At 53.7% G+C, this 66626-nt stretch overlaps 7 protein-coding genes across 9 annotated transcripts in view; 2 read left to right on the forward strand and 5 right to left on the reverse strand.

Annotated features, from left to right (window-relative positions):
- Window positions 1-335: 335 nt before the first annotated feature.
- On the reverse strand, window positions 336-5017 carry GCAT (glycine C-acetyltransferase). The gene is made up of 9 exons (XM_039571027.1): window positions 4809-5017; window positions 4593-4723; window positions 3873-3974; window positions 3199-3345; window positions 2763-2917; window positions 2170-2252; window positions 1620-1791; window positions 1109-1230; window positions 336-706 (listed from the first exon to the last, which is right to left on the reverse strand). Exons 1-9 carry the CDS (start codon window positions 5008-5010, stop codon window positions 555-557), a joined length of 1266 nt encoding a protein of 421 aa, XP_039426961.1. The 5' UTR covers window positions 5011-5017; the 3' UTR covers window positions 336-554.
- A 2096-nt stretch (window positions 5018-7113) lies between these two features.
- LOC104696517 (histone H5) lies at window positions 7114-8047 on the reverse strand. Its single transcript, XM_010410896.2, has one exon. The coding sequence runs from the start codon at window positions 7862-7864 to the stop codon at window positions 7280-7282; it is 585 nt and encodes a 194-aa protein (XP_010409198.2). The 5' UTR covers window positions 7865-8047; the 3' UTR covers window positions 7114-7279.
- Window positions 8048-13537: 5490 nt separating this feature from the next.
- Window positions 13538-35320, reverse strand: LOC104696306 (TRIO and F-actin binding protein). 3 transcript variants are annotated; one of them, XM_010410563.3, is made up of 19 exons: window positions 35139-35320; window positions 33668-33801; window positions 31669-32109; window positions 30764-30896; window positions 29415-30398; window positions 29050-29145; window positions 23725-23781; window positions 23302-23370; window positions 22780-22869; window positions 21819-21928; window positions 20912-21467; window positions 20217-20327; window positions 18083-18230; window positions 17497-17608; window positions 16865-17024; window positions 16409-16522; window positions 16017-16103; window positions 15032-15189; window positions 13538-14339 (listed from the first exon to the last, which is right to left on the reverse strand). In XM_010410563.3, the coding sequence occupies exons 1-18, from the start codon at window positions 35250-35252 to the stop codon at window positions 15034-15036; spliced, it is 3672 nt and encodes a 1223-aa protein (XP_010408865.3). In that variant the 5' UTR covers window positions 35253-35320; the 3' UTR covers window positions 13538-14339; window positions 15032-15033. The 3 variants fall into 3 exon arrangements, with proteins under 3 accessions (XP_010408865.3, XP_039426963.1, XP_010408866.1); XM_039571029.1 differs by lacking the exons at window positions 29050-29145; window positions 29415-30398; window positions 30764-30896; ... (1 more) ...; window positions 33668-33801; window positions 35139-35320 and adding an exon at window positions 27464-27494; XM_010410564.3 differs by lacking the exons at window positions 29050-29145; window positions 29415-30398; window positions 30764-30896; ... (1 more) ...; window positions 33668-33801; window positions 35139-35320 and adding an exon at window positions 24561-24692.
- Window positions 35321-46075: 10755 nt separating this feature from the next.
- Window positions 46076-49452, reverse strand: NOL12 (nucleolar protein 12). The gene is made up of 6 exons (XM_039571126.1): window positions 49334-49452; window positions 49130-49235; window positions 48983-49031; window positions 48414-48556; window positions 47445-47545; window positions 46076-46844 (listed from the first exon to the last, which is right to left on the reverse strand). Exons 1-6 carry the CDS (start codon window positions 49411-49413, stop codon window positions 46673-46675), a joined length of 651 nt encoding a protein of 216 aa, XP_039427060.1. The 5' UTR covers window positions 49414-49452; the 3' UTR covers window positions 46076-46672.
- A 79-nt stretch (window positions 49453-49531) lies between these two features.
- Window positions 49532-58269, forward strand: LOC104696305 (arf-GAP with dual PH domain-containing protein 1-like). The gene is made up of 11 exons (XM_039571124.1): window positions 49532-50733; window positions 51717-51847; window positions 52741-52832; window positions 52931-53013; window positions 53712-53824; window positions 54456-54602; window positions 55007-55090; window positions 55444-55506; window positions 56015-56086; window positions 56581-56812; window positions 56900-58269. The coding sequence occupies exons 1-11, from the start codon at window positions 50643-50645 to the stop codon at window positions 56926-56928; spliced, it is 1137 nt and encodes a 378-aa protein (XP_039427058.1). The 5' UTR covers window positions 49532-50642; the 3' UTR covers window positions 56929-58269.
- A 102-nt stretch (window positions 58270-58371) lies between these two features.
- Window positions 58372-61219, forward strand: LOC109951025 (urotensin-2 receptor-like). Its single transcript, XM_039571125.1, has one exon. It carries the CDS (start codon window positions 60123-60125, stop codon window positions 61215-61217), a length of 1095 nt encoding a protein of 364 aa, XP_039427059.1. The 5' UTR covers window positions 58372-60122; the 3' UTR covers window positions 61218-61219.
- A 2900-nt stretch (window positions 61220-64119) lies between these two features.
- LGALS1 (galectin 1) overlaps window positions 64120-66626 on the reverse strand; it is a 3732-nt gene continuing 1225 nt past the window's right edge. The window contains exons 2-4 of the mRNA XM_010410561.2: window positions 66083-66162; window positions 64728-64899; window positions 64120-64331 (exon numbers count right to left, since the gene is read on the reverse strand). Coding sequence (XP_010408863.1) covers window positions 64188-64331; window positions 64728-64899; window positions 66083-66162 — 396 coding nt within the window. The 3' untranslated portion in view covers window positions 64120-64187. The remainder of the gene's footprint in view (window positions 64332-64727; window positions 64900-66082; window positions 66163-66626) is intronic.

The raw sequence follows: 66626 nt of genomic DNA on the forward strand, positions 1-66626 counted from the left end.
CTGGAGCTTTGGCTGGCCCACGTCCTCTTTCCCTAACCAGCTGCCAGTGGCACAGGTTGCAAAGCGCCTGGAAAACACCCCTGCCTCAGTGGGGAATTGCAGCAGTCAGATCTGCCAGGGTGATGCTGCTGCACCCACAGGACAGCAGAGGAGAAGCAGAAAACCTCAGGCACATCAGCAACGCTGTATTTCCATCAGGAGACAGCAGGAATTGCAGCGCTTCAGCATCTGGCCTGAGGCTTCAGGGAAGGCATAGCAGAGTGTCTGGTCACAGCATGAGAGGACGGGGATGGGGTGCAGCTCTTGGATGAGGAAATAGGAGGCAGACAAATATCTGCTGTGCTGCAGGACACCTTTAATGACACTTTTAAGTGCTGGTTGCCAGTGCTACTGTCAGCACACTGCAGCAGCCAACTGGCTGATTCATGGGATGCAGGCTGTGATGCCTTGAGGAATGGTCCTACTTCTGGCAGTGTGCTGCTCAAGCCTTTTTTCCCCATCAGAGGCACTTGGTTGTGGGCAGGGATGGTGCTGAGGAGGTGTTTTCTGGCCCCTCAAGGCAGTGCTCCGTGCTTCCGTCCCACCTCAGTGAAGGCTTCCACGCAGCGGTCGATGTCCTCGTCACTGTGCACGGCAGAGATCTGGACCCGAATGCGGGCCTTCCCCTTGGGGACCACGGGGTAGCTGAAGCCAATGACATAAATGCCTGGGGAGGGAACACAGGCAGAGTCAGAGCTGGCTGGGACGGAGGCAGGCTGAGGTGTACTGGGTGATAGAAAGGTTCCCCTCCCAATAACCACTTCCAGGCTTCAGGGTTTTCAAGTGCCATCTGCTCCCAAGCATGGAAATGAGATTTAGGGCTAGCAATGGGGATGGAGTCCAGCATGGCAGGACAAGAGCATTAATGTAAATCCCCTCCCTAAAAGAGAAAGAAGGTGAAGCCAGCAACATCTGGGGGAGACCATGAGGATATTTGCAGCTGGAGGGTGGAGAAGTACTGGATTTCATTCAGGAACATCCTCTGAAGGAGGGCTTACGGTGGCACCACCGCCAACTGTCCCTTCCCTCAGGGAATGTGTCTGCATGCTGAGCCCCCTCCCCAGATCACCTCTGTTGAGCATGTCCTCTGCCATCACTGATGCCAGCCGAGCATCCCCCAGCATGACCGGACAGATGGGGTGGTCTTTCCCTGAGATGGTGAAGCCAGCTGCTGTCATCTTAGTTCTGAACCTGGTGAAGGGAACAACAGGATGAGTAAAAACCTCATCAACCCTGTCCTTGGAGACCACTGCCTTTCTTTCCCCTGGGAGCCCTGACCACTGAGAACTGGGTAAGGTTTGCTCCACTGTTTATCTTCTGTGCAGGGAAGAGATCTCTCCTCTTGGAGTGACCTCCACCGTGTCCTGCTCAGCAAAATGGGGCTGCAGATCCTTGAGGGGCAGATGTGCCCCAGCTCACAGAGCATCCAGATGTGAAACATCTGTCTGACACAGACAGGCACATCCTGCAGTTTCCCCTGAGCTCTGACTTGCAAATCCGGGGGGTGACGGTGAATAAATCACAGACAACTCATTCCTAACAAAGCTGCCCCTCCTCCCACCCCAACATGGCCCCCTCACCGTTGGGTTTTGGCAGCCATAGACTGTGCAATGGCATTGCTCTCCATGAGCAGGTCCAGGGCCTTGGATGCACAGCCCACCACGGCAGGGGGCAAGCTGTTGGAGAAGAGGTACGGGCGGGAACGCTGGCGGAGCAAATCGATGAGGGGTTTGGGACCCGTTGTGTACCCACCTGCAGATGGAGGAGAGAGAATTGGACTGGGCACCCCAGGGTGACCTGTTTAGAGTGGGGCTCCTTGATAAAGCCAACCTGACACCTATAGCAGGAATTTAGGTACAAACCAGGTCTAAAAATCACAGCTGATGCTTTTGACCAAGAGTTTCCACCTTGATCCCAAAGGCAAATGCATGAGAAAGATGAAGGTGTAAGGAGCACATGGCAGGATCTCCCTTAATCCTGCAGCAACATCACAAACCAAGCCTCATGCCACCAGTGGAAGAGGATAACATGCATCTGTTACTCTATCCTTAGGCAGAGGAAGGAAACATAAGAGTGATGCTGTAGAGCTCTTTAGGGCATGCAGGACCCTGGACAGGAAAATGCCTTCACCTGCAGCTCCTCCAAGAGCTTTTCCAAGGGTGGAATTGATGATGGTGACTTTGTCCATCACTCCCAGGAGCTCATCAGTACCCCTGTAGAAAAAGGAATGTCACATTATCAGCTGTGCCAGCACACACGAGGAAAGCTGCCGGATACCTCAAGGGAAACAAAGCAACGTCAGCTAGCTCTCTGGCATCCCTCCTTCTAGACAAGGAGGTACAGCCCCTTGAGATAGTTCAACCCAAGTGTTGACCTTCCCCTCCTGCAGAAAGCCTAAGCTGGGACCTCACAAAGTAAGAGCATGGGTCCTTCATCCCTTACAGATGGGAGAGTGCTCAAACTTCCCACACAGAAGTTTGATAGTCCAAACAACGCACCTGCCAGGAGAGGCAGATGAGATGGTCACACCATCCATTACACACTGAGGAACAGCTGTCACTTTGGGATGAATCACTGCTAAAGTATCTCCTTTCAGTCCAAAGGTGAGGTGCAAAGCCTTCAAGGAGTCCCCACACAAAAACACATCGGCCATCAGCACCTTTGGCCTTGCTTCAGAAGTAGTCAGGGTAGGAGGAAGAAACAGGGTTGAAGCAGTCACTTACCGCCCATTGGGTCCCAGGAATCCTGTGGCATGGCATTCATCAATGAAGACCAGGGCATCATACTTCTGGGCAAGCTGGCAGATTTCCCTCAGGGGTGCGATGTCACCGTCCATGGAGAAGGCACCATCAGTGGCCACTAGTCGCAGTCGATGCTTCTGTTGGAGGGAAAAAGGCATCCCAGGGGTGAAGTTGTCACCCTGAGGGGCTGGCAAAGGGACATACTCTTAATGGAGAGGATGTATCTAACTGAGATGGGGGTATTTCCATCACAACTAGCTGCTTTGCCTCCTTGCCTATCCATGCCTACCTGTGCCTGTTGGCAAAAACAATGCCTATTGCATGGGAGAAGGCAGAGCTCACCCTCCAGCACTGGCTACTGCACAGGCAGCACAGCTAAGTGATGCCCTGGTGTTGGGGTGGGAGCAGACCTCCATACCTGCGCTTCTTTCAGCTTGGCCTCCAGGTCCTGCATGTCCATGTGCTTGTAGCGGTACTTGTTGGCCTTGCACAGGCGGATCCCATCGATGATGGAAGCGTGGTTCAGCTCATCCGACAGCACTGCATCCTCTGGGGTCAGCAGGGCCTGGCCATGCCAAACAGAAAGGATCATCCTTTGCTCTGGATGCCACCTCACCAAGATTTCCCAGCCTCTCTCAGTACAGAGAACAAGATTGTGATTGATTCCAGCTGCCACATCTCTCCTGGCATTGCTGAACTTTACATTTCCTTCCTAGTCACCTTATCCCCCGATTTCTTTATGCCAAGCTCTTGCTTGTGGCTTCTGAGCTCAAAACCTCCCTCCCCCTTCCCTAACATGCCTGTGAGATCACCCCTTCCCCTCACCTACACCTTAAGGGGGAGTACAGACCTCTGAGGAAATGAGATCCCTCCCCAAGAGCTGCAGCTGGCTGGAGACAGGGGAGGTGAGGGCTGGTTAAATGCTCTTGTATGGCTTCCCTGGTCCAAGGGCCCCAAGTCAGGGCTCTTCACCACCAGTCACTGCCACCTTTTCTGGTGCACAGAGCTCACAGCGGGGCGTCTGGAAGGGATGGCAGCCACATTACTGTCACCTCCCTCCTCCATGCACAGCACAAGGGAAGCCTTATGAACCTCAAAGATACCAGCGTTGGCATCAAAGCAGCTGGCATAGAGAATGGCATCTTCCCGCTGGTGGAAACGTGCGATCTTCTCCTCCAGGTCCTTGTGGATGCTCTAAAGAGAAGAGAGAAGCAGGAGTCAACAGTGGGGCAGCACAAGTTCTTGCTTGCCCACTGCTGTTAAATGCTGACTTGCAAGGGGAGGAAACAGGCCAGGTTTTGTCCAGAAAAGGTGTGTGTGCGTGGGAAAAGTTACTTGTGTTCAGCAAATGCAGCCCTAAAATATAATTATGGGTTTGGATGCCAAAAGCTCAGCAGGGAGGCTGACTCCAAGCTCCCCATGTACATCGGAGAAGCTCTCCTTGTTCTTTACACTTAACCAGGCAGGGCTCAAAAAAAGGCTCCAGCAGGGATAAACCGGGGTGGGTCTGATGGAGCCACTTCAAATCAGGTTCACTGTAATTTTGACCCACGAGAGAGAAAAAGACATTCATTTTCTGAATTCGAGGGGGGGGGGGGGGGAAATGTTTAGTTTCTCTGCTCTCAGGTGTTGCAATGGTTTAAATTGGTATATTTCCAGATCTTTGGCTAGTGGGGACTTGGCAAGCTCTTTTTCTCACCGGGCCACGTGTAACTTAACACTGTTGCACGCATGCCGAGTGGGAATGCCGAGAGGGGAGTCTGCGTGGACACCCTGCGAAAGGCCCGCGGTGAAGGGGATGCTGCCCGGTACCTGGGTACCGCAGATAAAGCGGACGGAGCTGAGCCCAGCGCCGAACTTCTCCAGGGCCTCCACAGCGGCTCGGATCACCTCGGGGTGGCTGGAGAGCCCCAGGTAGTTATTGGCGCAGAAGTTGATGATCCCTGCGGGAACAGAGAGAGAGAAGCAGGGGCATGGCACCGGCGGAAGGCACCGAGCGCCCTCCTCGCCGCCGCCCCCCGCACGCACCGGCGCCGCCGCCCGCCAAGCGGAGGTGGGGACCCTGTCGGGAGGAGATGACGCGCTCGCTCTTCCAGGTGCCGGCGCCGCGGATGTCCTCCAGCTCGCTCTCCAGCCGCCGCCGCAGCTGCGCCGCCGCCGCTCCCGACGCGGCCCGGGGAGCGCCGGCCCCGCCGCCCCGCACCGCCCGCACCGCCGCCGCCCGCCACATCCCGGCGATCCGCACGCCCCGGGGCGGGCCCCGGCGCCCGATCGGCCTAATTAATCACGGGTTAATTACCGACCAATGCCCATTGGCCGCCGGGGCACCGCCCCACGTTGGGCGGGGCGGGGCGGGGCGGGGCGGGCGCTGCTGTAGCGGCGGCTGGAAGCGCTTGGGTACTTTCTCCAGGAGGCGTTCGGCATCTTCCTTGGAGGAGAGGATCTGTCCCAAGGGGTTTAGGCGCCCCAGAGGCAGGCCATACGGAGTCTGAGGGATTTTGGGGGCACGTCATCTATGGGATATAGGACCTGCAGTGGGGTTATGTACTAGGGTCTGAGGGATTTCCTAGCAACAGGGCATCACGGACCTTAAGGATAACAAGCCCGGGAGCATTAGGTGCCTCTACCTAGGGATTTGGGGTCCTCAGTACAGGTGACTTGGATCTTTGCAGCTAGGTGGTTTATGGGTGCCCACCACTGGGGTAACAAACCACGGGGCTGTACTGTGTGGGTACATCCAGCTGAGGTGACCAATAATCCATTGGACAGAAAGGTTTAGTATTTGCCAGGTTACAATTAGAATATCCAAACCCAAGGGATTTGAGCACCTCTGGCCAAACTACAGGCTTAGTGGCTTTAGACACAAAGGGTCACAGAATGATAGAATGGTTTGGGTTAGAAGGGACCTTAAAATCTTCTGTTTCCAAGCTCCCTGTCATGGGCTGGGACACCTTCCACTAGACCAGGTTGCTCAGAGCCCCATCAAACCTCGGCTGGAGTATTTCCAGGGACAGGGCATCCACAACTTCTCTGGGCAACCTGTTCCATCTGGATTAGACATCTCCTTCCTCTACTACAGCTGACTGGGGAACTCTGCGGCCAGAGTGGCACTCATTCCAGGGGAATTAGGTACCAGGGTCTTGAAAGGTGTTCAGGGTCTCCAGCCTAGGTATTCTGGAAGCCTTTGATCCAAGGGTCTTAGGAACAAGGGCCCACAGGGATTAGATGCATCCAGACCAAGGAATTCAGTACCCTGAAGTACACAGTTTGGAATCCTTAATGGCTAAAAGACTCAGGCACCATTTGCCCAAGTGATTCAGGAAGAACATGCTGAAGGATTTGGGAGCCATCAGAGAGGGTGAGGACCATGGGCTTATGACATTTAGGCACAGCAAGCCCAAGGGTACTGGGCACCCAGAGCACCTGAGATTCTGGAACTCCTGGCCCAGCTAGCTGGGGATCCTGATGATCAAGAAGTTTCTCTGTCTCTAGCCAAGAGGGATTAGGCAGCCCCTGCCTGAGGTTCAGACCCTGGTGAGCAGCGAGGCCAGCCCACAGGCTGCCTGCCAGCCCTGGCTGTCAGGATCACCCAGCCCAGCCCAGCCCAGGGAGGGGCTCTGGCAGGGGCCAGGCAGGCTCTGGAGTCGTGCCAGCCTCCACTGGGCACAAAGCCAGAGCCCCCGGGTCACAGCAGGGCCAAGCCTGCAGTCCCGCCTCACCCTGCCCTAGCTGCCCACCCCAGCCCACCTGCAGAGCTGTCCACTGCCTCAGGATGTTCCTCCCTAGGGAGCAAAGCTGCTTATGGCTGTGTTTGTCCTCTCTCCCTACAGTGATCCCACTTCCCACTTCATGGACACCTTCCACTCCTTGAAAGCCAAGGTGGACAGACTCTGGCCCCGCTCCACCTTCTCCATCCCATCCCTGCCCCAAAAGTCCCTGCCACCACCCAGCCATGCTCAGGCAGCTCCACAGGCAGGCGGGCAGCCCTGGTTATCTCCAGCACCAGCTGGACCTCACACCCAGCAGCCCAACATTCCTCACCTCATCCCCGCAGCAGCGGATGAGGGAGCAGGGATCCCTTTTCTCCCTCCAGGGAAGGCCAGGGCTTTTGCAGCCATGTGTTCTGGCTTCCCACCAATGTCTTTGCCCAGCACCAGCAAACACACAACCCCCAGGAGTTGGGGCAGGACCAGGAATTGAAATCCTGCACGACCCCAACAGACACACAGAGTCACCATCACTCCCAACACACAACAAGCAGCCCAGCATTAATAAAACCAACAGACACACACACAAGAAATTTCTGAGACATCAGAATAAAAACCCAGACCGGTAACACTTTAAAATTGGTTTTTTTTCATTCATCATCTGCCTTGTTTAAGCTATTTCTGTTCAGGAGTAGATCAATTCTTTATAAAATGCAATGGAAAGGAGTAAAAATAAAGGCAACAGCTATTTACAGAACCAATGGGGAGAGTACCAAAACGCCTCTAGACTTCTCACTTCTTCTTGGGCGACTTCCGGGCACTGGACTTGGTTCTGGACTTCGACCGCTTCGCCTTCTTGGGTTTGGATACCTTCAGGGACTTGGCCTTAACAGTCTTTGGCTTCTTGGCTTTCTTAGGGCTGCTCCTTGACTTCTTCCTGGCCTTCCTGGCAGCAGATTTGGGCTTCTTGGCCGGGGACTTGGCTTTCCTGGACCTAGCCGGCTTCCGGGGCGAAGTGGATCTTCTCCTGGTTGCCTTCTTCCTCTTCTTGGCTGGAGACCTCTTCGCCTTGCTGGCCTTGGCTAGGCGGAAAGAGCCGGAGGCACCAACTCCTTTGGTCTGCTTGAGGACTCCGGTGGCGAGCAGGCGCCGAATGGCCAGCCTGATCTGGACGTCGGCGTTCTGGCCCACCTTGTAGTGGCTCTTCACGTACTTCTGGATGGACTGCCGGGATGAGCCGCCGCGGCTCTTGTCGGCCCGGATGGCTGCCGTGATCATGTCCGAGTAGGCAGGGTGGGCTGCCGGCCGCCGCGCTGACCGGGCCCGCTTGGGCTTGGTGGCCGAAGCCGGCGGCAGTGGGATCGGGCTGTCGCTCATGGCGAGTGCTTCGTCCCGCGATGCCCCGCTATGCCCTCGCGGCTGGAAGCGTGGCCCGCCCGGCCTGGGACCCTCGCCCCTGGGCGGGGAGAGGCTGGGAAGGGAGCGGTGGGTGGGTGAAGCCGCAGCAGAGCCGGTGCCGCTCTGCCGCCGGTGCCCCCGCTGGTGCCTCTGCGGCCGCGCCCGCCGCGGGCTCCCTTTAAAGCCGCGGTGCGGACCGCGGGGAGGACTGCCCCGCGCGCGCCACCCGCCGCCCGTGTCCCCGCGTGTCCCCTGCCACGCCCTGACCCGACCCGCCGGGAGGGACAGGGAGGGACAGTGCGGGGGACACTGCGGAATAAATAAGAGTATTTGGGGGAACACATGGTGGGGACAAGGAGGGACACTGGCGGGACCGGCGGGGGACAACGAAGAGCGAGGACTTGCAGGGGCCATTTAGTGGGGCAGCTTAGGTGCCAGGCGCATTTGGAAGGATATTGTGTAGGGACAAGGAAGGACACTGGAGGGGACATTGGGGACACCGGTAAGAGAGGGACAGGCATGTCAGGGGTACTCAGAGCAGCATCAAGAGGAGAGGGACACTTAGGGAGGACACAGGGGGTTAAGGAGGGACATTTAGGGACGACACAAAGAGACACGCTGGGAAAATATCAGGGGACGAGGAAAGATGCTGTGGAAGACATTAAGGGGGCAAGAAGGGACACTAGAGAAGACACTGGTGATGGCAGCAAGGAGAAAAGGGGGAGCACTGGGCACAAGTCAGCTCAGCAGCAATAGCCCATGGCCAAGTGCTGCTACTCCCTCTTCTGTCCCTTTGCTCTCCACCAGGTGCTTTAGGAACACCAGCTCAGCCCTTGCATGTGAATGGCGAGGGGTCACAAATAACAGGCTGTCCCCTTGTTTTGGGAGACACACACAGCTCTTAGTGAGGGGACAGAGCAGGGACACAGTGGCAATCAGCCATCCTTTCCCTGCTGGGTGAGCAGTCGGCTGTTCCTGGGAGATTAAATATAGCTGCTATCATCATCTTGCCTGTAGGATTTAGATGATGTTTTCCCCTTGTTTTTTAAAAACATGCGGGGGCAGCCACCTGGTGCCCACCAACATGCCATGCTGGGCTCAGAGAAGAACCAAACGTCCCAGTGCTCCAGCGTGGCATTAAAATACACAGTGAGCACCTCTCAATAACCTCTGTGTGCCCTGGGTGTCTGGGGCCATGAAAACCACCAGTCAGGGACACACAGAAGTACACATTAAACTCCAGTATAGATACATAAATACAAATATAAATACAGAAATTGAAATAACAGAAAAAGCAGAAATCAAGATAATAAAAATTAGAAATAGAACCATAGAATCATAGGATTGTTCGGGTTGGAAGGGACTTTAAAGATCATCCAGTTCCAACTTCCCTGCCATGGGCAGGGACACTTTCCACCAGACCAACTGGCTCAGGGCCCCATCAAGCCTGGCCTTAGACACTTCTAGGGACAAGGCATGCACAACTTCTCTGGGAAACCTGTTCCAGTGCCTCATCACACTCACAGTAAAGAATTTCTTCCTAATATCTAATCTAAACTTGCCCTCTTTCAGTTTAGAGCCATGCCCCCTTGTCCCATCACTACATTTAAATAGAAGTCTTTGATAGCTGCTCCTGTATTATGTGAGGACCTGGCCTGGGAGAAGACACTCAGGCCCCTGATGCTTTCCCACAGATGGAAAGACCAAAGGCATCTCCTTGTGCCTTCCTCCCTCATGGAGTTTCTTCACATGCTCTATTCCATTTGGGGAGTGGGAAAGGTTCTTAGCACCTGAAAACATTTTGATTTTATTAGGAGCAAATTGCTCCTAATTGTGGAGAGGAATAACCACCCTCCCACCTCCCCTGGGGTTTGCTTTTGTTTAAGACCTAATAAATACATAGCTTTCCATCCCATCTGGAGAGCACAGGCAGGGAGCTCTGGTGGCCTCTGTACAACATTTTGACTGGCTGAAGGACTTCTCATTTTCCCTATCTGGGAATAAACCACTGGCTGCTTGCACGTAGGCAGCCCAGGCACAGAGATAAGGCCCCATCTGCTTTTCTTTGCATCCAAGTTTGTAACCGTCACGAGTGGCTTGCCTGTACGCCAGCCTCCGAGGGGAGACCAGGAGGTTTAGCGGGGGTTTAGGAATTGGCCCCCGGGGTTGGCACAGCGCCACAGGCTGCCTGCAGAGCCTCCAGCCCTAAAACCCAGGCAGCAGTTATCAATCCAGTGCAGTGATGGGGAGGCGAAGGCAGTGGGGGGAAAGGTGGCAGGGAGGGACAGATGCTTTACCTAACTCTGGCCACCTCAGGGGTCTAATCTCAGACATTCACCTGGGCAGCTCCTGCAGCTGATCCGGGCTGCTCAGCCTCCTCCGGCGGGTGCCGCTGCTGGCAAACAAACACGCTCTCCCCTGTGCATGGAGGTTCTGGCCCTTTCATATCGACTAGATCCCTAAATTTTAGCCAGTCAGTCTAAGGGGAAGATCCCATGCCCCCAGGCAACTCACTGGAGGGAAGGCACACAGGTGGTCACAGCAGCGGCTGCTGCTGGGTTTGGACCTGGGGGTAACCTGGTCGAGGTAAACCCCCAAGCACCCCCCTTGATATTGGAATGCACCCCTTGAACCGTGCACTGTTTTGACAATGCATCTTTAACATCAACTGGTCAGAACTGAGAGGATGAGAGGATTTTCCAGCCCCTGGCAGGATGTCAGGGCTGGAGGTGGAATGGAGATGCTGCCAAGCAATGCAAGCCCTGCTGCTTCTGGGAAGTGGGTCCAGCGCTTTTGGCACCCCACTGCAGGCAGCATGGGGGACTCACCCAGAAGGAAGAGTTATTCCCATGGGCCACACATGCCACCATGGCCATCTTAGGTTCATGCCTGTATTTCTGGCCACATGAACCTGCCACCATGCCCAGGATGGGGTGGGTTACCCCCTACACCCACTTTTCTCCTCAAGAATTGCTACCCAATCACTCCAAGCCTCCTGAGCCTTCCCTGTCTGGCATTAGTCTGCAGAGATTGGGAAATCCCACTTCTCCAACAAACCCCAGAGGACAGAGCCTGGCAGAAGAATCCTCTCTGTAATCCTGTTTACCTTCTCCTCCCTCCCTGCACTGAGTTCAACCAGACCCCATGGGGATTTACACATTTCCAGCTGCAGATTTTGTCTTAAATGGTCAAACCGTGTCCACTGTGATCCTTCGGGCAACAGCCCCTGCCTTGTAGGGGCAGGACAGCAGTTCATAGGCCTCTGAGAGCACCAGGGCACTTCTGGCAATTAATGTCAGTGATAACACTTCGTTTTACCCAGTTTCCTTTTCAGAGACTCAAAATCCTCAGCAGTGGGACTTGGTCTTGGTGGTACTCAGATCCAAGTGCTTCTGTGCTTTTTTAATAGCAAAACAGGGAAACTAGCTGAAGTTCCAGCTGTGCTCATCAGAGCTTCAGCTCTGAGTCCCCGGTGCGCAATGCAGTGTGGTCAGCCCAACATGAAGCCACTCAGCTTGGCCATAGCCAGGGGCAGAGCAGGCTTGAAGGACAAAAATAAATGGCAAAGGTGCATTGCCTCTGACTGCTGGACTGATTACCACAGTTCTAAAAGATTTATGGGCTGTTTTTAAGGGCAAGCTCCTTATGTGAGCTGGAGTGCTGGCTCCCATACAGCCATGGTGCCGTACAGCTGTGGGTTTTCCCTGTTCTTGAGTCTGGGATGTTTGTCACAGCCACAATCTGGCTGCAAGCAAGTGGACAGGGTGCAACCATCGCTTTGGGATGTTTTTTGGGCTCTGCCAGCCATCACGCCTGTCACCCGTGGGCATTTTGGTCATTTCCTCTCTGGCCACTCTTCCCCACCCGGCTCCCCTGCTCCCAGGAGATAAGGATGTGGAGATGACGGGGTGACCATATCGCCCCGCCGCAGGCGAGACAGGCTCTGCCTGATTAGTGCCGTGCCAATTTTGGAGGCAGCGTCCCACAGCACCCCGGGATGAGGGGATGAGCCTACCCTGCCAGGGGCTGATCTGCAGCCACAGAGCCTGAAGGAGGGGCAGCTCCACCACATGTCAGGGGCACACACATTTTGCCTGTGCTTATGCCACACATTTATCGGGCTGAGCAGCCCTCATGAGAAAGGCAGAAGAAAACAAACACCGCCCCAACAAACCAACCCAAACACAAGATACCCAACTCTTCGGGGAAGGGGCAGGTGAGTGGGTGCTGAGCATTGTGCAAAGAGCAGTGTGCAGTTCACCCCTTGCTTGCCCTTTGCTCGCCCCCAGTGCCCCACTCTCAGGAGTTTCCTCCCCCAGGAGTAGGTACAACTATGCAGACTGTTGATTGAGTGGTTATTTTTTCTAAAAAACACACATGGCCCGCAACACTGTGCCCTGAACCCTTTTTTCCCCTTCTTTTTTGGCTCCTATAAATTCCCATGGCAAGACCAAGCCCTGCAGCCTGAAAACAGCTGCTCTGAGCTGTTCTTTCACCTCTTGCCATCCCAGCCCTCCAAATGCCAAATGCTCGCCCCATTCCAAACTTGATGGCAACAGCCATGTCCTGCTGGGAGGCAGAAGGAAAAGCCTGGACCTTGGGCAGCACAGGGACAGAAGGGTTTCTAGTCCAGAGGCAGGAGGCCAAAAACCATCAAGAGCAAGCCCTGGTGCCTGACAAGCGTAGTGGGGAGCTGAGCTCATTGCTTGGACTCTTGCACCATACACTGGGTTGCCCAAGGGCTTTGTGCACGACTAAAATCTGCAGCCCAGTTTTACGAGAATTTGTGACTAACAAAGTGGTCTGCCTTACCTAGGGAAAGTAGTCCCCTCAGCCCTTCCCAAGGGAAGGGCTGGCCTGCACCCTCTTTCCCGAGGGGATGCCAATACCATGGCAAGGCGACCATATCCTGAGCAGAAGAGTACCACCCTAACACCCCTCATTTTGGCTGCCACCACATTCTTACACCCTGCTTCCATCCCCAGATCTCACAGTACTCCAGTCTCCCAGCCAACATCTGTCACCTCCATCCAAGGGTCCTCCTTGACCCCATTTTTCCCTCTTCAGATGTTGTCTCCAGCCCCAGCATGTGCCCACAATTAGATCTTTTCCATAATTACCAGCACCCTCTCTGTAGAACAACAGCTCCTGTTTACATTGGGATGGGGCTGAATGAGAAGTAGTCAGCCCCAGGTCCTCCATCCTGACAAAAAGGCAACATGCTTCACACAACAAACAGGAGGAGGAAAGCGTTTGAGATCTCTCTCATCTCCCCAGAATCCCTCTATACCGTTTACTCTGCCAGTAATTTGCAGTGCCATGTGCCCTTCCAATACTGGATTTACTAATGCAGCCCAGGCTCAGCTCTTTCTCCATGAGGCTCAGGGTCCATGTAAAATTTTGGGAGCAGTGTGGTGAAGCAGATTATTTCCCCCCTCAAACCCAAAGGCAGGGCAAACTGCTGGATAACAGCACTGCAAGGCTCCTCTCGCTCTCTGGCCAGAGTCCAGGGGTGCTCCTGCTGCTTTCCCTCGCCAAATCCTGAAGAAAGGAAGCAGCTGGTCAGTATACCCCAAAACCTTGAAAAACCACACCCCCACCCCCCCCCCACTGGATTAGGGCCACATGCAAGCCTTCCTCTCAAGGAACACATTTTTCTCAGCGAAAGGGGAAGATTTTATTAAGTTAAAAGTTGAAGGGCACAGCGGAGCAGCTGCCACCTTGGGGAGGTTGGCTCGGGCAGGTGCAGTAGCAGCCTCACAGCTCCACTTCCCCAGAAAGGAGAAGCCCCGTGGCTCTGGGCTCCTGCCAGTTCAGGTTCTTGCAGGAGCCAAAAGGGCAGTCACGGAGAGAGAGCTCGATCATGCGGACTCTTGCCAAGGTGTCCTCTTTCAACCGTCTCAGGCAAGCACATCCATGGCAGATTGCCCCGGCAGCTCCCTCCTATGGCTTGCGTGTCTTCTCTGCAGGTCCCTGGGGGTGGCACAGGGAGGGGGAGCATGGTCCTTGCTGTACATCCCAGGGGGACCGTGGAGACATATGGAAGAGAGGGAGTATGTGCCAAAGGTGGCTGTGTGTGGCCAAGAGAAACGGGGCTAGGAAAGGGGGAAAAACCAGATTCTCTTTTTCAGGTTAGAAAAATGCTGGTGACGTAGTAAAAGTTGTCCTCCTCCTCTTCCCCTCCTTTCCATGGGAGAAAAATTCCTCTATAAAATATAATTTTCACATATAAAATCCTGAAGAAGGTGCATGTAAGGAGCCAGTCCAAACAATGTGCTCAGGTATGCAGGCAAAAAGGGTTCATCAAAAAAGCTTTGGGAGGGGAGTGAGGAGGTTGGGGGTGTGTGGGATTCCTTGCCAAGGTGATAACGGATGGGGATTCAACCTCTCTCTTCCCACAAGTGAGGAATGGAGCAAATACAAAACAAGAAGAGATAACAAACGTAGAGCAGACCTGGAGAGAGACAAAACCACAAATGGTTTAGAAAGACTCCAGTGAGCACAGAAATGCCATCCCTTCAGCTCCCTGGGGAGATGGCAGGCGGGTGCCCTGCTACAGACCCACTCATCTCAGCACCCATCAGCAAGCGCTGGTGGAGCAAAGCAAGAAGCAGAAGCACTCTGGACAACAGGACGCCCTCGTTCCTGTCACCCTGCTTCTCCCCTGTGTGTGGCAGAGATGCCTGCAGGTGAGTGTGGGAGAAGGGCTGGGTCTAGTCGGGCCTGCTTTGATGCAGACCTAAAATTATCCTGCTGCGATATAACCACTTCAAAGGTGAAGGGAGCAGAAACACTGCCTACACGGGGAACGTGTAACTACCCACGCTGTCACCCAAGCCACGGGGTGAAGGCCAGCATTTGCCTGGCTCCCACAAGCAGCCTGGTTGAGCAGCGATTGGTGCTGGCTGCATCAAGAGCAGCACCGTGGAAAGGGGGCTGGGAGAACGTCAGGGACAACAGGAGGGCCAGGATTGCAGGCCAAGAGGATGCGAGAAGCAGAGAAGGATGAGTTTAAGCCTAAAGTTCCAGAACTGAGGGGAGCAGGAGAAAGCGGCAGCAGGAGAAAGTGGCAGCTCCCACGCCCCTGCAGCAGCCAGTCTCAGCCACCTGCCCCCGCAGGGAACGTCACAGCACCCCAGTGCTCACCGTTACTTGCTGTTGCACAGCGACTCCTTCTCCTGCAGAGCCGCCATGGCCAGGCGCAGGTGCTCCTTCAGCTGCTCGATCTCTCGCTCCGAGCGCACCTTGATGTGATTCAGCTCTGCATAGACATCTTGGTATTTCCCTGAGGCAAATCTCTTGTCCTGCCAGGGGACAGAGAGGGGTCAGGCAGGTTGCAGGGCTGATTTTAGGGAGGGTGGCAGCAAGATGAACCCAGCAGAAGAGCCAGCAGGTGAGGAGGGGAGAGCTAGCCCTGGGTTTGAAGCCCATCCCAATCTGGGTCATGCAGAAACCATTCAGAAGAGGAGCATGGAGGTATCACTTTGCAAATACTAGGCCAGGGAGGAAGGCAGATGCTGGTCCCATAGCAGCAGAGATCTGCAGCATCAAGTTGAGGAGGTGATGTGGGCTTTACCACGGCTACTGTGCATGTAGGGCAACCATATGGGAAACATAACCCCACCAGGAATGCAGGCTACTGAGAGAGCCAGGCACAGCTGCTGATACGGCCAAAAACTTATGTGAGTAAGTTATAAACTCCTGGAGCATCACTGAATTCCAAAGCCTCTTTCAGGTTCCCCTTTGGCAGGGGCCTTTGAAAATTCCTCTGAAGGAGCTGCTGCCAGTGGAGGGAGCAGCACACTCAGAAACGGTGCCCAAGGAAACACATCCACTCAGAGAGGGGACAACCAGGGGAAGCAGAGCGCCAGCCAGCCTTCATCCAGGTTTCCCACTTGCAAAAGTGTCTTGTCCATGCTTATGTGTGCATACATCTGGGGAAACCAGCAGCTAAGTCTGCGTGACTCTTCCCTTGTACTCTGCAGTCAGCAAGGACAAGCAGCACAGGTGACAAGAGGGTTTGTCTCAAGCATCCCATGAAAGCCAGCCAAACCCTGCTGATATGGAGCCCTGGTGCTTCCCTCCCTTCCCTCTCCTGCTGCTTTCCCAATTGCTCCCAGAAAACACTGACCTTTTGCATCATCTGCAGCTCCTCCCGGAGGCACTGCACTTCCTTCTTTACGTACTGGAGCTCATTCTCCTTCACCCGCAGCAGCACCTGGGCCAGAGAAGGGGGACAGGAACCAGAGGTGACTCAAGAGCCACCGCCTCGGAAAGGCCGGCAGGCCCTGGCGCAAGCACGGCAGTGGAAAAGGAAGGAAGGGCCAGGAGGGCTGGGGCAGGAAACAGCGCAAGCAGCCTGCGAGAGCAGCAGAGGGGAGGCTTGCCTTCTGCTTCCTGCACCGTCCCCGCTGCTCCATTCAGCACCTCCTCCCACCTGCTCCGAGCCAAAGCCATCAAGAAGAGAAGACCCCCGGGACGGGTGGGGATGGAGGCAGCAGGGCAGCCGGGGGACTCCCGTACCTCCAGCTCGCAGGAACTCCGCTCGTTGTTGTGAGAGGTGCGGTCCCCAGAGCCCCGTGACGAAATAAAGCTGCGCAGCTTCCCAATCTCATCCGACAGACGGGTCTGCAGCTCCTGCAGGCAAAGCCAAAAGATGTCAGAGTAGCCATGGCATGGACCTCTTACATGTCCTGACCATTCCATCTTCATGCCAGCCCTTTTCCAGCTTAGAGACCGTCTTGTAACCCCCGGTCCATAGGCAATGGCAGCATTTACATCCAGCAGAATACACTCGCCATATTCAATGCCACAGTTAAGACAGCCTCTAACTCTTAATCTTTTTCTTTCTGATGATAAAATCTCAGAAGGGAAGAAATATGAACAAACAGGGGAGTTTTAACAGAGGGGCTGTGCTGTGAGGGAGGAACATGCTCCAGTGCTCCACAGTCTCTGCTGGCAGGAAAGCCCTTCTCTTGCCTGATTTTTCCGGAGGAGGTCCTTCCCCTCCTGCTGACAGCGCTCCAATATCTGCTCCCGCTCTTCTGCCTTCTGGGTGAGCTCCCCAATTTCCAGGCACTTTTGGGAATACTGCTCAGAAAGCACCTGCAGTTCCCGCTTCAGCGACTCCACGTCCAACCTGCCAAAGAGGCACCAGCTCATCGCTGCCCCAAAACCCTTTCCAGCTCCTGGCCCCTGGCATTGCCTTTCCCCCTGCCATGGCCAGCCTCTGCCCACATCAGTCGCTAGCACAAAACAATGATCCCTGTGAACCAGAGCTTCAGTTCCCACACTCCTGCACATGAGCGCCATGCTTCTTGGAGCTCCAAGCCAGAAGAAATGGAGGAGCTTTCCATAAAGAAAATAGAGGGGAAATAGCAATAGGTATGAGGGAAGTGCTAGAGGGGAAAAAAGCCAAGCAGGGGACAAGCCTCCCTGCCCTACGGCTCCAGCAGCCCTGGGAGCCACTACTGGGCATCCAGTACTCCTGAGGAGGGAGCTGGGGAAGTGGCAGGAGGAAAAGTTTGGGGCTAGATCTGCAGATGGAGTGTGGTGACGCTGGCACAAGGCGGCATCATCGGACAAGTGGAGTGAGAGAGGTGCTTTCTTACTGGTGCTGCTTCTGGAGGGCTTCTGGGAGAGAGCTGCACTGCTGGAAGCTCCGTGTCCTGCCCAGCTCCTTATTCATCTCCTCCCGGTGGGCTTTCTTCAGCGCCTCAATGGCTGCAGAGGGGGACAATGAGAAATGAGGGATCAGGCTGTGCCAGCTTCATGGAAAACACACTAGAAAACTAGCTAAGCTCTTGCCACTGCAGGTTTCCAGATCTGTCTTTGCAGATTCCTCCTCTTTCTCTTCTTCCCTCAGGGTATCCCCCACCGTCTCCACACTCCAGGGCACTGTGGGAGCTCTCTACCACTTCTGCCAGCCTTGCCCACCTACAAGAAGGTGCTGGTCCCCTTTCACCCATCCACAGAGACATGACCCCATTTCCTTCACTATCTTTACCACCCCATCTCCACCAGCACAGTCAGTGTGAGAAGCACCAAAGCTCATGCTCCAAGGAGCATCAGCCTCGCATCAGCACAGTCAACAGTGTGGCTCCAGATGACTGGGACCACTGGTTTCTTGCAAGAGACACTGGGGAGAGGCAGGAGGGACCCAGCTGAGCAGGGGCACAGCTTGGTGTTCGCTCCTACCTGCTGCCGTTGCCGCTGCCTCCTCTGCCAGGAGCCGCTCCTTCTCCTGCCGCAGCCGCTCCAGCTCCCGCTGGTGGTGCCTCTGCAGCTCCTCCATCACTTGCTGGTGAGATGACTCCATCTCAGCCAGGCTGCGCTCACAGGCCTCCTGTTGTGAGGAGGAAAGGAGACGTGAGAGACCAGGAGAGAAGAAGGAAGGGCTTGGGCCAGGACGGGCACCTGGCTGGGCTGATGTTTGCCATTGCAAACTTCACCCAAGTCCAGGGACATTTTGAAAGTAGTGAGACTACTGCCCAGGAGGGTCTTTTCCTTCTGAAAGTGAGGTGGCACTTTAATCACTGAACACAACCATTTGACAGGGACACACATCTTGCAACCCCCCTTCGTGCTTTACAGAGGAAGAATGCTCCTCTGGCTCTTAAAACGAATGCAGCCAGACAGGAACATCTCTCTTGGTCCAAGAGCTGGGAATAACATGCCCAACACCACAGTCCTGACCCTACACTAGGCTGCACTGCCTGGCTGGAAGAGATCATCAGTGGGAACTGCATCTCAGTATCTGCCTTTTAAATGAAGCAGCATCCCCTGGAATCAATGAAAACTGAGCCTCCTCTCCTGAAAAGTGACACCCTGCACTGCCCTGTGACCTGACAGAGGCTGCCAAAGAGCCCTCCCCATGGCCTAATGGTTAGGGATCCTCCTCACACAGCTCTCCCTCCTTTGTGATGGCCCTGAGACCAAGGGGATGATTCTTTCTATGCTGACTGCTGTGGTTAACTCGAGTTAGAGCAAAGCAAAGAGGTTCCCATCTTCATGCTATGCCTCCACTCCCTCTCCAGATGCTGGCAGCACCTCCCTGAGCCTCTCAGGAAGGACTTGCTCACCAACAAGCCATGCCATTATTATTAATAGCCTGGGCCTCAGAGACATCAGCAGAGAGCTAGGAAGACATCCCCCAGCAGCCCCTTGCCTTCCTATTCCTTCCCCACTAAGGCAAAGGCTCATACAGAAGACACTGGAACACATGTAAATGCAAGCCCTTCCTGGCTACTCCTCTCTACTGAGATGAGGGAAGCTGAACAGAACAACCAAAGGAGAGGAAAAGGTGAGGAATTTGGTGATCTGTCCACAGACCAGCTGCAACCCTTGGCAGACTGAGAGAGAGAGAATCCTTTGGGGAACAGCCAAGTTTGGCCTCAGATGTGAAATGCTGGCTTTTTGAGCCAAATTATTAGGAAGATAAGGAAGTTCCTCCCCACTGCTTTTGCTTTTTTTTTTTTTTGACCATAAAGAGGCCTGTGAGCTGTAAATATTAAATCACAATAACACAGAGACTGGTAAGTGTCTGGGCTGGGTGCTACAGGGCTTGGGTTTCTTTATCTGTGCTAGGTACAGCCGACCCTCTGCAACAGACTTCACCAGCCCCAATTCCCTGCCCTGCCAACCCCCTCTGCCCCAGTATCTTCCAACACGTAAGGCCCATCCTGAGAACCCCACTATGTGGTAGAACAGCAGCCTCCCCACAGGAAATCCCCGTGGGATGTAACCCTGCTTGCTTTGGACGAGTCCATGAGAGGGCAAAATAAATAAACAAAGAAGTGAGAGGCTGAAGCATGAGCAAATTCTGCTTTGCTGGCTCTCCCACGTGCTGTCCCAGCAAATGAATGGGCTGTGCTGTCAAAGTGACCTTCAGGGCTCAGGCTGTCCCCAGGGACTGACTGACTGCTTTTAACAAGACACTCGGGAGCCCCAGTTAGCAAGAAGCACATGTGGTGAGCAGCAAACCACCAGGGAATGACCAGAGGCTCCACAGGAAGCTGCTGACCCACTCCTGAGCTGGGGGACAGCTTACACCCATGGCCCAGGCCAGCATCATGTCCACACACAAAGCAGGACACAGATCCTACACCTCTCCCCAAATTCTCCTTCTCTCCCTTTGTAATCCTGGCCCCTTTAAGGCCAGGCAACATGCACCAGCCTTTATGTAATTAACATTGATTACAAACAGGCCCAGTTAGGGTCACCACGGCAACCCAATGATTAGCAATACCTGCTCGGCAATAAGCTGAGTCCCAGCATTTCCCAGTTTGGTACTGGGAGTGACCCCCGGGCCCGAGTCCTGCACCCTACTCACCTGTGAGATGTACCCTCGGGGCACATGGCTGTCTCCCTGGGATTTTGCTGCCTCCCGAAGGCTCTCATTTCTGGCCCGGCAGGACTCCAGCTGTGCCCGCAGTGACTGGATCTGTGCCAGGCAGGACAGAGAAAAATGTTCAGCCAATGGTGGAAAAGTGCCATGGCCTGATCAACGTGCCACATCCAAACCCTGGGCTTAGGGATGGGGAGGACAATGCACGGCCAATGGAGGCATCTGCTTCCCCAGTAGCCTGCCAAGGGACCAAACTGTCAAAGCCAGCCCCAGCCTGGTTAGTGCTAGTGAGGAAAGGAGGAGACATCCCAGCTTTCAGAGGTGGAGGAAACCACCACTGCACTTTCAAAGGCTGGCAGGTGAAGTGCTTGCAGGCTTGGGAATAGCCAGAGAAGAAAGGCTGTGAATGTACTCCCAGGAAACACAGATTCCACACAAGTAGTGCCACTAAAGAAATAATCCTGGACCAAAACATGGTCTGGGGAACCTCTGCAGGTGTGTGAGAGCTGGCCTCTTGCCTTACATTACCAGATTGCAAAAGTTTCCATGCATTCGAGGAGTCAGAAGGAGCTGACATCTCCCTGCACCTCTGCCTTGCTCTTCTGCAGAGCCTCCTGCTGCCAAGGACCACATTAAGGGGCCACCAGAACCCCAGTTTCAGGGAGGAGGGATGCTCTTACCTCCTTTTTCAGCGCCTCACTGGTGTCTCCCTGCCCTCCCTTGCCCTGGTTCAGCAGTGCTGTCAAGGGCACCCGCTGCAAGTCCTTCAAGGGCAGGCGTTCCAGCTCCAGCCACTTCTTCTCTATCTCCTCATTCAGACGAATTCGTTGGTCCTCTGAAAGTGGAGGAGCGGGGAGGTCCTGCTCCCCGACCTTGTGGGAGGAGTCTCCTGCTGGGCCATCGCTGTTGGGGACCCTGCCATCGGGGCTCTCAAACCATTTCCGCCTCTCCTCCGAGCGCATGGCCAGATCTCGCTCCAGCTCCTCGTACTTGGGAGTTCGGTCGGAGATCCTCAAGCTCCCTTTCGTCCTCTGCAGGGACGCCTGATTCCCGGGGTCTTGTGGGAAGGGAGACAGCTCCACGTAGTCAAAGGCATGGCGCTGCCCATCCGCCTTCCAGTGACTGCCCTTTGAGTTCCCCTCGGAGCCCGAGCCCAGCCGCTGCTGTTCCTCCGCCCGGAGTGAGCCTTTCTGGGGAACGCAGTTACGGAAGTTCTCCTTGTTGCACTCTGAGAGTCTGAAAGCAGAGCAGCAACTGGTGAAGGAGAGGCACCATGTGGGAAAGGATGCCAGCAGAGACACTACCAACTGCTCAAGGCTCAGACCCTCACTCAGCTCAGCCTTACAAAGCCCCACCCTGGGCGCAGAGCTGGGCCTGTAGCATCCCATCCCTCAGGGAAATGGATTTCTCCACCAGGCAGCAAGGATTCACCCTGGGTCCAGTGTAACCAAACCCTTTTCAGAAGGAGCAGAGGACAGGGCTGGTCTGGGAGTGCTGAGATTTCCAGAGGGGCCTTCCTGGCCCCTGCCTGTCAGGGTGGAGGGACAGCAAGGGAGAAGAGGACAAGCAGCACTGGGCAGCTCTTACTTGGTGACGTCTGGAGCACTGACTGGGCGCACATTCTTCCTCAGGGCCTCGATCCAGTTGCGCCGGATGCCAGAGGTCATTGCTGACAGGGTGAAGACGGCATCCTTTGTCTGCAACAGGGAGGTGACAGAGGCCCTGTCAGCACCTGGTGGAGGCGCAGCAGCTCCCACTTGTTCCCTGAGACCCACAGGCACTGGGATACACAGGTGCTGGGCTGTTAGAAAGGCTACCCTCTGTCTCAGGCTCCTGGGGACAGGTAGAGAGTTGGGAGAGGAGATGTACGGTTTGAGAGGGAGCCTGTTACACTTCCTTCATGAGACTACCTCCAAGCAAAGGCAAAAGAAACCTTGCTGGCACACTGGGCCAAACATGCACTGGTGCAATCCAGCTGTTCAGGTGCTGGGAGTCAGGTGCCAGCACTGGTGTACAGCAGCAGGGCACAGGGAAACCCAGACCATGAAGTGCCCACCCCCGCACATCCACAGAAATACCATTTCTCACGCTGCCTTAGCAGCCACCTCCTGCTGCTACAACAAACAGCCAAGGACAGAACTGTACTGGGGCTGGATCCAGGGTACAGGTTGTCACTCAGAGCGTGGTCAGCCACGTTACATCGAGATATGCAGTGTTCACTGCTCCCCCCCGCAGCTGTGGAAAGTTGCCTTGGTCAACATGTCAATTAGACACTCCTGGCATTTAGCTTGGCTCCTGGACTACCTCCAGCACAGCGTTCAGCCAGCCCTGCAAAGCCTCCTCCTCCTCCTTCCTTCCTTTGCAGGAGGGCAGCCCTGATGTCCCAGAGCACTGTCACCCATGTGTCAAATAAACAACCTTGGGCCACCACGCTGGCACAAGAGCCGTATGAATTGCCTCTCAGCATCTTGGCACAGGGACAGAGCGCACATTCCCACCCCGTGTCCCTTGGGGCTGCTGCTCCGTACGCGCGGTGCCGGACACTCACGTGTATCTGGAAGCCGTAGTTGCGCTGCACCGCGAACTCCGTCACATCCGTGCAGGAACGGAGGTCGATTTCTCCGTCAAGGTCATCAGCCTGCAAGAACAGTCACCCGCTAGGACATCAGTGCTCAGCCAGCTTTGAAAAATGCCACCTCTGCCTTCACCCCACAGTCCTCTGGGAGCCAGGCTCGGCTCTTCGGGAGCCAGGCTCAGTTCCCCAGCACAGCACGGCCTCTTCTAACCCAAGGGCTGCCAGCAGCATGGACGGAGAGCATCCCAGATGCCCAGCCACAGGACCAGCCCTTCTCCTCACCTCCCACCACTGATGGTCCCCCCAGACTTTGCCACCCTGCCTTCATCCTCTTTGTCACCTCTTGGCAAAGAGCAGCTTGGCACCTCTGCCATCCTTCAGGAGGATATGGTGCTGTCGCTTGTCCCTGAAGCACCCTGGTCATGCCAGAGCTGTGCTCCTCTCCCCGCTGGCCAGGAAGGAAGAAAGGGCTGGCAAAAGGCTGGCCATGCTTACCTCCTCTGCGTTCGAGTCCCGGTAATACCTCAGGCTCGAGTCAGTCAGCACAAACCAATGTTTCTTCCACTGCAGGCGCATCAGGCAGGGGGAGGGAAGGGAAAAGACAGGAGGGAAATGGATAGGCAGTTACCAGGGAAAGTGTAGGAACAAGGAGGGACGCTCTGCACTATGACCTCTCGGCCTTCTCTTCCCCCTCCTCCACATCCCTCCCAGATCCCCCTCATGACCCTCAGCTGGGGGAGAGGCACTCATGAACCTCTGTGTCCACACACAGAGAGAGGCACCTCCACCAAAGGTTTCCTGCTGCCTCTCCCAGCAGGAGAGACCTCAGTGAGCAAGGAGGAAGGAAATCAGCTGGCTCACCGAGGCTCTCTAGCAACAGGGGATAGGGGAAGAAGCAGACTCTCATGTGGGGCTTACCTCTCCCGGCTCGTCCAGGATGGACATCCATCCCTTCTTGAAATTGAGAAGATCCGGCTGGAAAACAAAAACCAGAGAATTACTGTCTTGGAGTTACCCACAAAAGGGCTTTCCATGCCAGGGGGTGGAAGGTGAGTCCCCAGTGGCAGAACAGAAATGGGAATAGCCTTTTAGGAAACTCATGGGGGTATGTGACCCTCTGGCAAAGGAAAACTGGGCATAGCTCTCAGCAGCAGGCAGTCATTCCTGTAAGAGGGAGCAGGAGATAAGGGAAGAGGTTTAAAAAAAATAAAGGAAAATATGCAGCAAAGAGGTTTCCACAAGGTGCCTCAGAGGTATTTATTCAGAGAGGGGGAGGCAGGGACAAGGAGAGTGGGCAGAAGGGAGTGCTCCACCACCTCCAATAGGGCTTGCCTCAGAGATGGAGGCAAAGCCACAAAGAACCAGACACGCCTTGTCCCAACCCTGGCTGTCCGTGCCCCAGAGCTATGTCCCTCTGGTAACTTCACCACCAATAATTTATTAAAAACATAGTAGCTCAGCCCTCACCAAAAACCTACAGGAGGCAATTCAACAGCTGTGAAAACACGCTGACTTTAAACGATGTGCCCCAGGGTAGAAATGAAGTCAGTGCTTGATCCTCTCCCTTCTCCCTCCAAGGTTCAACCCTCTCTGAGATTCCGAGAGTTTTTCCCTTACCCAGCTCTTTCTGCTCCCTCCCACTACAGAGCCTGCCCTCTGCCCAGCCACAGCTACAGAAGATAAGGATGAAGAGAATTTCACTCAGATCACCCTGCGCCACAGAGAAGTTTCCCCACACTCTGCCTCCTCCTAACCTCATGTCGCTGGTGCAGCATCCCAACCAGTTTATCTTCTTCGCAAAGTGGAGCACCAGAGAGCTGACTCAGGGGAACCTCTCTCCCTGGCTTTGCCCTCAGCTAAACAGGCTCGAGCTGGTCCCTCCTCCCAACCCTGCTGGCTCCCAGGAAGTTGCACCATCAAAGAATTCAGTCCAACGCCTCTTCTCCCATGGAAGGCAGTTTGCCAACCTGCCCCTTCTTCTGCAGCCGAACTAGGCAGGGACAGTGCTGGAAAAGTCATGGTACCAGAGCTGGACCTCCCAGAGGTCCAGTACCAGACCTGCCAGTCCAATGGAAGCCACCAGAAGTCCCCACATGTCACAACCACCAGCTGAGACAGAGCCGCTGAGAAGGAGGTGGCACAGCAAGCCGATGGCCACTCCACATCCCCTGAACAAGCCCAGTGGCCAGCCACAGCTGCCCCACAAGCCCAGCTCCTTGGCTGTACAGACAGGCCAAGCCTTTCCCTGCTTTCACCTCCCTGAGCTGCTGCTCGTGGGTTACACCCAAGGTTATGGGGAGGCAAGAGCCGAGTATGTGCCGGCCCACCCTGGCACTCTGGCTATTGGTTCGAGCAGGAGCAAGGAGTCCTGCCAAGGAGAGGGTCACCGCCCGCTACAGCTTCAGGCCTGGCCAGAAGCATCCGGCAGCCCCGAGCTCCCTGGGAAGGGAGGGAAACCAGAACGAACGGACATGGGGGGCTCCCAAACCTCACCTCCTGCTGAGGTGAGAGGCACTGCTGGCAGCTAGGAGAAAAGGGGCATTTATGCATCCTCATCAACCCAGACGTTGTGGTGGCTCCACTGCTGCCCTGAGAAAGCACCCCAAAAATTAATTCTTTCTCCATGGCAGAAGCTCCACCCTTTTTCCCGTTATTCCTTCCAGCCTGGTGACTTAAGCTCCAGCTCTGAATTCAGAGTGGTTAGAGGGAAGGAAAGGAGACAAAACATCAAAGTACAACCTCCCCCCTCCTGGGACACACGAGCGCTCAACAGAAGAGAGAGAGATGGGCAGGCTCCACAGAGGCAGAAAAACAACATGGGGAGAGAGGGAGCAAAAGGAATCCTGGCTGGGGCTGCCGTACAGATCAGCTGGGTCTCATCTTATCGAGGATTTAGAATCCCAAAGTATTAGTTGCCAAAATAATTAATATTAACAGAATGCATGTCGCTGGGAAAACCGCCACGAAGTCCTGCCAGAACTGCTGCCCCCAGTGCAGTGCCGGGGCCAGAAAATCCCCCTGGAGGTCTTCTCCCAAGTAGGCAAACTGCACAGGGTTTCTGCTTTCCTTGCCAACCCTAGACATGGAGCTGCAGCTCTATAGAATTGTCTTTGAACTATTCTTGTCCTAGCGGGGTCAGTACCATAAGCTGAGGCCTACTTGATATACAAAGTACTTAAAGCCACTTTTCTTCCCTACCCCACAACCAAATTCAGTCTCCTCACCCAGCATAAAAAGCTCAGGGTACTGTCAGAGAAGAGCGTGGGGTTCAAACAGAACCTCATCCAGAGGAAACGGCCCAGCAGTGGGAGGAGGAAACATCCAGGAAAGCCGAGCTGCTGGGAGAGATCCGGGTGCCGGAGATGCAATGATGTGGCAGGATGCACCCCCAGCAAAATGCATGGCCCTGCAGCTCGGGGCTGCAGATGGCTTGGGAGATGGTGGCAGTGATTTCGCCCAGTTGCATCCATACCCACCAGAGTTTTACATTCAGCCCCACAGCTGGCCAGGTAGAGGCACTGGAGGGGGTCTCAGGCAGCTGGGGACATAGGTGATATCTGGAAAGACTGGCTTGCAACAGCAGGTTAAGGAGCGGCAGCTGCCTGCTCTGGTTGAAGAAGGGCTACAGGGAAGGTGATAACAGTCTGTAAGTATCCGAAGAATGTAAACACCAAAGAAGGAAAAGGGACAGGGTGGGAGCAAAGGAATGGCTCCTGGGTGGTACTGAGGCGCCAGGATGGAGAAGTGGAGAAGAGGCTGCAGAAGGCTGAGAAAGCTCAGTGTCCAAGCAGGATGGTCAGGTGTGTCCTTTCATCACCAGCCTCTGTCATCACGGTGCCTCCTGCTTTTCCCAAAAGCTCCTCAGGACTGCAGGTTCTGGGGCACTGCTTCCTCTCACCTCCGGGAGATGGTGCAAGGGGCTCTCAAGCCTCCCGGAAAGCACAATGTCTCCTCTAAAAAGGGAACCCGCTCCACAAGGGGTGGGCCCCAGGCCAAAACACAAAGCAAAACCGCTCCAGCTCACTTGGGTGAAAGCGAAATCACTCCCAGGCTGGAGCACACACGCAGCTCCCGAACCTACACGTGCAGTAAGAAGAGCCAGCGGGCGACGAGCTGTCCCTTTCCCACCGCCCCCGTGCGAAAGGCCGGCGGGCACGGCCCAGCCTGTCACCTCCATTACCCCGCTGGGGCCGGCAGCCGCCCGTGCCAAGGAAGGCTCGCCCCAGGGGTGGGATGCTCCCTGCCCCAAACCGCATCTGTTTTCCCACAGCGAGCAGGAGCTCCCCACGCCCGGGGGAACCACGAATTTCGCATCCGACTGCGGTCATCGGTGCGGTGAGCTGGCCCGGCCTCAGCCCAGTCCACGCTCACACTTATCGGGGTGGGGTGGTGCCCGCCGGGGGCGAAGCGGCCGCGGGGAGCCCCCGGCGGTGATGGGCAAAGGGAGCCAAGGAGGAACCGTCACAGCCTCGAGTTCCGGGGCCAGAGTCCCCCGGGGAGCGGCGGCTCCAGAGACCCCCGGAGCGGAGGGACCCCCGGAGGCGGCGGCTGACAGCTGGGATCCCCCGCCCCTCCCAGCCCCGGGCTGTCCCCCGGGCTCCGGAGGAGTCCCCGCGACCACCGCCCGCCCAGCCCCGAACCCCAGGTCCCGACTCACCGTCATGGCGGGGGCGCCGCGGCCGCCGGGGCCGGGGCCGGGGTCGCGGCGGGGCCGGGCGCTGGCAGCCAGGGCGGCGGGGCGGCTTCAGCGCCCGGGCGGCTTCCGCGGCCCCACCATGCCCCCTCCGCCGCCCGCCCCGCGATCCCCGCGCGCCTCTGGCCTTTTTTAAAAAATTCTTTAGAGAGAAAAAAAAAAAAAAAAAAGGAAAAGGAAAGGAGGGGGGAAAAAAGAAAACCACCCCAAAAAACTTTTCTTTCCTCCCCCCAGAACTTCCTGGGAGGACCCGGGCAGGCCAATGGCAGCCGCCGCCACCGCCCCGGCCGCCCGCAGCCAATGGAGCCGCCGGGGCGGGCGAGGCCGCCGGTCGGCACGGAAAGGGGCGGTGGCCCCGGGGCGTTGGGGACGGGACGGACGGGGCCGATGCTGGGGCTGAGCCGTGTCCCCTTCCCGCCCCGCTGGCCCGGGAAAGGTGAAGCCCTGGGAGGGACGGGCTGAGCCGCTGCTGCCCCGGGAAGGGACTGGCAGGAGCCCAGCCCTTACCCAGGCAGGGTTTGCTCTCAGGCTGGGATTTTTCGCAGGCAGGGGTTTTCAGCAGTGCACACAATGGAGTCCTCGCCTTGGCTCCTGGGGCTGCTCGGTTTTATCCAACGAGCCACCAACTGAACCTCTCTGGGCACGTGGCAGGGGTGGTAGGAGGTCATGGGGAGACTCCGGTGCCCCTGGAAAGCCATGCCAGCTGGCCTCAGAAAAGGAAATTGCTAGAGAGGGTCCCAAAGGAAAAGGGGAGAGGGACTGTGCATCACAAAATGCCAGGCTCAACCAGGCAATCATACTGAGGTGATGCTTCTTGCTGCAAGGCAAAGGGAAGGTGCCAGAGCTCAGTGCTGAAGAAACCTGGCACAGATGGGGCAATCTGGCCCTGTCATACAGGGTGAGTTCAGGCTTTGGGCTCCTCTCTGGCCCGATGCAGGGAAGTGAGGGAAAGGATGCCACCTGTTTCAACTTTCAGAGGCCTTTGACAACCTCTTTCCTGGCTGCAGTTTGTTCTTGTATGAAGAACAAAGCCAGGTCCTAGCAGAGGATGACCTGGCCAAGATGACTGATGGGCACGGGGGGACAGAGGCAGGAGCTTGTGTGCAGCCACCAGCTACATGGGCTCCCGGGATACTTTCTGCAGCCCTCCAAAGCTGCTGCAGTGCCATTTCACAGGAGCGCCAACACAATACACTGTATCTTCTTTCACACTACTAAAGCCCACTTCATCCCCATAAAACCCTCCGTGCTGTCACAGCACTGGCCAATAATAAAGCAAAGAAAAGCAGCTATACTGAGATTTTAGTCCCAGGTCTACTGTTCGCCCTTCTCTGGCTTTATAAAAAGGCTCTGTGCCTCAGTTTCCCCACTCGAGACATGGGTGAAGGACAAAGTGAAGGGGAGTGTTAGTGAGCATTCAGGACATCATAGGAAGGCAGCGCCATGCTCAGCCTGCTCGGATCAAGTGCTGGAGACCTCGGTCCTGCCCACAGTGACCCCCAGAGAAGGGCAGCTGCCCTTCCTCACAATTCCCAGGGCCTGGCCCCTACCTTGTTGCGCTTCTTACTGGCATTCAAATGTGGCTGTGGGCTTCCTGAGGAGCCAGTGCTGCTTTGCGGTGTGAAGGTGCTTCCACCCAGCTGGGGCTGCAGGGGAGAAAGCAGGACCTGAAGCCATTGGGGTTTAGTCCTCACCTCAGTTTCCCAGATCCAAGCATCCATCTCCTGGCGTGGGCCAGGGAGGAAAGCATCTTGTCTCCTCCCAGTGCCAGGCAGGCAGCAGAGTTTCCCCAGAGAAGCAGAGGATCTGAGGGAACTGGTGCACAGAATTGCAGCCCAGGGCACCCACCCAGTCTGTGCTTGCCAGTTTTAGGCCTTGCAGTGTCCCCATCACCTCTGGCTCCTGCCTTACTCACATGGTAAATGAGAAGACTCTTGTTCCCCCAGTCACTTTCCAGTGGCTTCTCAGGGTTGCGTGTATCTTGTGCAAGCTTGGGACCCTTCCAGTCCTCCTCCAGATCCTGTACTGGACTCTCAGGCCTTCTCCAGCTGTCATCTGACCGTAGTCCCACATCCAGACACCTAGCAGGGTTTTTCCAGTCCCTTTCCAGCTGGCGCATCACATCTGCATGGCACACGGGCATCTCTTGGCGCTTCCAGTCCTTCTCCCACACTTGTGCTTGGCGGGCATCCCCCCGGCCCCTCCAGTCCTGCTCCAGTGGTCGTGTTGGGCTCATGGGGCGCAGGGGCTTGCCTCGGCCTTTCCAGTCACTGCTGGTGCCCTTAGAGGGTTGGGAGGATGTCAGCTTTTCCCGCAGGCTCTGCCAGCTGCATTCAGATGGCTTCCTGGGCCCTGCAAGGTGCAGCGGCTCCCCTGGCTTCGCTCGTTGCCTCTCTGCCCACCGCACCAAGCTGGGAGGGGAGCTCTCCTTTTGGCTTTTCCTTGTGCTCTCTGTACGTCTCCCAGGACTGAGGGCCCGTGGTGGTGGCCCTGCCCGGCTCAGCCTGACATTATCTGAGCCCTTCCCAGCACTTGTGGGGTGCAGGGAATCTCCTCGGCTCTTCTTCTCCAGTGCTTGCCGTATACCCCCTGCTTGCCAGGTGGCTCGGCCCCTCTCCAAGTTTGGGGACCGGGCAGGCTCCCCTCGGCTTCTCCAGCTTTTCTCAGTGCGACAGGGACGGTTCAGGGGCTCCCCTGCTCTCTTCTCCGACCTGCGGGCTGGGCTTGCAGAGCGTGGGCTCTGGCTGCCTCTCTCCAGCAGCCAGCCAGGGCTGGCAGGGCGTGGGGAGTCCCCCCGGGTCCTGTTTGCCTTCTCGGGGTGCCGAGCTGGGCTGGGGGAACGCCGGGTCTCCTTGGGGTCTCTGCTGCGCTGCTCAAGCTGCCAGGAGAATCGCTGACCCTAGGTCACAGGGGAGAGAGAGCAGAGAGTCCTCTTAAAAAAAAAGTGCCAGTGAGCAGAACAAGATGGGATTAGGGCTGGCAGGTGATTTGGTTAAATGTTTCCCCAGAGAACCCTTGCATTCCTGTGCATGGAGCCAGTCCATACTGCAGAGAAGCCTCTTGTACCCAAAGGGTGAAAGGGCTGCTGCAATTCAAGCAGCAAGGGTCCCAGTCCATGACAGCAGGACAGCTGGGATTAGAGGGAAGAGGGAGAAGGGGAATGAAAAAGGGAAGCATGTGACAGAAATAGAGGAAAATGTGGCAGGAAAAAGCAACTCAGCTTGGAGAGTTGGCATGAGGTCCTGCTGTGCAGCCAAGCCTCACCTCCCTGGGCAGGCTGGGATTGGACCGCCTCCGAGTTAGGTGGCCTTTGCTGGGCGGCACCGGCGTCTTGCCATCGAGCCGGTCCACACGGCCCTCCTCCAGAGCCTGGAAGGCCTCCAGTGTCTCTGATTTCCTGTGGGCACACACAGTTGGTCCAGCTGCCACCCTGCTCAGCTTGGAAGCAGAGCCCCTGCAAACCCTGCTCCACCACAGCCTGACCCCACAGACCTCCACCTGCCCCAGATACTGTGTGCACCGTAGCCTCTCCCTGTCCCCATCAGCCACCTCAGCTTTCATATCCTGCTGCCTCACCATGTCTTCTTCACACTATTCCTCAAGCTTCCCTCCATCTTTACATCCCACCCACTTGCCCAGGATAATTTCCCAGTCCCTCTTTATGTCCCCTCCTGCCCTGTGCTACCAGTGCTGGAGCTGCTCTTGCCTCTCCAGCCAAAGCTCAAACAGCTACTGGGTACTTTTTGGCATCCCCCATCATTTCCTGAGTGGCTCCTACAGTGAATGCAGAATCCCTGGGGAACTATTGATGCTGGGATTGGGGAACACCTCTTTCCTTCCCTTTTTACTGGTGGGAGCCCTGCTTTGCAGCATGTCCTGCAGCTTCCAGGTGGCTGTGAGGATGAGGAAGGTGGGCTGCTCCCTTCCAGCGGTGCAGCTTGTCTCCACCCTTCCAACAGCCTCAGCTGCCTGTGTGCCACAATGGAGGAGGCTCTGGGCCTAAACCCAACCCTTGCTTTGAGGGAAATTTAAGCACAGCTGAAAGCTGAGCTCTACCGTCTAGCCCTGCCTTCCCCCTGAAGCACAGCGATTCAGAGGTGGGGGCCCCCCAACAGCGTAGAAGGGCAATCCCCAGCCTCTGACCACTGCGGAGTCCCGCTGCTTCTCACCTGCGTTCGCATCCAAATATCCTCTCCACCTCCACTCGGCCAGGGCTGAGTGTCCGGGAACCATAGCGGTCAACAGCGTCCCGCTGGCTGAGGCGCTTGGCCTTGGGCAGGTCTGCCAGCACCGTGTACTCCTGCCTCTCCAGCCCGTGCCGCCCCTCTGCAGCCCCACCGCCGGAGTGGCCGTGGGACTCCCGAACCCGTGGGCCAGAGAGGTGCCCACTGCCACCCAGGGGGTCACTACGGGCCGGCGGCGAGCCAGCTGGGGCACGCGGCAGGGTGGATGCCCAGGGAGGGTCAGTTTTTCGGTGCTTTGGCCAGCTCTCCTCGGGCTTCTGGCTGGCAGCACGGCGCTCTGGGACGGGGAGAAGGCCGTTACTGGGGGAGGCACGAGCGACGCGGGATGCCACCACATCCACGGCAAAGCAGGTCTTCGGAGGAGAGCTAGAAATGGTCCAGGAGGGCAGAGATAAAACCCAGACTCCCTCGAGGCAGGGTGGGAGCACTGGAACACAGCACTGCGAGCCGAGGGCATGCCAAACCATGCAGATAGAGAACACCCGAGATGCCCACAGCTCACGGTCAGCACACACACAGATGGACTCTCACGTAGTGCCCATGGATGTGTTGAACACTTCCTGGGACTGGAATTAGCTAAAGAGATGCTAAATTTAAATAGAGATCTGCCTTGAACCTCAGAGACCCCTGGGTGGAAAGCAGACCAGAACCAGGATCTCACACAGGAGCAAACCAAGAGTACCTGCTTTCAGCGGACAGATTTCTTTCCTAAAGCCCTGGGCTTCAGTTCTCACCCAGGATCCGGAGGGAACAGGCTGAGCCCACCTGGGTCTGTCTGCCTGTGGGGCTGGTGACCGCACCTCCTCCTTATGGCCCAAGTAGCTCATCATGTCCCGTTTGCCCGATCCCAAAGTGTTGTCCCACAACCGGGTCATTTCCCCTTCCTGGGAGACAAGATAGGGCAGATCTCTGCAATGGGGACTAGTAGCTTTTGTGGGCTGGAAGGAGGTAAGAGCATGTATGAAAACTCACAGCCTGTTCAGCCCAAAGCTGCTGGTGAAAAGGAACCACCAGAGGAGGAGCTGTGTGAGTATAAGATGATCCCAGACCAACGATGGCAAGGAACAACACAGGGAAGTCCACATGGGAGTATCCGAGAGCAAATCTTATGAGCTCTTTAAGGGGAGAGCTTCCTTTGTGGGGACTAAGAGTCTCAGCTGATCCCCCCTTGCATCTCAGGACATTAGAATCATAGAATATCTCAAGTTTTAAGGGACCCATAAGAATCATCAAATCCACCTCCCTGCACATGATGGGCTCTTTCTTCCATCTGCCCAAGGCAGGAGAGCCAGAGGGGCAAATTCAACACGTCTGTGTGCCCAGGAACCTGCTGAATGGGCCCAGCAAAAGTGGCACTGAAGGGCCAAGGGGGCTGGGGAGACCAAAATAACCCAAACCACAAGAGATCCCCATCTCACCCTGGCAAGCGTGGAGTTGGCTTCGGCACAGGCGCTGGGGTCGGTGCCAGTTTCTCTGTGCTCACCCTCAGCTCCGGGGCTGAGTGGGGGATATCGCCTGCTCTCGTGCCAGCTGTGGGGCAGGGAGAGAGGACAGCTGGTGGTCAGCACAGCCCGCAGAGCTCAGGGGCAAGTGACAGCACTGGCAGCCCAAGCCACACTGACTCACTCTCTACTGGATGGGCAGAGGCTGGCAGAGCCCATCCTGAGGCCACCAGCCTTGCTCTGGAGGGAGTGAGGATGAAGGAGACTCTTTCAAGGGCCCCCTGACCTCTCCTGGCACAGCCCAGAGGAATGGTCAGAGGGCATGGCATGGGGATTTCTCAGTCCTTCTTCCCAGGCACCAGCGTGCAGAGCATCAAGGAAAAGGCAGCTGATTTCCCCCTGCTTGGCTTCCCGCTCCCCCTCCTCTGTTCTTCCCACCGAAGGGGCCTGTCGGAGCAGCAGGGCTCCCGGCCGGTACTCACCGCTCCGTGCCCTCCGCCGGGCCCACACACACGTATACCTCGCACTGCGGGGCTAAAATATGGAGAGAGTCCCAGGGCTCTCGCGGGGCTGCGTCGCTGCAGGCATCGCGCCCTGTGACTTCCGTGGCATGATCCTGTGAGGGAGAAGGGGTGCAACGGTGCTGTCAGTGTGCCAAGGACGAGGATGAAGGCTGCCCCTTGGAAATGCCTGCTTCTTCTACCTCCTCCGAGAGCAGCCTGGCCTCCAGGGCTCTTGGTAACTCTCCCAGCCCACCGCTGAGATTTTTCTCCTACGGTAAGAGGCCAGAGAGGCCCAGCACACTTCTACTTGATGCCGAATGCTGCAGACATCCCAGAGACTGCATGTGTGGATGAGGGCTCAGGGAAACTGCCCCCCCCCGTGTCGGCACTGATGCTGCTGGTGGCCGCTCTCCCTCACCAGCAGGATAGCTCAGGGAGAGGTAGTGGAGCCAAGAGGAGGGAAGATTTTTGCAGAAAAGGCTGTAGTCCCAGCCTCTGCCTCTCTCTGTCAGATCTTGCAGGCGTCTCAGCATCCTCCCTGGCTCCTGTTACCTGCGGGGCTTATGAGCAGCAGTGGGGGAGGCTCCAGGGAGCTGGCTGTCTGCGCCGCCTTCCCTTCAGCGTCTCGCCCGCACCAGGATTTGCTCAGAGGTGACAGCTCTGAGCAGATCGAGGGTGAAGGGCTGAGGTAACCTTAGAGGGCCCAAGGCCGGGAGGAGAGGGGGAGAGGGCGAGAAAGAGAGAGGGAGGTTCATTACTATTTCATCATCCCTGGCCAGTCACTCCTGGAGGACGTCAAACAACACGAAACCGTCTGTGAACATGAAACCAGCTGTCACCCAGTCGGAGACAGCCAAGTAGCTTCCAGTGTCCAGCCCTGTCCCAAAGGACCGTTTGGGGTCGAGGCACCTGGAGCCCAAAACCCCATGAGATTTATCCCTCTCCTGCCTTCTCCTCTGGGAACAGCTTGCTGAAGCTGCCTCAGGGACAGGACTGAGCGCTGGCCCCAAGCCAACAGCTGAGGGCACAGGGAATCGACCAGGACCACATTTAAGGTGAGGCAAAGCTGTAAATGCCAGCAAGCATCAAGCAGAGATTAATACAGGGTGGGTCCCTGCTCTGCCGGTCTCCGATTCTCTCCGTGTAGCTTTGCATCTGTGACACCCCTGCTTTCTCTTCCAGGGTCTATCAAGCCCCTCGTATCCAATGTCCAGCACTTTCCTGCTAATCTTGGCTCCCAGCTTTGGTCTGGCACAGTTAAATTAAGCACTCCTATGCCCGGAAAGACCCTCTGCCCATACAGCTTTTCCCCCACAACACATCTAGAAATCCTGGCTGAGCCTTTGTTTTAGGGATTTCCATCTCTATGTAGGCAGGTGGAGTCCCAGTATAGAACAAAGAGGCCCTGAATGAAGTATCCACAGCCTCCAGGTGGGATGGAGGAGCTCACCTGGGTAGCATGCTGGTGAGCCCCTGCAGCTCGGAAACAGTGCTGGCACAGGCTCTTTGCAAATATGTTGGCTTCAAAGTTCATGCAAGGCACGTCATCCACTGAACCAGACATTGTGCATAGCAGGGACGAAGATCTTTGGCTGATGGGCTACTGGCGGGGGCCAGCCAGGAGAAAAAGGAGGAAGGAACAGCAGCAGAAGAAGCTGTGGAAGCAGGGATGTTATTTCCACACTGAAGTTTGTTGGTCCCAACTGTCAATACTGGAATCAAAGGGAACCCAGGTACAAGGTGACCCATATAAATACAGAAAAGAGTGGGCTCTAGGAGGGACCTCTTATAGAAGGGGCACTGCACCCTGAAACGACTGCTGACACCCCCCAGTTTGGGAGTCCTTGCGAACAGTCCTTGTGTCCTGCTATTTTGTTTGATGGAAATGTTCTTCCTCTCTTACAAGGCACAAAACTGAAACCTTTCTTCTTAATTATGTTGCTCATAAAGGGATGGCTCTAAGCAGCTTAGGAAATTTGGAAACACACTGAGACTCTTCCTAAACTTGTTAATCCTACCAAAATTTTGAGACCTGTAGGGCAACTGATTGCAAAACTGTGAAGGGCAAGCATTGCTAGCACAACAGCTGGGATCCACCACTTCTCTTCTGGTTTTTTTGCAAGCATCCTGTCCACCATCACCTCCTCTGTCCTGCAGAGTTTGAGAGTGAGTCCTCAGATTTGAGGATGTGATCTGAGCTGGGAGGGTTCTGCCTAATTTGCCCGGAGGAGGCACCAACAGAAGGACAGGAAATCAGACCAGCATCTGAGACGTGAACATGCCGCTGGTGCCCTAAACATGAACACTTGAGTCAGAGCAGCTGACCAGGGCTTTAGCTGCTCCCCAAAACAACCAAGGCCAAACGTCAGTGCCAAAACCAAAGCTATAGTATTTGTTTGTCAGTGCACTTACTTTCAGTACAGCAAGTTGCACTAGGTGCCAGCCTTGCAGCATCCTTCCTCGCACTGGGGCATGTTTGCTTGACTTGCTCACACGAAATGCTAGACGGAAGCCTAAGCACTCCCCTGCCAGGGATGCAGCACTAAACACGCCAACATCGCTGCCCACCACTGCCCACTGACTGCCACCCGTGGCTGGAGCCCCTGGTACCCCCACTGCCTGATGGGCAAATCATTGCTCCCCACATCCCTCGGGGCCTACTGAGGGGATAATGCTGCGATCCCCAGGGCCTCTGGCATGCATGCAGGCGGCCATGCTCAGTGCTCCCAGTGCCCCCCAGTGCCCCCAGTACCTCCGCTTCCCTATGGCTCCCAGCGCCTCGCCGCCCGCCGGGCTCCCCCCCTCAATGGAGCTCGCCGTGGGAACCGCGGGGCGCGAGGCCCCGCCCCCTGCCCGCTGATTGGCCGTCGCCGGGCGGTGATTTGAATACCGCGCCCTGAGTGGCCGGCGGCGGCGCGCGGCCGTGGCGCCCAGGGGCGCGGGCTCGCACGTGTCGCGGGCAGCGCGCCGGCGATCGAGCGGCCGCGGCTGCGGGCCGCGCCTGGGCACGGGCACCGCGCTGCGCCTCGGCCCCGGCCCTTCCCCGCCTGCGGCTCCCCAGGCACCGCCTCGCCGCCTGCCGAGGGCCTTCCCCAGTGCACCCCGGAGGCAGCGCCCAGGAACAGGTTAGCCCGACGCCGAAGCAGATGCCAAAGTAGCGGACTTACCCGCAAGCACTGAGATAGCGAAACGCCACCGTGTCCCAGCACAGCTCTAGCAGGGGGTCATGCCTACCCACAGCACTCAGAGATTTGTCTAACGCGGGCTTTACCTGCCAAGCACAAGCCCTGCCTGACCCTTGCTATTTCTATCGTAACGCCCTTAGCATCTGTCCTCCACTGCTCCTTTTACAATTCAAACTCCTTCTCTTCCCGATGCTGGTGAGAGTTACAAAACATCCAATTTCACTTTTTGTTTATTCATTAAGGGCAGTCTGCAATCCATTCCTCAAATCTGTCTACCCCACACAACCTATTATTCAGCTCCCATTTAGTCCCCAAAAGTTCTTGTCACTCTCCCAGTAACTTTTTCCTTGAGTTCATTTCTGGAACACACTGCTGGAAGCAGCAGTGTGACTGTACTGAGTACAGCCTTGAGCTTGATACACTACAAAAGCAATAACGACACTGCACTGATTATCACACAGCTCATGCACACACTGCAACCATTCCTCCTTTTTGCTGCGCTCCAATTTTCCCCCAACTGTCTGATCTTTTTGGCTCCCAGTCTGCTTTTGATCCTTGGTAATCCCAATTATATTTTTTGTGTGTGCATGTGTGCGGAATCGCAGTCTAGTCAGTGAAAGCCATCATGCATGGCAATCCCAGTGTGGCAGCCCATGTCAAAGCCCTGCATCTCTGTGTGAGCCTGGGGCACATGCACAGCAATGTGCAGGTGCCCGAGGTGACCCAGCTGCAGAGCCACGTGTGAAATGCCTGTGGAAAAGGGAGTTCACAGGGAGCTGCTGGTCTCTGCTTTTCCTTTACAGAGCAGCAACTGCACTAGCATGTTGATTTTTGCAAGTACCTCACATTTTTCAAGTACCTTACATTTGGAAGCAGCCTCCTCCTGAGCAGCTCAGGGGGGAAAAAAACCAACATAATGCTCAAATCCATCTTGAAAACAAGTGGAAGCATCAAACAAGAATTTTAAGCCAGTCTGGTATGAAGAGTGATGTGTCTGGCAAACACTTAACTCACTAACTTGTGCGTGGAAACTCATATCCTCAGTTCAATACATCTGGGGGTAGCCTGACTGTACACCCTGTGCATAACAAAAACACCAGGCTAGGGCTGAGTCAGTAATTCACATTACAAAATACAGCCTTAATCAATCAAATGGAGAAATCAATAGTGTAGTGAACAATCCTGATGGTTAATGCTGAATAGGATTTAACAGATCTGTTCTCAGTTTTTCCATACACTTTTTTGGTTTTTTTGAATTTCAAAACTCCTTTTCTAGCAGGAATTGAAAGATTTCAGAGCATGGAAGAGGCTGTTAGACATTTCAGCTGACACTTGAGAAAGCCTGAAAGATGTTATGAGGCCAGGGAAGCAGCAAACTAAAAGTGAGATTCTTCTAGATCACCTGGCAGCAAAATGACAAAAACAGAAGTCACTCTTAACACCTCATCCGGAATATGATGAGGTCATCCAAGAGGACCTCTTGGGTTCTTTGGCTGAGATCCAGTTCAGCATCACGCTTTTGGCCTTGCCCGAATTGTGTTTTTGCAGCTCTGAAACACCCAAGAACACCACTTGAGACAGGTGGATAGGTAAGGTCACCCATTAAATCCCATGACCTTTCTGGCATGGCCTTTAAGGCAGCGTTTGAGAACTATTTTGGAGGTGAGAAAACAACACACAGCCCTTAATAATGTGACTGAGTTTATTCAGTGTTAGCGTCCAAGAACTCAGCCCAGGGTGGGACTCTGAATCCAAGCATCCAAGGCACCAATGATAACAGCGTCCATTTCCCCAGCAATTACCTTCTTCAGAAGGGAAAGGGAAGTGCAAGAGGACCCCAGATCTTACCACAAGCATGTGTGTCACCCGGTTCCCTCCAGAACCCTCCCTCCTGCAGAAATTGCGCTGCTGCTGCCAGTGTTAAGATCATACCCTCCCCCTTAACACACTCCGGAGGATGGCTCTGTGTGCACACCCTCCAAGAAACGATGGAGAGATACATCAGGCCGGTGCCATTCGCTTTAGCAGCTGGTGGCCATCAGCATCGTTCTGATGTTCCTCCATGCAGCCTCAGGCACTGGTTTACTCTTTTCCCTCCCATTTCTGGCATGAGGAATCTATTTACTTGCCCATTGCTGGGTTGCAAATTTTTCTGGTGTGGGTTTTGGACACATAGGCCTTTTCTTTCTTTGTCATTTCCTTTCCAGTTGTGCTAGTTTGAAAACAAACCAGTGAGAGGCACTAAGTCAGAATAACAATTTAATGGAAATTAAAGAAAAGGGGAAAAAAAAAGGTAAAAGAAAACACTGTCAAACTGACAGAGTCAAGGTACAACCTGACACCCTGTTAGGCAGGGTGGTGGTAGCAGTCTGGTAGAAATGGTGGCTGCAGTCTTCTGAAGCTGTGATCCTGTAGTAAAACAGTCTGCTCTTCCTCAGGAAGTCCAATGGTGGCTGTGTAGCTCCTGTCCTCTGGAAATCCAGTGGGAAGCCGGTCTCTCTGGTGTTCAGCCTCAGATTATATCCACGATGGGATGCTTGGTTCCTCCCTCTGGGTGGAGCATCTCACAATGGGGTAATGAGTCATGAGGCAAAGTGTTGATTAGGCTCATTAACAGAAGATAGTCCGGAGGGAGTTATCTCTGAGTCAGGCGGCAGGACAATGATGGGCAATTAACAGAAAGATAGTCTGGGGGGAGGAGGCAAGGAAACACTGCCCCACCTGATTTCAACGGCTGATGGGGATGGTAATAGAATACACTGCAACCCAGGACATTATCCACCCCTTATTCTATTACCATCTACATTATCCCAAATCAATACCTTCTTAAACTCTAAAACACACACACATATATATATATATATATACACAGTGAAACCTACACACCGTTCTCACCTAAGATTAGGTCTCCTTGTGGTACACAACGGGTTTCCCCATCTTTCTGCATTACCCACCAAGTGCAACCAGGTCCTTGAGCAAAGACAATCCCACGGATGGGTTTGCCTTTGCCTGAGGTGGGATTAATCCAAACAGTCTTTCCTAAAATACCTCTCAGGTGTACCACAGGGACTCTATCTCCATCCACTGTGTGCAAGGGTTCAGACTCGGCAGGACCAGCTCGATTGATGGACCCTCGGGTATTGACTATCCAGGTGGCCTTTGCTAAGTTCGCTTCCCAATTTTTGAAGGTCCCCCCACCAAGTGCCTTTAGGGTAGTTTTAAGTAGTCCATTGCAGCGTTCAACTTTCCCAGCAGCTGATGCATGATAAGGAATATGATATATCCATTCAATACCGTGTTCTCTGGCCCAGGTGTTGATGAGGCTGTTCTTAAAATGAGTCCCGTTGTCTGACTCGATCCTATCAGGGGTGCCATGTCTCCACAGGACTTGCTTTTCCAGGCCCAGGATGGTGTTCCGGGCTGTAGCATGAGGCACAGGGTAAGTCTCCAGCCATCCAGTGGTTGCTTCAACCATGGTCAACACGTAGTGCTTGCCTTGGCGGGTTTGGGGAAGGGTGATGTAGTCAACTTGCCAGGCTTCACCATACCTGTGCTTTGACCATCGTCCACCATACCACAGAGGCTTCACCCGCTTGGCCTGTTTGATTGCAGCACAGGTCTCACAACTGTGGATGACCTGTGAGATGCTGTCCATGGAAAGGTCCACCCCTCGGTCACGGGCCCATCGGTATGTTGCATCTCTCCCCTGATGACCAGAGGCATCATGGGCCCAACGAGCTAGGAATAATTCTCCCTTGTGCTGCCAGTCCAGATCCACCTGTGATACTTTCACCTTGGCAGCTCGGTCCACCTGCTCGTTGTTGAGATGCTCTTCATTAGCCCGACTCTTGGGTACGTGTGCATCCACGTGTCGAACCTTCACGGTCAGCTTCTCTACTCGGGCAGCGATGTCCTGCCAAATCTCAGCGGCCCAGATGGGTTTCCCTCTGCGCTGCCAGTTGGCCTTTCTCCAGCGATCCAGCCATCCCCACAGAGCATTAGCTACCATCCATGAGTCGGTGTAGAGATAGAGCCTCGGCCACTTCTCTCGTTCAGCAATATCCAAAGCCAGCTGGACGGCTTTAAGCTCTGCAACCTGACTCGATCCACCTTGTCCCTCGGTAGCTTGTGCAACTCGTCGTGTGGGGCTCCATACTGCAGCTTTCCACTTTCGATTAGCGCCTACAATTCGGCAGGAACCATCAGTGAAGAGGGCATAACGTCTTTCAGTCTCCGGTAGCTCATTATATGGTGGGGCTTCCTCAGCACGAGTCACTTGCTCTTCCTCTTCTTCAGAGGATAATCCAAAAGTCTCACCTTCAGGCCAGTTTGTTATAATTTCTAGAATCCCAGGGCGATTCGGGTTTCCAATACGGGCACGCTGTGTGATGAGGGCGATCCACTTGCTCCATGTGGTGTCGGTGGCATGATGCGTGGAAGGAACCTTTCCCTTGAACATCCAACCCAGCACCGGTAGTCGGGGTGCCAGAAGCAACTGTGCTTCAGTGCCAATTACCTCTGAGGCAGCTTGGACTCCTTCATAGGCTGCCAAGATTTCCTTCTCTGTGGGAGTGTAGTTGGCTTCAGACCCTCTGTAGCTTCGGCTCCAGAATCCCAGTGGTCGGCCACGAGTCTCACCAGGCACCTTCTGCCAGAGGCTCCAGGACAGACCATTGTTCCCGGCTGCAGAGTAGAGCACATTCTTCACCTCTGGTCCTGTCCTGACTGGGCCAAGGGCTACCGCATGAGCGATTTCCTGCTTGATCTGGGCAAAGGCTTGCTGCTGTTCGGGGCCCCAGTGGAAATCATTCTTCTTGCGGGTAACCCGGTAGAGAGGGCTCACGATCTGGCTGTACTCGGGAATGTGCATCCTCCAGAAACCTATGGCGCCTAGGAAAGCTTGTGTTTCCTTCTTGCTGGTCGGTGGAGACATCGCAGTGATCTTATTGATGACCTCGGTGGGAATCTGACGTCGTCCATCTTGCCACTTTACTCCCAGGAACTGGATCTCTTGGGCAGGTCCCTTGACTTTGCTCCTTTTGATGGCAAAGCCAGCTTCCAGGAGAATCTGGATGATTTTCTCTCCTTTCTCAAACACTTCCTTTGCTGTGTTTCCCCACACGATGATGTCATCGATGTATTGCAGATGTTCTGGAGCCTCACCCTTTTCCAATGCAGTCTGGATCAGTCCGTGGCAAATGGTGGGACTGTGCTTCCACCCCTGGGGCAGTCGGTTCCAGGTGTATTGCACACCCTTCCAGGTAAAAGCAAACTGGGGCCTGCATTCTGCTGCCAAAGGAATGGAGAAGAAGGCATTGGCAATGTCAATAGTGGCGTACCACTTCGCTGCTTTGGACTCCAGCTCGTACTGAAGTTCCAACATGTCCGGTACAGCGGCGCTCAATGGTGGCGTGACCTCATTCAGGCCACGGTAGTCCACCGTCAGCCTCCATTCTCCACTGGACTTACGCACTGGCCATATAGGGCTGTTGAAAGGTGAATGGGCCTTGCTGACCACCCCTTGGCTCTCCAGTTTGCGAATCATCTCATGGATGGGAACCACAGAGTCTCTGTCGGTGCGGTATTGCCGGCGGTGCACTGTTGCTGTGGCGATTGGCACCTGTTGTTCTGCAACTCTTAGCAGTCCCACGGCAGAGGGGTCATCTGAGAGGCCAGGCAATGTACTCAGTTGTCTGATATCTTCTGTCTCCACAGCAGCTATCCCAAAAGCCCAACGATGTCCTTTTGGGTCCTTGAAATATCCATTTCTGAGATAGTCTATGCCGAGAATGCACGGGGCCTCCGGGCCAGTCACGATGGGGTGTTTCTGCCACTCGTTCCCAGTTAAACTCACTTCAGCTTCCAGTACAGTCAGCTGCTGGGATCCTCCTGTCACCCCAGAAATAGAAATGGGTTCTGCTCCCACATACCTTGATGGCATCAGAGTACATTGAGCACCGGTGTCAACCAAAGCCGTGTATCTTTGTGGGTCAGATGTGCCAGGCCATCGGACCCACACAGTCCAAAAGACCCGATTCTCCCTTTCCTCTACCTGGCTAGAGGCAGGGCCCCTCTATTCCTGGTCATGTTGCACGTTGCTCCCTTCCGGTGAATACGTTCCTGAGGTCCCTTCAAGAGGATCGGTCATATTATCATTCCGGTACCGTCTGGAGTTCTGTGTGCGGGAGACCGGAGCGGCGTTGACTCTAGATGCACTTCTTGTGGTAGTTGTCCCTCTTTTTAGTTCACGTACCCGAGCTGCTAAGGAGGAGGTGGGTTTTCCATCCCACTTACTCATGTCTTCTCCATGTTCCTGAAGGAAAAACCAGAGGTTACCTCGTGGGGTGTATCCTCTCTCCCTGGTTGGGGGTCGCCGGCTCCTAATGGCAGAGACTCTTGTTGGTTCTGGCAGGATGTGGTAAATCTCTTCCTTAAGTTCCTTTCTCAATTTCTGATGGCCTTCTTCAATCAAGCTCCGGACTTGCTCAGCCAAAAGACTTGTTTCCACGGATGAGACATGGGTGCGAAACGGGGCTGTGACGGTGTCCTCGTAAATCCTCAGTTTGTTCACCAAGACGCCCACCCTGTCCTCGCCTTCCCTCCATTGCAGCGTTGCCAGGTAATGGGAGTACATCTCTGGTCCAAGGCGTGCGAACCTCAACCACATCTGTGACGTGCACTGGACACCATCTGGGCTCTTAGGAAATCTCTCATCTTCTGAGAAAATGATCTCCAGCACAGCCAATTCCCTCAGGCACCGGATACCTTGTTCCATTGTGCTCCATTTTCCTTGGTGCACCTGGAGGTCTTCTTTACAAAGGTACCTGTCCCTTACACTTGCAAGCAGTCGCCGCCAGAGGCTGAGGGTTTCTTGGGTTCTCCCGATCCCCTGGTCAATGACCACATCCCGGGACAGAGATCCCAGTTGCCTGGCCTCACTTCCGTCCAGAATGGTGTCATTGGCTGCAGCGTCCCAGATGCGGAGCAGCCAGGTCAGGATAGACTCGTTTGTCTGGCGGGTGAATTCCCTCCGCAGGTCTCGCAGCTCACCCAGGGATAGCGACCGAGTGATGATCTCTGGCTCTGCCTCTTCTGCTGGGTGCGAAGGTCCTGCTGCATCCTCGTCAGTCACTATGCGGACTGATTTGCTTTTTGATTTCTTCTTCTGCACGGGGGCAACTGCAATCGGTTTAGGCTGTTCTGGTTCAGTGATGGTTTGCATGGGGACGCTGACAGTGCTTTTGGTTCCCTTCTCCTCTGTGTCAGTCTGTGTGGACATGGACGCTGTTGTCTTGTGTCTGGGTTCTTTCTCCTCTGTGTCAGTCTGTGTGGACATGGACGCTGTTGTCTTGTGTCTGGGTTCTTTCTCCTCTGTGTCAGTCTGTGTGGACATGGACGCTGTTGTCTTGTGTCTGGGTTCTTTCTCCTCTGTGTCAGTCTGTGTGGACATGGACGCTGTTGTTTTGCATTTGGTTTCTTTCTCCTCTGTGTCAGTCTGCGTAGACATGGTGTTTGTTGCTCTGCTCTTTTTCCCTCCCTCATCCTGAGGATGCTGTGCCATAGCTCTGTTTCTAAGCATGGTGTACATGGTGCAGGCTGTACAGAGAAGACAAAGCAGAACTGACAGCAAGTTTATGCCGTCTTTGACATCCAGAGGGAATTCAATATTTTCAAAAACTGCTGTGCCTGGCCTGAAAGGCTGGAAGAAACCACTCTCTACTCCTCCCACCAGGGGCTGGGTGCGATTGTTGAGGAGATCCCAGACATAGAAGCCCAGACTAGGACAGCCAAACAAAACTGAGTATATACTCCGAATGGTATTCATCGCCTCACAGGTTATTATGCTGTAGGCATAATAAACCGTTAAAGCAATTCTCATACCATTCCCTGGTTTTAACAGGAGTAATACTACAGGCAGGTAGTTCCCCATGTGAGGAAAAATATAGAGAGCAAAATACAGTACCCACATAGACAAGCTGAGCACCATGGTGAATAGGTTTCCGTTAACACAAAATTGTAATTCTGACTTTCTCTCAGAGCTGCCCCACGTTGGGCGCCAAATTATGTGCTAGTTTGAAAACAAACCAGTGAGAGGCACTAAGTCAGAATAACAATTTAATGGAAATTAAAGAAAAGGGGAAAAAAAAGGTAAAAGAAAACACTGTCAAACTGACAGAGTCAAGGTACAACCTGACACCCTGTTAGGCAGGGTGGTGGTAGCAGTCTGGTAGAAATGGTGGCTGCAGTCTTCTGAAGCTGTGATCCTGTAGTAAAACAGTCTGCTCTTCCTCAGGAAGTCCAATGGTGGCTGTGTAGCTCCTGTCCTCTGGAAATCCAGTGGGAAGCCGGTCTCTCTGGTGTTCAGCCTCAGATTATATCCACGATGGGATGCTTGGTTCCTCCCTCTGGGTGGAGCATCTCACAATGGGGTAATGAGTCATGAGGCAAAGTGTTGATTAGGCTCATTAACAGAAGATAGTCCGGAGGGAGTTATCTCTGAGTCAGGCGGCAGGACAATGATGGGCAATTAACAGAAAGATAGTCTGGGGGGAGGAGGCAAGGAAACACTGCCCCACCTGATTTCAACGGCTGATGGGGATGGTAATAGAATACACTGCAACCCAGGACACCAGTGCACACATGGCATGGGAGGAGGCCTGGCTGACAGAGGCAGAATACTCCACAATACTCCAGGACAGAGGCCAGCATGCTGCGTGGGCTCACTCTCCTCCTCAGAGGATTCACTCAGTTTTGCCACCAGTATTCCTAAATCCCAACCATGCAAAGATTTTTTTCTCCCCCTGCCGGAGGCAACCACGCTAAAAAACATACACTGAGGTCCTAAGAAGAAAGGCAATTAGCTGCTAATAACTGCAGGAACCCTGAGGTAAAGGGCAAGGGCAGCCTCTGCCACTCCCACCCTGGAGAGGCCACACACATTCAAGCAAGGGCATTAGGGCATTTCATACTCCCCTGAGCTATCGCAGTTACGATCGGCATATTCAGCAGACAATGGAATGAGCCATTCCTGCTCTAGCTGGCCCTGCCTTGCCACAGAAATAGCTCCTAGCTATTCCATTTTCCAAGCACCAATGGATTTCAATATCCTTTAAACACCAGGAATTACTTCCCCCTCTTTCCAGTTGGTACCGGCCTTAGCACAGCTCCTGTCGTGCTTCAAATAAGTCACAGATTTTTTTTCTTACCAAAATGACTTCAAATTTATTCACAAAGTTACCCAATTTCACCTGGCACAAGTACCAAACAAAAAGCACCCCTGCATTCAGGTGTGGCACTGTGTGTGTGGTGAAGAAACACACGAGACAAGATGACACTATGGCTCCATGGAAAAAGGATTTACTGCACAGCAGAAATGCCAGGGCGCTGTTGCAGGAGTGCAAGCAGAGCTCTTCCAAGTCTCTCACATTGCCCTGACAATGATGTGCCTGTTGGACTCTGCCCCAGATCGTCTTCTTTGATAAAGCCAAGTATCAGCTCCGAAAGAGGGGGCCCCAAGGACAGAAGGGTTATGCCAAATAGAGAATGTGACCTTCAGCAGAAGTTTTTAAGAGGTTCTGTGGCACCCAGACACTTAGCTGGAGATCACTGCAAAAATAAATGGGTAGAGCGTCTAGTCACCCTGGCCAGCATTCAGGAGGCTACAGAAAGGCTGAACCGGGCTCACTGCTAGTCAGAATCCCAAGTAAACACAGTGCTTGCCCACAATGACAGGGTCCCAGTGAGCAGCAGGCCAGATGTGGAGCACTGTCCCAGCTGGTGGTCCGAACATTAGCTTCTGTTAATCTTGGTCATGGCCCATTTTGCCCGTCAGTCTCCGTCGCTGAGTCTTGGTGGTTCGCCCTGTGCTGGGCTTCTGGATTTTCTTACGTGGGCCCTGCCCACGCTGGGATCTCTTTCCTTTTGTCTTTTTCCGGCTGTGCATGTGCAGTGTGGCAGTAAGAGCAGAGATTCTGTGCAGGGCAGAAAGAGAAAAATGTCTGGGGATAAAGCCTGCAGAAGCAAGGCGAAACCACAACAATAGCTGGAGAGCTCTGTGTGGCCCAGCAGGAATGGATGCCAGACACAGCAAGTCCCAGCGGGACTCCAAGCTGTGCATGAAACCTGCAAGTCTCCATATGCAGTAACAACAAAAATTGATTTTGGGAGCATTGTGTTGCCCAGACACCACAGAGTTAAAGTAACTCTCCACACCCCCAAAGCAGTTGTAAAACCTGGATACTGAAAAATGTGGGGAACGCCTGAGCTTTCAGCTTTAGGATCTTCTGACCTTCAGCCCTAGAGACAAGCTGAGCACGCTGCGGAATGTGCCGCGATGAAGGACTGGGTAAGAGGTGAGGACGCAGCCCACCCTCCTCCCGCTCCTCCTGCGCGGTCACGGGAGGCGCGGGAGCGGAGCGGGGCGTGCGGGCTGCGCTCCGCCAGCTCCCCCTGCCGGCCCCTGCCCGGGCAGCACCGCACCCCTCCGGCGGCCACGCCGCGCATCCCGGGACCCAACGCTCCCATCAGCTGCCAGAGCCGAACAGCAACGGCCTGAAGGAATCTATACATACTTTTCAGACAGGAAGGGGTTTCTGGACTTCTTGGGCATTGTTCTTACAGGCTTGTTCACCACCTCTTCCCCTTTCTCCTCTTCAGATCCATCACTTTTTCCCTTAAAAAGAAAGCACTTTTGTGATTCTGGCGTTTCCTTCGCCTTCTTGGTTTCATCCTGTTTTGTGAACTAACTAGTCACAGATGAAGGTTTTTTAATTCTCCACATCCCTCGCTGTCCAAGTGTCAAGGTTCCCTACTGCAGTCCCGCAGAAAGGCACAACCAAAGAGATGTCCTACAGTAATCCACCCCAAGATCCAAAAAACTTCAGTATGATCTTAATGGCCATGCGATTGAAGTTTAAACTATGAACCAAAGGTCTTGGCTTTTGCTTAAATTACTACTAAGACCTCTTTGAGTGGATTTTCAGATTAGATGACCTTACAAATGTAAGCACAACCAGTAGCTGAGAGTCTCTATGAAAAAAATACAAGATCTTAGAGATCTTTTGAGAATAAAAGTGACCACAACCAGAACTGAATGGTTTCCTTATTTGTGGTCCAAGCACGGGATTATGCAGAGAGAAATCCCTCCTCATGCTAACAGTAATATTTCTGAACAAGGCACAGGAAAGAGGTTGAGGACAGCCCACGCAGCAAAGTCTGAAATCTTGCTGCTTGTGTTGTATCAGTTTTTAAAGTACTACACTGTTGCCATCCAGTCCAGTAACACTTTTCCTTTAACCATGGTCAGTTGGGACTAGCAAAGGATTCCAGGGAGGTTTGGAGTGAGCTATTCACACAGGACATTTCCTTCTCTTTAGAGCACCAATTTAAATTGTGGAAAAATAGACAAGTTATGAATTTCCCTTTTCATCCCTGTTCCCAGCCAGCTGCAAGGCCTTGGGCATACTCAGAGAGCACCAGCCCTACCTCACCAGCCCCAGGAGCGTGTACAGCTGACAGAGAGAGGTAGGAACAGGCTTTACCACGGGGCTGGTCAGTCCCAGCTGGCGTGCCCCCGAGAGGTCCAGGTCACTGATGGTGGTCACTGTTACGATGTGGTTTGGGTGGTCGATGTTCACAGACTCTGTCCGCGACGTCACCAAGTGCTCCAGTTCATCAGCCTCCTCTGGGGACACAAGAAATGCTGCACTGCAAAGTGCCCAGCTTTTCACGAGGTAAACTCACTTGTTCCTGCCGCACCATGCTGGGCAGGGGCGACACCCTGCCTTGGCACGCAGGGATAAAGGGCAGAGGGGCTTGGCACTGCAAGCCTGGAGGGCAAGCTCCTTCTCCTCCCTGAGGGGACCTGGTGACACCTTGGAGACGTCCTCCTGCTCCTTCCTTTCTGTACAACACTCATGATCTCCTGTGCCAGAGGGCTGCGGGGTTACCACCCAGATTGCTGCCCAGCTTGTCTGGGGGACAGGACAGGACCGAGCAGCTGTTGTTGTGGGACAGCGTGCGAGCATCCCTGCCCCAGCTCTCATTACCCAGCCAAGGCTGTCGGACCACGGGCGCCCACCTCCCTCCCCACCGAGGGCCCAGCACGTACCGAGTGCCTCCTCTCTCTCGCTCAGCATCTTCAGGTACTCCTGGTGCCGCTGAGAAATGGAAACAGGTCATGAGGCGCCTTTGCCCGCCCCTCCTGCCCCGCTCACTGCCCGCCCTGGCGAGGGGGGACACAAGACCCTTCCCTCACCTCCTCTTTCATTTTTCTCTGCTCCTCCTTCAGCTTCCGTTTGATCTCTTCCAGCGCCGCCTTCCTCCGCTCCACCTTCCGCTTGTGGAAGCCGGTCAGGTACTCCCTGCCGCCGGCAACACAGAACCCCCCGGCTTTTAGCAGCCGGGGGATGCCTTCCTTCCCCGCTCCGCGCCTCCCGCCCTGGGGCCCGCCCGGCCTCACCTCCGCCGCTCCTCGTCGAAAGTCACCACCAGCCGCCCCTCGCGGCCGCCCGGACCCTTCTTGTTCTTCTTGCGGCCCATGGCGGCCCCACGCTGCCGCTGCCGCCCGCCCCTTCCGGCGGAACGCCGCGCGTTCTGTCCGCCGGTGGCCGGCCCGGGCGGCACCAAGCGGCCCCGCCGTGGAGCTCGCCTGCGCCTGCTCCCGGCCCTGGCGTCCAGCCTGCGGTGGACGGGGTTTGCTTCAGGCGTGGGAGCCTCCAGCTACACTCGTCTTCAGTTTCCTCCCGGCAAAAGATTCTGTGCCGCTGCCTTGTGCGGACACTGCAGTGTAGCACCCGATCTCACAGCCCCAAGACTTGTTCTGACACTCCAGAGTGTTTTACGTCTTTAATAAATGTCACTCCTCCGAATAGTTAACATCTGCAGTTCTTCGGCTGAGCATTCGTCAACAGAGCTCTGAGTTTATTTCAAGCTACTGTCATTTCTTGGTGTTAGCAGAGCATGTGCTGCTCCTCTTATCCAGGGAAGGCAATTGTGGAGATAGGTCTTGGCTCTGATGCCGAGTGTTCTAGTCGCAGCATATGGCTGGACAACCGTGGTTTCTGTAGTGGTGGAGAGAGGTACTGGCATGAGTTGGTGGGGGCATCAAGACTGCCATATTCTGATGGCTTAGAGTGACATTGGCTGAACTCCTGAACCTTTATTGCTTCCCTGTTTTCGCCTTTAAAAATGAGTGTAATGCCTATGTGGTGGCCAGCTGACTTCGGTGGAAACTTCTGAAATGGTGCGGGGGCAGCCAAAGCCAGCCCCACCAGCCCACAGCGCATGACGAGTCCTGACAGGAGTCCTGTCACAGCCTGGCAGTCCCTTGTCCACAGCCAGCTTTCCTTTATCAGCTTGCTTGCTGCATGAGCGCTTTTCCTGGCCTGTCCTTTCACCAGAAGAAATGCGGAAAAACCAGTTCTGTGGTTAATTGCTGCACTTCCCTCCACGCCCATGGGGCAGGTCTCCTCCTCCTCCTCACTCCTCATGCACAGTCTGGGTGCACTTCAACCTCCAGCCTCTTTGCCCCTGCCTGTGCTCGGCCGGCTCAGGTGCACCGCCAGGCCTCTGTACCCTTTCCATTAACCTTAACCTTAGACTTCTCTTGCTTTCCTCTTTTCCCTCTGTCTGCCAGAGCTCGTCTCTCTGGTGGCTCCTTCTCTCCTGGATAACGCAGTGGCTTGGCCTGCAGGTGCATAAAGTGCAGGCAGCTGCCCTCCCGGCCCTGTCCTGCCCTGCCCTGCCTGAAGGGATATCATTCCGAGGTGATGGCTGGAGGGAACGAGCGGAGCGTGAAGGCCCTGAAGGAAGTGTGGAAAAGAGCGGAGAACTCTTTGTGCGCAGACTGCGGGAAGCCAGGTGAGTCCCCGAAGGATGCTGGAGGAAGAGTTGGAGGCAGGGAGCTGGGGCTGATGGCTAGCAGCCACTTAGTGCTGGCTATCTGGACTGCGCAGGAGCCTCGGGTGGAGAGAAAGGGGAGGCATCGCTCTGGGTATTCATTTCCTCTCCCTGGAGGTGGGTTGGCAAGGGAGGAGGGAGAAGATGCTGCCTTAGCACTGGTGGGAAGAAGGACAGGGATGTAGGAATGCCAGACTAGCAGGGGCTGCATAGCTGCAGCACTGTGGGTTGTAGTCATGTCAGATCTCAAATGCAAATCAAGGTCATGCCCAGTCAGGACCTGACAGGAAAGCTCCCAGTGAAACCCTAACTGCTCCAGAAAGCAGGCATGATTCAGGAGGGCATTGTCTCCGCCATGACTCAGCTCTGAACTGACAACCTGCCACAGTTGCCTAGGAAATTTCCTTTCCTGACAGGCTTGCCCTCTCAGAAGGGTGCCCAGTTTGAGTGCTGCTAAAACACCCATCATACGCCCCCAAAAGGAGTGTATCACCCAAGCCAAATTAAGACTGGGCAAATTAGTACCATTTTGCCCTATTCAATTATTCCAGGAGAGTTTTAGATTCAAGGTTGTTTCCACTTCCTGAGCTAATTACTGTTAGGGGGTTGCTGTGATACACTAAACAGCTCCTGGGGTCTTTTCCCAGAGGTGGTTTCATTTTTGTCTGTGTGATCCTTTACACAAAGGGAGTTCACAGAGCACTTTGGAGTTTTTCAAGATATAGGTCATTAAAAATTCAGTCAAAGTGATTGGAACAAGGAATGAGGGACTAATAGCTGTGGTTTTTCCTGGCTGGCATCCATGCCTCTGGTATTATTAATCAGCTGGGATGAAACTCTGGTTACCCAGCTCCCTGTTTCTCAGGACTACGTTCTGAGGTGAGGCATATCTCCCAGGGAAATTCGCCACTTCTTTATAATTATACCCTTTTCCATATTCTCAGATCCTGACTGGGCATCATCTACTTTGGGTGTCTTTATATGCCTCAGCTGTTCAGGAATTCACCGCAACATCCCTAGCATCAGCAAAGTCAAATCCCTGAAGATGGACTACTGGGATGATGCTCAGGTGCAGGTGAGATCTTTATCCCCATGGGTATGTCAGGTGGTTTGGACAAGGCTATGCACTCAGTGTCGTGGCAAAATCAGCCCTTTGACCTCACACAGTTGGAATGTAATGTGGTTTAATCAGTCCCTTTTCTATTCGTGATAATCTATCAGGGATGACTTCCCTTAACCCACTGGGAGAGGGAGGATACACTTGCCTTATATGTCTCCTCATACCCTTTTACTTTATGGCAAATGCAGAGCTCTTGGAATGTATCTTACTACTGTTTAGGATCTTTGTTACTTCAGATTACTCGTTTTGCACTTGCCAAGACCATCCAGCATCAATGTCTCCTCCTGATTTTAGCAGTCCAAGGGGAAAATCTTGGGCAATTCCATTCTCTGAGAAGAGTTTTCAGATATAATATGATCTCTGAAAAATGGCGTTTATCGGAACTTGACTTCTCCCTGTTACAGCCCCCTCAACTCACTAATCTTCAAGGGACTGAAAATATTTTCTGGAGATCCAAATAAAATAATCTGTGTCTTGTTGCTCCTTGGAAAAGGACTGAAGAGGTTTGGAATGTCCTTCCAGATGGCATTGCAGAGCTGTTGTTGAACTCTCCAGGAGACGTGGGGCATGGCAGCAAATCCACTGAATGCGTGTGCACCCAGCCTTACGGAAGTGACATTTATGGCACTCTGTCGATTCAGGTGCAATCAGTGGAATGTCTGAGAGTAGATGAGACCTTTGAGACCCACCTTCCTGCAGCCAGACTGCTGGGACGTTGCAATGGAGGGGAAAGAGAATGCTCCATTAGAGTTTGTTGTGCATGTAGCCCTGTAGTGGGTCAGGAAAGAAAAGGTCCACCATGAGTCTGCACCAAAGGCAAGGCACTAACTCTCTGTCTAACTCTGCAGTTTCTGGCCAAGCATGGGAATGCTGTGACTAAAGCCATATATGAAGCTCACATCCCTATTTACTATTACCAGCCAACCTACAATGACTGCCAGTAAGTTGCTGCATACAGAAGAAAAGGGGGAAGGGCAATTCTCTGTTCCTCTGATTCCTCTAGTTTGTTTCTGAGCAACCTGTCACCTCTCTCCATAGAGTGCTGAGAGAACAGTGGATACGGGCCAAATATGAACGTAAAGAATTTACTGAGCCGGGAAAACAGCTGCCATATTCTGATGGTAAGAGCAGAACACAGCATCAAAACATCCTGCCTGTTGCCTTTGCTGGAAACTTTTGAGCATCATGAGGTGTCTCCAGAAATACTCCTGAGAACCCAACTGGTACTTACAGGGCTTAGTTTTGGGGGTGTTAAATTGTGGGCAACATAGGCTGGCACTGCCACAGGTTCCTTAAAAGCCTGGTGTTACCAGCTGGCATTTTTCAAAGGCATTTGGTGTCCTGGTGGAGACAGACATCTACAATAAGAAATTCCTGTCCTGCTGCATGCCACCCCCTCTAACCATGGCAGTTGTCCTTGAAATGCCACTGCCAGTCCTGTGACAAAGGGCATCAGAGCCCAAGGGCCTGCAGAGTCAAGCAGGAAGAGTTCTGGTCCCACACCAGAGTCTACACGGGCCAGGACTCTACTGTGCACAGGAGAAAGCTCTTACACTGTCAGAGATAGTAGTGGGAGCTGGACTAGGAGGTGGGAAGAATCTGGGAATGTCTTTTGGTGAGCTTTTATCTGCGCTGCAAACATGGGAACACCACCTTCAGTTGTAAGTCAGAGGTGAAGCATCTGAAGTGTTTATTCTCAGCCATAGTCCATCATGTGCTTTACCCCAGAGGGGTGGCTGGGCCCCGGGCTGCATGCAGCTCTCTGATGCCTACCATGCCTGTGGGGGAATGCTATTAAAAGTGGCTTTTCTGCTCCAAGGGGTGAAGGAAGGCATCCTTTGGAAGCGAGGTCGAGACAACGGGCAGTTCCTACCCCGCAAGTTCCTCTTGTCTGAGAGAGAGGGATGTCTGAAGTATTTCACCAAGCAGGATGTGAGTATGGTGGTCAACTCCCACCTCAGTGTGTACTCCACCCAGAGCAGCAGGGTCACAGAGACGTTCTGATTTCCTACGCGTGTTTCTGAGGTTGCCTTGCTCATCCCAGCTCAGGGATGATAACAGAACATGTCACTAAGGAGGTCCCCTTCCTACTGTCAGAGTGACTTTTCCTCATGTTCTCCCTTTGTGCTTCCCTCACTCCTGAGAAAAGGACTGATCTTTCACTTCACTCCTATTCATTTGCCTGAATGTATAATCCTGCACCATTCCTGGAACCAACCTCACCCCACTGTGAGTCAAGTTGGCAAAAACCTTTTCTCTAGTTGGTTTTGAGGAGGGCTATTTTCTGCTTGTTCATCTCTCTGAAATGAGCGGGTCAAGAGGTAAAATGCTGTCACAAGAGAGGGAATGGCTCAGGGTAGGGAGGAGTGGGACATGCCATCCAGAAGAACCTGGACAAGCTCAAGAAGTGGGCTGATATGAACCTCAGAAGGTTTAAAAAGCCAAGTGCAAGGTTCTCCACCTGGGTCAAGCCTCTGACCCTGCCTTACCCCACTTAGTCAGTAGCTCAGGTCTCTTTCCTTCTAGGATTGCTCATGCATGATCAATGCCATTCTGTTTTCAGGCCAAAGAACCCAAAATCAATGTTAAAATAGATGTCATCAATGCTACATTCCAGCCAGAGAAGATTGGGAACCCCAATGGCCTGCAGATCACCTATCTCAAAGAGAATAAGACCCGGAATATATTTGTCTACCATGAAAGTGGAAAGGTATCTGGTTTTAGCATCAAACACTGCAAAGCCATTGAGGTGCTTTGAAGAGCTGATATTAAATAGTGCGAAGCATGGGTAGGATGGGGTGTGTGAGATGCTGTAGGTAATAGGGTGGGGGTTCTGGCTCTGTGTTTTTGTATCTCTGAGAGAGTTTTGCTGCAGGGAGCAGGGCAGGAGCACTGGCTGAGTTGGTTTGTGTGGGAGGAGTTCTACAGAAGATGCGCTGCCTGTGCATGTGGGGAATGGGGCAGCTGTTCTGGCTGTGTGCATGTCAGGGAGATGCTGCGGAGGGAGAGCTGACTGTGTTTGTAGTTAACACAGGGCTGGGTGCAGCTGGGTGAATTGAGATGGCCCACTGTTGCTCTGGCTAAGCTTTCTGTCCTGTCCTGTTCCATTCTCAGGAGGTAGTGGACTGGTTCAACGCCATCCGCTCCGTGCAGTTCCATTACCTGAAGGTAGCATTTCCCATTGCCAGCGATAATGAGGTAAGGCAGCACTGGAGCGCCATGCCGAGTCTCCCGCTGCTTTTATGATAAAAGAGCTCATTAGTTACTATTATAACCCCAGGTACAGAAGTGGAAATTGCAGTGTAAAGATAGAGGGATGAGAAGGTGTTTTTAAAAGGGCTTGTGGTGGTCAGAAAACAGCCACTCTCTGCTGTTTCTGGGCACTTTGGAGGCAGAAGTGATGGCTAGCTAGGCAGTCTGGGAAATATAAATTTAGAAGGTATCCCCACTGCAACAGAAGGTGACTGAGTTTGGGGGAATAGAAGGGTGAGGGGGGAAATGAATAGCCAAGAAGCACAGCTAAGTGAATGTTACTCTTGCCATTTTGTCAGATTAAAAATCGTCTGACGAGAAACTTCTTGAAGGAGGGATACATGGAGAAGACTGGTCCCAAGGTGAGCTGCTATGGTAGAAAAAATCTAACAGAGGCCTGCCAGAGCACTGCTGGCTTTCCCTACTTCAATGTTTTTCTCCTGCTGTTTCCTCATTCCCCCCTGACTCTTTAGACACCCGTGGGAACAGTGTGTGTGCACCATGGGAGGGGAGAATAAAAGGAAAGGCAAGGACACATGTGAAAGTAGATGAAGCCAGAGTCCCTGCTTTCTCCCAGAGCGACAGATCTCTCTGCATGTGTCTGTGTGTGCGTGACCTTACAGGTATTTTGTTTCCAGATTTCTCCTGTCTCAACTCTGGGGTCCTTCATCGAAGTTCAAGAGTTGGGGACAGCAGCTGGGACTGAATAACCCGATACTGACCCCCACTCTCAGCTCAGAAAGGGCGAGGAGGAGGTTGCTGTTAAGGCAGGGGTTTGCTTGAAGTGGTTGGGATGAATTTGGGGTATCCATTCGCACTGCTCGCAGCAGAGGGCACTGTCCCCTCACATGTCACCTCTTCCCTTCACAGCAGAGAGAGGCTTTCAAGAAGCGCTGGTTCACGCTGGATCACCGCAGGCTCATGTACTTCAAGGATCCTTTGGTGAGAGGGAGATGTGACCGCCGGGCAGCTGCAGGAAACGAGCTGAGGGCAGGGTCAAAGTGCAAACAGAGTCCGTGCTCTGCAGCGAGGGTGGCTTGCAGGTTTCCCAGCTGCTATAAGTGGACTCCAGGTCTTCCCCTTTCCATCCCCTTCAGTTCATCACATGCTTTCCGTGTTTGTTTCACTGCCTGCAAACAATGGGAACAGGGAGGGCAGCAGTGTAAGAGTGGTGGTGGGGGGTGGGTGACACAGAGACATGAGAGCAGCAGTTCTTCTCTCAGACCTCTCGAGATTTATGCCCTTATTTCTTCCTTTTCACTACTGCCTTTGAGCATAGACTCACTGTTTATCTGAATCCCCTGACCACCTCCAAAACTTTTGCTGCTACTTCCCCGATCCTCACATGCTCTCCTCCTGTCCTGCGGTGCATTTGTAATGATTCCCTTGTTCTTCTGGGATTCCATTAATCACTGTCTTTCCCTCCTGATGTGCAGGACGCATTTGCTAAGGGTGAGGTATTTGTGGGCAGTGGAGAGAATGGATACAGCGTCCAGAAGGGATTGCCTTCAGGGACACAGGGCAACTTCTCTTGGCACTATGGCATCACCATTGTCACCCCTGACCGGGAATACCTCTTCACCTGCGAGACAGAGAGTGACCAGCTGGAGTGGATCAGAGCCTTCACTAGTGTCATCAACCAGGCCATGACACCACAGGAATATGCAAGTAAGTGCCTGGATGCTGTTTCCTTCCCCTCCTGCCACTCCTGTTCAGGTTATTGCCCTAATGCATCACCTTTTTTCTTCACTACAGTTGAAGCCTACTTCAAGTTTAAATCCTAGGAAGCCATGCAGGAATCTCGCTATGACTCGACTCTACCTGGTCCTATTGGGTGGCTGTCAGGACAGGAGAGGAGATTGACATCAGAGAAACACAGTGTTCTTGGAGCACCCTTTGAAGCACTTTTGCCCCCATAGAATATCCACTTTGTTTTGAGGGTCCGATTAAGCTGCTTCTTTTCAAGTGCAAGACTTTGTGTGTCTGAATCCTCAGTACAACCTGTCCCTGTTAAATTGCTGTGATCTGACTGGATGCTGACAGGTCTTGCCTGTCAGTCGGGCCTTGAAAACTGTGGCACTTACTATGTTGGACATGGGACCTAGCATCACTCCTACATGAAACTGCAGATAGCCACCCACCCTACACAAGTAAACAGCTGCCTGGCTGGAGCCAGGCACCCCAGCGGGTTGCAGGGGCTGCTAAAAGGGACTAAAAGAGCCTGTTCCTTTTAAGAGATATCATATCTGCCGGTGAAAGAGATGTGAAAACATCTAGGTATTTGATCAGTTAGTGCAATGGTTGAGAAAGGTCACTTAAAAGATGTAACCTAACAGCCAAACATGAGGCCTGTTTCCTTCTGCCATGTATGGGCATGAAACCTTCTTCAGACCACATTTGTGTGCAGACCTTCCACCAAATGCTTCAGAGAAGATTAAGAGATCGTCTCAAAAATAATGTGGATATACATTTGGGTATGTGGATAATGTGTGTATGCACACACATGTAGCAGTGATGGAGGCGGAATACTGCCCTAGGGAAGATACTGTGAGGGATATTCATGCCACTGAAGATCAGCTGCCAAACTTGAGTCTCTATCAAACCAATAGAGAGAGGTTGGGTCTTGAAGGGAGCAGCTGATAGTGTGTATAGAGTTCAGAGCCTGCTGTCTCTACTAAAGCCTAGGGGTTGATGCCTGAATACAGTAATACATGGATCTCTGCTCCCTCATTCTCTGTATGTCAAAGGCCTGGCACTTTCATTTTGACCTACACATTGCATATGTTTTTCTTGCATATCACACATATATATCATTGTATGCAGTAGTATAATAGGGGAAGTCTGTACGTTCATGTTCTATTAGTAACAGCCCAAAACACTAAATCAACCCATGATTCATGTCTTAAAGCTCATCTCTTAAAGCTCTCTTGGGAGAGCTGTGTTTCACGTGCTGGAAGGAGCAGCTGAGTTCTGCTGGTTACTGTAGAATCTGATGTGTTTGCAGTTTTACACAGGCAATGTGAGAAAAGGTATCTCGTGTTACGGGGAGCTAGCTGGAATTAATGAGACAACCAGTACTTTAATTAGCCCCTAAAGAAATAAATAAAAACTCCCACTGTATTTTATTTTAACTTTCTAAACTGGCTGACCTGTTAACAGCTGAGGTATGAGGTTGTTTCTTGGAAAAAAGCACCAACAATCAAACAACAAGCCATAGCTGTTCATCGTTGTTTCCTCGGGCATGTGGACTGTGATTGTTCCCGTCAGAGCCAAATGGGCAGACTCACGGTGCCCCTCTGCTTCTCTGGGGACCCCACTCTGTTCCAAGACCACCACAATCTGTTGGGAGCATCACTCGCCCTGCTGCCATGGTGCAATGGAAATATCCACCTAAAAGTATATTTTCACTGCATTTTGCTGATCTCTCCCAGTTTGGAGCGTGATTTTCCTGAAAACCAAAGGTCCTTGCAGGGAGGGGAGTACTGATGGGATGCCTCCTCCTCCTGTTTGCTGCTGAATTACCACTGCTGGATATGAGCAGAGGCATTTGACTCAGCCACAATGAAGCTAATACACTGATGATGCAAAAGAGCGTGGCTGGAGTGGCCCGAAACTCTGAACTAACAGCAGAGTACATGCAGTAGGGCACATCTGTCTCTGCTCTGCAAATTCTAGCCCACCGTGTCTTCCCTGAGACAACGAGGCTCAGATGTGAGAGAGGGTAAGGGCAGGGTAGCATCGGCCGTGGGTGTCATGTGATGGTGTCTCGCTAGAAGGCGGTGGTGCCTACTTAATGGGCTTCTGCTCCCTGCTCTGAGGCGAGGCAGCTTCCTGGGGCTTTGAGGGAAGGAGGGGGAAAGCTTGGAGGAGGAGGAGGATAGCCTTTGTGGAGAGGAAGGAAAGACCGAATCTAAAATATCCAGTCCGTTGAGTCTTTAGGAGCTTGCTGCTGACTTGAGGGCAAGGGTGGAAAAGGGCCAGGGCAGAAAATGTGAGATGTCTTACCATCCGGTGGGTCTGCTTGCAAACTGGGAACTACATCCATGACACCCAAACCTCAAAGGGCCCTGGCGTCCTTGGGAGGGAGCAGGGGACAGGTTCTCTCAGTCTGGCTTTGCTAGAGAGAGCTGTGTAGCTGCTCCCTGCCCACCGCTCTTCCAGGCCTGGCTCTTGTTTCCCTTCTAAAGCCACAGCATGATGCTTTCCACCCTCCTTGCCATATTATGGAGTGTTGTCTTTCAGGTGTCTCCTCTCTCAAATGAAGACAACTGTACAAGGGGAAATGGGAAAAAGAAAGGGAAACAAGAACAAGAAGGAGGAGGGAGTAGGAGAAAGGTGCAGGAAGATACGGGGAAAGAAAGCATGTCTGCCAGAAAGAGGAGAGAGCCAGTGGGGCTCCTCAGCTAGTGGCTAAAAGCCCAGTATAAATTGGGAACTGCACTCACACCGGTGTGTGAAGCTGTGAGTCAGGCACATTCCTCCGTGCAGTGGTCAAGGCAACTCTTGGGGGGTTGGTTCAGCGGGGCAGAGCCCACCTCTCCAAAGTCTGTCTGAGCTGAGCTGACACAGACTTGGGAGCAGAAATCCACTTCTTCATCCACTGTTTCTGTGAGCCCAACAAACTCTGGAGAAGCAACAAATGAAGAGCTAGTGAAGAAAAGAGATACTTCCTCCTGGCTGGCAGAGGCTATCTGGCACCTATTGGTCTTGAAGGAAAGGGTCCCTTTCTTGGCTCTTTCATGGTTAAGGAAAACAACTGGACAGAGCTTGTGATGGACAAGATCAGCAACATGGACTGGGCGGCTGGAGGTGAGGAATAGACTTCTCTGGAGCACCCTGTGTCTGATGAACTCTCCCCATTCTTCCTTTGGCTGCTTTGCTGTTAAGGCTGGACGTGTCCTGTACAGCGAGGGGAGAAGGCAGGAGGAAGGAACAGGTCTCTGAGAGCTTGATTTGCTCTTGCTCAACTGACCCAAAGATGTCTTACAACCCTTCCCTCATCAGCCCAAGTCCTGGAGAGGATCCCAAGGGTGGCAGTTTCTTGGAGGAAAGCAGTGGTGGGGGTGATGACAGCAATGTCCTGGGTGGGGACAGCCTGGTCACGGGGCCTCTGGGCGCAGTGCTGCTGGCCATGTACCTCACTGGGATGGTGGGGAACATCTACACGGTGGTGGTGGCCTCTGGCAGGGTGGCAGGCTGCTCAGCAGGCTCCTTGGGGGTCTACATGGTCAACCTTGCCCTGGCTGACCTCCTGTACCTCTCCACTATCCCCTTTGTGGTTTGCACCTACTTCGCCCACGACTGGTTCTTTGGGGATGTGGGTTGCAGGCTTTTGCTCAGCCTGGACCTCCTCACCATGCATGCCAGCATCTTCCTCCTGACCGCCATGAGCCTGGAGAGGTACTGGGCAGTGGCCAAGCCTCTGCGGGCCAGGCGGGCCAGCAATGCCTACCGCAAACTGGCCAGCGCCATCCTCTGGCTCCTCTCACTCCTGCTCACGGCCCCCATGATGGTGATGACCCAGCTGCGGGAGGGGGACGGCCCCCACAAGCGCATCTGCGTCCCCACCTGGACGCCATCAGCTTTCCGGCTCTACCTGACGGTTCTGTTCACCACCAGCGTCCTGGCACCCGGCGCAGTGCTGGGCATCGTCTACGCCCGCCTGGCCCGGGCGTACCGCTCCTCGGCCTGGGGCCTGGGGCTGCCGGTGGCCGGCCGGGTCCCTGCCTGGCAGCTCCTCTCCAGGATCTCTGCCATTGTGGTGGCCTACTGGGCCTGCTTCCTCCCCTTCTGGGCCTGGCAGCTGGCCGGGCTGTACCAGCGAGAGGGGCTGGGCATTGGCCCCACCACCCAGGCCTACCTCAACTTCGGTGTCACATGCCTGGCCTATGGCAACAGCTGTGTCAACCCCTTCCTGTACACCCTGCTCTCCAGCAGCTACCGCCGGCGCCGTGGCCACACTGGGATGGGCACGGCACAGCCTGCAGCACCCTCTCAGCAGGCTGCGGGAAGCCACAGCATCCCCCTGGCTTTCAGGGAGTTGATGGCGTCTGTGAGGGAAAGCGAGGGGTGAGCAGGCTGGGAACACCTGACCTTTGGCTGGGGTCAGGTTGAGAAATAAAAGTGCATCTCCTTCCATGCCAGCATGCAGTGTCTTCCATCAATGTTGTTGCGGTGCTTTCCCCTTTGCATGGCTGCTCATCCTGCTCAGATGGGTGGGGACAGTGCTTGTCTCAGGGATCCTGACTCCATCCTCAGGTCCTTCAGCCCTCACACACCAGCCTCCACCTTGCACAAGGCTGGGGAGTGGGTGGAAGAGAGCAGTCAGTTTTGATATGTCTAAATTATATAGCTGGGGAATCTTTGCCACCCCTCATCTCCCTGCTAGCAACGGGCCAAACCATAACAAAGTCAGGACAACAGTGAGTCATAGATTTCACAAGAACAGTGAGTCACTTCAAGAAACAGCCACGCTAGCAGGAGACGTCACTGAGGTTCATACTCCTGTGGTAAAGCTACCACTTGGCTTTCTATTACTTTTTCTTCTTACATCTTGAGTTCTTTTTACTCAGAGTTTGAATTTAGATGCAGGAGAGCAAGTATTCTTGTTCGGACTTAGTTGTTTATTATATCTTATCAGTACACAGCTGCACAGAGAGCGCCTCTTTGTTGGAAGAGTGGAAAATGGCCGTGAGTTTTACTTTTCCAAGCTTTTAAAAGTCTAAATTAACCAATTATAAGATATGTTTTTACTTACAACCCAATTACTAACTTTTCAAGTTCTGCAGTGTGGAACTTTTAACCCAATGACAGAACATTCAGGTTTGTGAAGAAGAAGGAGAAAGAAGACAAAAATCCACACCTCAAATCCTCCATGTTGTAACCTATTATAACCTATATGTTCTAAACCTAATTTTCTACATTTCTATGTATTTCACCCAGTGACATAACTTTTAATTACATAGCAACAACCTCAGTGCTATCACACAATTTAGGAAACTTTTCCCAGGGTTTTGGATCGAACACAGTGTGTTTCTGAGGATCACTGCCTCTCAGCACTGAAAGGCTGAAATTCTCAGAATCCAGCTTTCTTCAAGAAACCTGCACAAAAGTATCTTTGAAGAATCTAAAGAAAGATTGCCAAGTGCAATTAAGAGGCACTGCGAGATTCCCCTGTAGTATAGCACAGGGACTCCAGCATATTTGCTCAGCTTTCAAGACGAGCCCAGCAGAGGAAGCTGCAGGGAGAGATCTCACCTCTGTGTCCATCATCACATCTCATGGTACCCTCACCAGCACCATGGGCCTGCTGTGGTGGAGGGAAATACTCTGGCCTACCAAATGTACCCCAGTCTGCCAGACTGTGTCAACACCACTGTGTAAACCGAGCCACGTCTCTTGCCTTGAGACCATCTAGCCTAGCATGGCTCATTTCCATACTGCTGAACCTCTCTTCTGCAGAAAGCATGGCTTCATCCTTATCACACCATGGGAAGAGTCCCCAAGCTATGCTGTGCCCCTGCCATGCCTATGCACAGGGTGGCAATGCTAGATGTCATGTTTACTATTATAGATACAGCCCTAAAAAGAGAGTGATGTGATCATCCAAAGCAGACTGGCTTTGGGCAACACAGGACTTCAAGAGACACCTAGCTGCAGAGTCTCAAGTTGCTTGTACACCCCAAGTGCTCCTGCCTTTCAACTAAGCTCTCATCTTTTTCTTCTTCCTCAACCCCACAGTTCCTAGCAGCCTAGCCTCTCTCTGCATGGGTACCTAGGACACAGGACCTGGCAGAGCCTCATAAATTATGAAGTAAAACCAGGAGGTATTGCTGCTGTAGGAGGAAGTCCCTGTTCTCCAGCTGCTCTGCAACTGCTTAATGCAAGGAACTATCCCAGCCAGGCCTGCAGGGAATCCTGTAGTATTGTTGGTGCTTTGTGTTACTCATGGCCAAGCCTGGAAGTGAGGGCTCAAAGGCTGGGTCCTTTCATCCCAGACCTTCCTGGTAACTGCTGTGCACTGTGGACAGGGCAGATCCCACCCTTCCGATACCCACCACGCACAGCATGCTCAACAGCAGCAGTCATTGCTGCCAAGGCAGCATTAGACTGAGAGAGCCCCTGAGGCAGCTGTGCAGTAACATCAAACATGCCTGACTGCCTCAGACTCCTCAGAGTCTAGCCTCAGTTTAGACTGAGCAGTGCTCAGGTTCATTTGGGCCAAGTAAAGCAGGAACGAAAGCAAAGTGCACACAGCCTTAGCATCCCACACTCCAGCTGGACACTGCTGCCTCCCTCAGCTCTGGATGGAACAGGCAAAGCACAAGGGGCAGAATAAAACCAGACACCTCTGGGTTATTGCCCTCGTGTGCCACAGCACAACACTTTGTGCTTCTGCAGTTACTGGAAGAAAGGATTTGGATGAGGAGCCCTCTACATGCTCTGTCACACCCAGCAAGGCAGCTTTTCTACTGTCTCCATACAGCAGCAAGAGGTCCCAAGAAGATAACAGGACTAGGAGCAGCCTCTACAGAAGGCTGCAGCCAAAGTTAGCACAGCTGAGGGCTTTCCCCTCACTGGGTTCACCTAGCACAGCCACTCAATGCTGTCTGATGTCAGCCAGGGTGCTTAGTTTAGGCGGGGATAGATTTAATCAACCTGTTTTATTCAGGCAGTGTAATGTGTCAGTCCAGACCTCAACAGTGTGTGACCTTGCCTAAGGGACCCTTTTACTCTCCCCCCAGTGACAATTAGTCCTAATGCCTCCTCCTGCAACTCTCCTTGGATTTTTAACCTTCTGCATTTCCAGGTTTTAATCCTCACCCTCTTCTCCATCCATGACTTTCGAGGCCAAGACTGGGACAATTGCATCCACTTACGGTACTCAAGTAAAATTGACTACCCTCATCCACCCACTCCCAGCAAGGTGCCCAACCCCTGTAGGCTTGCAATATTAAGCAGATTAGATTTTGAGACTTAGTACATCAAAATTTATTTATTGATTGCTTTTTCTGTATCTTTGAGATGGAGGTGTCAGAGGAAGTTATTCCCAGCTGAGGGACTGGAGTGTGAAGTCCCCTTGTGTATCAAAGTAGTCAAAGACAGAGAGATTAAGCCGGTTAGGGAACGTGAACTGGTGGCCTGGCAGGTGGACTGTCACATCATTTTGGTTGACACCAAAAGTGATCTGCAACACAAATGGAAAAGTCAAAGAAAGTTTCCTCAAGCCTCTACCCTCTGCAGCACTGCTGTGCCACCCTCTGCTTCTTAGGGTGAAGAAGCTCAGTAGAACAACCTGTTCATCAACAGTCCAAGTGTTATTCTGGTCTCCCAAGAGATGCTCATTCCCTGCTCTGTTCAGTAGTAACATCTCTGAGCCAGATGGAGCTCGCACTTTTGATCCCCACCCTCCAACAATGCTCAGAGCTCTGAGTGGTGGCACTGGCCAAGCAGGAGAAGCCAGCCACCTCCTGTACAGACAGCCCTGAGACAGCCCTTGCAGCTGGATGTCCTGTGCCAAACACCCTCCCTTCACCAGAGCATGTGCAGAGAGTATGTATACACAAATATATGCATGCCTCACCTCTGCTGTGCCCCCTTTCTGGAAAGGAAAGACAGTCTCCCTGTGCTCTGCACCCCACTCTTCCACCTTCTTTGAGTTGCACACGATAGTGTTCACATCGCCGTGAGCATCAAAACGGGGATTGAAGTGAAGTCCAAGGAGGGTAGCATCCTTGCCCAGATTCATCACAAAGCTGCAGAGAAAAGACAGACATCAATACAGCTAAAAAAGAAATAAAATCAATACTATGGTAGCATGTTTCTCATTACCATGAGCATCCCTGGGTCTGTTTCCTCAAGCCCAGGGTAACCTAAGAGAAGCCCTTTGCTAAATTACACAGCTTCCTTAAAAAGATGGTGCTATGGCAGTAAGGGGTACTTTCCTCTTCTGGGGTGATAGGCTACAGAGTGCCATCCCTGGGAGAGACACCACTTGTTTCCCCAAAGCTTTTAACAAGAGAATGGTTCAGCATACAGAGCCCTGAACAGGATAGTCATACACCCAAACCAATTCCCAAGGAGTCAGTTGCTTTCCATAGATTTCCTTTCAGTCCTGAACAGTTAGCTAGTGCTGCATCCTGTCTGACAGCCACTGCCTTCTCCCCATCCTGCAGGCAGCTGAAATAATTATCATGTCATTAGCACTCCCAAAGTATCTGCAACAGCAGTGGGAGGAAGCTTTCTAGCCTAGTGTCCACCTTGCCTTCAGGCCTCTTACCCAGATGAGAGGAGGCATATTATTTGGCAAGAGAAAGCCTGAGAGGCTTCACTCAGACAGTATCAAACTTCAAAGGCACTGGGAAGAGCTGGGACATGTTTCCTGGAACACCGCTAGTGCTGGTACAGCTGCTATGAGCTCTGCCTTACCTGCAAAGGGGCCCCCCCAGCCACAGACCTGCACAAGGGCTGGGGGCTGCTGCAGAGGCTTCCCTGGGAAACCCAGCCACCCTGATTCCTGCACATTTAGGGGTACATTTCCACTTAAGCCCACCTGCCTGCTCACCATCTTTCTTCCTTCTTTCCCCACTACCACATGAGAGGCAACTCCTCTGGGGCACCATAAATGTCCCTACTCCTGGCCACCTTCGTGCAGGGGAGAGGATGTGGTGGAGCAGATCAAACCAAATCTCAGTATAGACACAGCTTCCATTTCCTTTACCCTGCACTAGAGAGGATGTGGTCACTGCCAGTGTGCGCAGCTGGAAGTTCACATCTGCTTTGGCTTAGCCCCTTGGCAGTACTGTGTCTGCAATGTGCATTAGGTGATGACTCACTGGGAACCACTGCTGGCGTTAACCTTTTCTCCTCTTCTTCCCAAGGGACAGAATCCTTTTGCAGACCCTCAGTGTGGTGCCTGGGCAGCACAGCACAACTCACCTCTTGGCATTTGGTGCAATTTTCCCCTTGACAGTGAGGCGCTGGCCAGGCTTGAGACCCAAGTTGGTGCACACTGGTCCCTGGGGAACGTGAAAGCAGAGACTTTAGCTCAGTACCTGCCGGCTCACTTGTTCTGGCTTGGCAGCTTTCCCTGCTGCCTTTCAAGATACGCTTTGCTTTGGACCCATGGAGAAACAGGGAAGCTCCCTTGCCCTAGGGCACTGCAGCAAGGACATCCCAGAGAAGTTACCCCAATCACATGGTACATTTGATTGGAGCTCGATTTCCTAATCTTTCTCCTGCTGCTCTCATCAACATATCTGTATTTCGCAGCAGTGAAGTGTAAGCACCTGCACACTCCAATCACACCCACCCCATCCTAAACACACCCATGTGCCTTGCGGGTCTCGTGTCATCCCACACAACTCTGTCTGGGCTGGAGCCTCTACTCCCTTCCCCTAGCTCATGTTTGAACTTCAAGCCTTGCCCAGGTCCAAGGGCTCAGACACCTTGCTCCTATCTCCCAATGGCTTGAGTTGTTTTT

The sequence above is a fragment of the Corvus cornix genome, chromosome 1A (genome assembly GCF_000738735.6).
Source record: "Corvus cornix cornix isolate S_Up_H32 chromosome 1A, ASM73873v5, whole genome shotgun sequence".
Lineage (NCBI taxonomy): Eukaryota > Metazoa > Chordata > Aves > Passeriformes > Corvidae > Corvus > Corvus cornix.

Excerpts from the sequence above, each read along its gene's own strand:
- GCAT (XM_039571027.1), bottom strand. The coding sequence starts at position 5,010 with ATGTGGCGGGCGGCGGCGGTGCGGGCGGTGCGGGGCGGCGGGGCCGGC. Across the intron at positions 4,724-4,808 it reads CTTGGCGGGCGGCGGCGCCG|GGATCATCAACTTCTGCGCC; the intron begins GTGCGTGCGGGG and ends CTGTTCCCGCAG. Across the intron at positions 3,346-3,872 it reads CCAACGCTGGTATCTTTGAG|GCCCTGCTGACCCCAGAGGA; the intron begins GTTCATAAGGCT and ends TGGCATGGCCAG.
- LOC104696517 (XM_010410896.2), bottom strand. The coding sequence starts at position 7,864 with ATGAGCGACAGCCCGATCCCACTGCCGCCGGCTTCGGCCACCAAGCCC.
- LOC104696306 (XM_010410563.3), bottom strand. The coding sequence starts at position 35,252 with ATGTCTGGTTCAGTGGATGACGTGCCTTGCATGAACTTTGAAGCCAAC. Across the intron at positions 22,870-23,301 it reads GGGACTCGAACGCAGAGGAG|GCTGATGACCTTGACGGAGA; the intron begins GTAAGCATGGCC and ends CTGTTCTTGCAG. Across the intron at positions 17,609-18,082 it reads GGCAGCGGCAACGGCAGCAG|CCATTGAGGCGCTGAAGAAA; the intron begins GTAGGAGCGAAC and ends CCCCCTCTGCAG.
- NOL12 (XM_039571126.1), bottom strand. The coding sequence starts at position 49,413 with ATGGGCCGCAAGAAGAACAAGAAGGGTCCGGGCGGCCGCGAGGGGCGG. Across the intron at positions 49,236-49,333 it reads TTCGACGAGGAGCGGCGGAG|GGAGTACCTGACCGGCTTCC; the intron begins GTGAGGCCGGGC and ends TGCCGGCGGCAG. Across the intron at positions 49,032-49,129 it reads AGAGAAAAATGAAAGAGGAG|CGGCACCAGGAGTACCTGAA; the intron begins GTGAGGGAAGGG and ends TCCATTTCTCAG.
- LOC104696305 (XM_039571124.1), top strand. The coding sequence starts at position 50,643 with ATGGCTGGAGGGAACGAGCGGAGCGTGAAGGCCCTGAAGGAAGTGTGG. Across the intron at positions 54,603-55,006 it reads TCTACCATGAAAGTGGAAAG|GAGGTAGTGGACTGGTTCAA; the intron begins GTATCTGGTTTT and ends TTCCATTCTCAG. Across the intron at positions 55,507-56,014 it reads TGGAGAAGACTGGTCCCAAG|CAGAGAGAGGCTTTCAAGAA; the intron begins GTGAGCTGCTAT and ends TTCCCTTCACAG.
- LOC109951025 (XM_039571125.1), top strand. The coding sequence starts at position 60,123 with ATGTCTTACAACCCTTCCCTCATCAGCCCAAGTCCTGGAGAGGATCCC.